Source organism: Micrasema longulum, unplaced genomic scaffold (assembly GCF_059751315.1).
Source record: "Micrasema longulum isolate JH-2025_06_02 unplaced genomic scaffold, ASM5975131v1 h1tg002586l, whole genome shotgun sequence".
NCBI classification, from domain to species: domain Eukaryota; kingdom Metazoa; phylum Arthropoda; class Insecta; order Trichoptera; family Brachycentridae; genus Micrasema; species Micrasema longulum.
The window spans coordinates 3,461-64,408 of NW_028279722.1; the positions used below are offsets into that span (position 1 = coordinate 3,461).

The 60,948-nt window shown below is 33.3% G+C and overlaps 1 protein-coding gene across 1 annotated transcript; it reads right to left on the reverse strand.

The window, feature by feature from the left end:
* Positions 1-30,497: 30,497 nt before the first annotated feature.
* Positions 30,498-49,145, reverse strand: LOC148271913 (very long chain fatty acid elongase 6-like; the record flags this gene model as incomplete). The annotated part of the gene is made up of 2 exons (XM_088240759.1): positions 48,545-49,145; positions 30,498-30,635 (listed from the first exon to the last, which is right to left on the reverse strand). Coding segments are annotated over exons 1-2 (320 nt in total), but the record flags the coding sequence as incomplete, so codon positions are not given.
* Positions 49,146-60,948: the final 11,803 nt, after the last annotated feature.

The window sequence follows — 60,948 nt, forward strand, 5'->3', positions numbered from 1 at the left end:
CAGCTATCGCTGAACTGACTATTACATGCTAGTTAATTCAGCTAATCGGGCCTAATATAATCAGCCCCGAAGGGGCCTTAATGATTTTTTCCAAAGCCTCGACTGATTGGAATCTCGGATGCGCTGTATAAGTTATCCATATTACAAAAAAAACATTTTTATGGATCACTTTGTAAAGCACCCTCGAGAGATTATATTACGAAAATGGCGCTGTATATGTTATCCAGAATAATTATATTGATAAAAGACATGTAGGGCCTTATTCATAGACCAATTATGAAATGTTGCCTAGGCATAGTGGTAGAATAAGGATGGGATAGTAAATATTCTTAAACCTCGTATAAATTTATACCAATATAAAGCTGTGATAGCAACTATGGTTACTTATTCCACTCTTATGCCTGGGTCCATCGTGGTAAGGCGCGATCTGTCATCTGTCAAATTTAAACACTTTATATAACATGCAATTTTTCCAGAGATTTTATAGTAAAATATCGTTTTCATTTCATTCGGATAAATTTTATTTAGCAGATATTTTAACAATGATCCTTGTTATGTTATGCGGCCGTATTTGTGCATAAAATATTTGTTGCAATAGATACTCGTTTTTAAATTTACATTCATCCAATTGTCTAAACATTTTTATCATCATATTTAGGTATGTAATTGATTGTTTTTATGACAAAATAATATATTATGTAGACGATGCTAAAATTTTCCCATATAAATCAGTTTCATTACCAAACAAGTAAACGAATTCAGTATTCAACATTTATTTACTTGCTTCAATTATTTGCCCTGTCTATTTATAGTTTGTTGGAAGATATTGTTTGTAATTTACATTATTAAACTGTGTTAATTACGAGAAATTCTGTAATTGGGTTCATTTAATTATGTAATATTTCATTCATTATAATACTTTTAATTCCGGTAAAGGGGCGTAATAGTGTATAGCTAATTACACCAAATAAACAAAAAAAAACAAAAAACAATACAGAAATAACTGATGTACAAAAAATAATATAAATAATAGTTTTCTTATGGCGGTCTCAGCATTTAATAACTTCGGTTAGCCTTCATGAATAAAATTCATTAAAGTTATAACTATGTATAAGTTAAAAAATAAATATCCTTAAACTTCTAAGATCGGTCTAGACCTGTTTTATGTAACGAAATATTTCAACTTATTATTTAACGATAAACGAATGTTTCCAATAGTATAATGGATTTAATTCTGCTTATGTATTTAAGGGTGGATTTTATTGAAACATTTCTGTTAATTCGTCATCATAATGACCTTATCCGCATTTAATAGTGAATAGGGCACTTCATTGATACAACAACAGCAGCGAATACCGATTATTTTTTGTTACATGAAAGCAAGATGATTTAGGGACCCGGTTACAATAGGAAGTTAACAAATTCATATTTAACTGTACATAAAGTTGAATTTTCTATAAGAAAATGTGTATATTTTGATAAAAAATATTAAAATTATTAAAAAGGTATTTTCGTCAGTATATCAAATGATTTTGTTTTTAGGCAGGAAATTCGCTCTTACTTTATACAGTTGAAGAAAACTCTATTAATTTCTTATTGTAATCGGGGACCAGGTGCCAGTTCATGGACTATGAATTTAATTATACGCTCGTTTACTTCACAAAAATCAACAGATAGAAAAAATAAATAAATATGGATGTTTAAACACAGACAGACCAGTGAATATTACACAGGGTGCAAAGTGATCACTCAAACCGGGCAATGGCTCTCCAGGTAAAATCTCGGTTGAAATAACTGCCAATTACATAGTACTTTGTCAACCAGTTCGTTTTGGTCGGTTAGTTCGTCGACCCCGAGTGAGAAAATGGATACAAATAATTTCGAACAATGAGAGTGGTCTCATTTTTTCGCGAGGCTTTGAAAATAGACATGACTTAAGGCAGAGATGTTATGAACACCGTGTATACTACATACATTAAAGATAATACTAATAGGTACAGGGCTGGTATTCCGAACGATCTCGCGGCCGTAGAAAAACCATTTATCTCGCGTACTTACATACAAAATACACGAGACAAAGGCCGCGAGAGCGGTTCGGAATACCACCCAGGATGAGACGCCCCTGAGTGACGTGGTGACATCCTTCAATATCCAATATTGGCGAAAATTATCATCTCGACCATTCGGGGAATTGTGAACTTTGTAACATTTCAATGGCGTCATTTTGCATATCGTTCGCTTCGAGTGTCTTTTTTGTAACACTTAAATGTGAAATGACGAATAAATAGCATCTCTACTACGTCAAGAACTGGAATCTCTAACAGGTAATTACTGTAGTCAACTCATACTTTATTAGCAATGACGAAATCTGAATGCAAAATGATAATGTAATGACTTTGTATGTATTTAAAAAGGAGTTAAAAAAAACATTATAAATGAGCCGTTTATTTTGAAAGTGGAATAAGTCGAAAGGGGAAATGATATATTTCGGCAAAATATATTCATTCAATTTCAAAACGAAAATGGTCTGATATTATTATATTGTTCATGTACAATGTAGTGTAGACGACAATCGTTTCTGTTCAGTTTTGGTAGGTATGTTGAACACTGAAACGCAAAGGTCCAAATTAACTTTGAATTGCTTCTCTGTAGATATTTATTCTTGGAAGAATAACATTGAAATCAGGAGAGCGAAAGGATGGCTAAAAACATTTACGGTGCGAATGTTAATGGATGCAGATTGAAAAGAAGACCGAAAAAGACATGGCATGACCAAATCCAACAAATATTTGAAGATCGACATGTCAAAAGTCGGAATAATCGGCGCGCGTGGATGAGAAGATGTATTAATGTAGAGGAAGCGAGATCAATAAATTAATTAGAATAGACTAACATACCATAACTTGGCCATCTTTCCACTGATTTGTTTATTTAAAAACTCAAAGCAAGACCTACACATGATTATTAAAATAAAAATATTTTATGGGATATTAACTTAAACATAATTATGGTTTATTACATTGGGTAGGTACATATTTGTTTGTTGGAATTGTCAATGATGCTTAGAATTGTGTTTTTGTAATCCCACGCCATTTTATATAATCAGGAAACGTAGCGTCGCAGGTAAAAAAAAATGCGTAGAAATAATATAATAAGTGGTATTTAATTTTCAATGCTAAGCAGTGAACCATTATGTATTAAGTGTGGCTAGTGGTCCATACATACATACGAGTACATACACTAAGCTTGTACTTGATCTTCAGACAATATTCACAGTCAAGAAAACAAGGAAACTAGTTGATTATTCAACACACTGTCAACATAACCATTGAAACTGAAAAAAAAACGTGTAATAGGTTATAGGTTTCCCATATGGTCGCAGATTTCAAAATGTCATAAAGTTAGCACTGTGCAACCGATTAATACTGTAACTGTACCATAATACCGCGAAATGGCGTTCATTAGTTAATTTACACAATACGGATATAGATAATCCAATCAATCAATCATGTTGATATGAACAATCGTAAAGATACACTTTTAACACTTTTCTGTATACTTACACAAGTATGTATAATTGTATAAACTAAATATATATTGGAATAAAAATGACATAAGAAAAACATTGGGTCGGAGACAGGGGGAGATTAGAGTAAAAATAGCGTGTAACAATGTACAACTTCCACGGTGAAGGTGTATAGTGGATTTTGTATGTAGTGTAATTAGTGTCCTGACGAAAATACGGGTACGTCTCGAAACCGGTAGACGTAAAAAAGTCGGTAGGTGGCAATGAACAAATAAATATTTTCTATCATTTTTATTTGAATTTTGATATCTCCAATTGTATTTGGTTTATTTACTGTAAAACATTGAATGTAATTTGTTAGATTCACATCACGGCCCCAATTCCAATGGAAATTTAACATTTATCTTCAATTTTATCTACAAAATAAAATTGAGTTTTCTGTATGAAAAGCAGAATATGCATACTATTTTTTTTTCTAAACATATTCAATTATAGGTTACCGACGAAGATACTTTATGTGTTCATGCAAATATAATCATTTTCGTACACACATTTAATATCGGTTTTTTTTTATAGACAGTCGAAGATAACTCTGTTAACTTTCCATTGTAATCGGGGCCCACGTGTACCAATGTATGTAGGTACCTATATGTTATATACATATTTATATATTATGTACATATTTATTTTATTATATACATACTTGTTTTATTATTTACATACTTAATATTACATTTATACTCTTTATATCAGTGTATACTTTTGCAAATACAACCCTGTACATTTTTTTTTTTGCTGCAACATATCGGTTCCTTAGAACAGGCATTGCATATAGAGGAACCCATAAATCCTCTCAAATATTCTGCTATACCGCACTCCTTCCCTTGCTTGATTTATCCTCAGTGTTTAAGTGGAATATTTGTTTCTAATTTGGCTTATGTGATTTTTCTAATATATAAATAAATAAATATTTCATTTTGTATTACTGTGTACAATAAAAGGCGTTAAGCCGTGTAAAACATTGAAAAATATATTTAAAAATTCATGAATAATGAAGGTTACAATGGTTGAGCTATGTGCACATAATGAATGATAATCGTACCCCCAATAAAATTATTTTTACCACTCCGGAAGGCAGACCAAAATTAAAACAATTGGCCTAACCAACTGGAGAAGAGCCGCAGGGTGCAGGGAGGAATGTAGACATATTCTGGAGGACGCCAGGGCCCACAACGGGATTTAGCGCGACTGATGACGATAAACATTTGTTACAGTAATATTATTCTAGTTCTTTTTTTACACTACCTATCTATACTTTTCAAAATAAACCGTCGCTTCTATGAAATTTTTTTTGCGGCCCACGTAAACTTGACCATTTGCCTTTTGGTTTGACAAGCTCGGTGTACATCTATTGATTGCACGCTTTTCCCTCCCATAAATTTTAGTAAAATATTTTTACGAGAATCGCCAGAAAGAATATTACATATAAATGATTTATTTATTACACAGTTACCCATATTTCATAAAATAGTTATATTTTCTTAACTCTATGAGACCGAAAGCCCTGTGTTGAGTTGGGAGTTGGGATACAACATTATAGAAAGTGGAAACATACTTATTTTTTAAAAACAGAAAAATAAAATCATAACATAAACATCGATTTTATATCACCATCTGGACAACACGCAACACCATGTGTGTCCAATATGATAAATAATATTAAGCAATGCCTCGCAACAGTCTTCAGCAATGGTCTTACAAAGACAAAATTATCAGTCTCACACTTCCAGTCCAGGGTCTATGAAATATTACGGTGAAAATCACCTTTAAAAATGAATATTCCATATCGGGAATCGAGACTCCAGGCATGGCATGATAGGCGAAGGATCTAAACCCGAACACCACGAGGCGCACTAATCTGCACTGGATTATTATTATTATTATTATCATCAGGATGATTAGTACTCGCAAGTAGCCGTCGATTAAAAAAACACTCGCCCAGGATTCTGGTTCTATTTCACACAGAGACTTTAATCTTTATTTTGCCCGGACGCGGATAAGCAGGTACCTAATTAACATTTTACATACCATAAGCCGAAAAAAATTGGCGTACAAAATCCTGAACTCCGTATGTAGAATTATGGCGTTCTATCTCCCGGCCTATCCCCAACGTAAATGTATGGTTTAGATTCGGGATGTTTGATGAGAAATTGGATTCCCCGTTTACGATTCCAATTCCAAAGAGCAACAAAAACAAAGTTTCCACGAACTCGTAAATTGTTCAAGTTGGTGTGTTGGTGACGAAGTCATTTGGTGATAAATGCAGCTAGAGAATGCATTGCGGTATTTTATATGCGAATTTCTTTTTGTATGCTACTATTATAACATTTCAAATACTCGCAATCATCTAAATTCCACCGGGGCTCTGATGTTACATAAAGTAGGTTTGTGGGTTAGGGTCATTATAACGATTATGACATACACATAATTTATTTTAGGTGGACCTGACATTCTTACTTTCAGAATAAATTCATTACAGTTCATAGTACTTGTCCCGGTGTCAGCTAAACAAAATAATAGGTACGTATGTACATAATATAATACGTACTTGTAACGTAACTTGCGTTTTAAAAACTAAGTGCGGAGTTTTCACATCGACCTATTTAATGGAAACAACAATTAACATGTTAAGAGGTAATAATTGCCTTTGATCAAATAAATAATAGGGTATTATCACTCGGGAAGAATATCGGATTTAACCTACTCTACAAATAAAATATTTTTTAAAGATTCTCCTAGAGTTTATATAAACCCTTTTAATGAATATTTTCATTCATTATTTTCGTTTCGAAAATAAGGTCTTTCGAAAACGATCGTTTCGTAAGTTGGTAATAAATTTTGACACAGAAGTTTAGTCACAGTAATGCATTCATTTTAATGTTGGTAATGCCACAGGCCACAAATAGAAATATGAGGAGAGTTGTCTATGCATATTATCTTAAGCCCCTCCCTTCTCACTCCAGTTCCAGGCACTGTGAAAACGGATTACATCTTACATCTCGAATTTCTTTTATTATTTTATGGTTTTCAACCTCTTCTTAATATTAATTTATTATGATAATGAAAAATTAAATTATCAATTTATCATGAAAATTATAAATCACAACTCCTAGCATTTGATAAGTGACAGGACGCCGTAAATGTAAACAAACGGCACATAGAAAAAGTAAGCTATCTACAATACTCCATAGACATTGATGAAAAAAAATCCGATGACGTCACAAAACATTCGAAGACGTTATACTTGATGACGTCACGATTTGTTTGTTTTTGGCACCATTCAAATTACTAGAATTTAGTCCTTTATATCTCCCCTATTTCTTAACAGATTTTAATAAGAATAGTACCGATCGACTTGTGATTTTTTAGATTAATTTATAAGCTAATAAAAAAATCCACAATTGCCTATTCATACAGATTTTTATCACTATCAATAAACACGGTATATTAAAATTCCGAGACATCGGGAATAATAATTGCGTATTAAAAAAAACATATTATCTATTTATGCAACCAGGAGACAGGGGTAACATTATTTTATATCATTTGGAAGTTTTGATTTGAGTTCTATACAATTTGGAAGCTTTGATAGGTTTAAATAGGTTTTCCACAATTCTAAATGTAAAAGAATACGAAATCGATTTTATACTAAGAAGGTACTTCAAATGAAATTATGCATTTCAACACAGTTTTAAGGTGAGGTGCGACTACCAAAAGTGCGTTTTGCTTATAGTCAAGTAAAGAAGGTTTTAAGACAACCCTCAAATCAAACAACATTTATGATTCACCATCTATATACATTGAAATCCTAGTCACCGAATGAATTATTATCACACTATTATATTACAAGTGTGGCACATTTCTTAGCAAATTAATTCAAAGATTACGGTTACATGGATATTTTTACTGATTACATTTATGTTAGTTTAACATATTTCCATGAATTTAAGATACAAAAGAAGATGGTTATTTTCTAACATCTAGCAAACTGGCGAAAGATGCAACTCGTACTCGTAATGCTTTAAAACCACATGCGGGCAGCCCTCGGCCCGCGGGACGTTTCCATCTGGCCCACGAAAACATGGAGTTTTGATCATACCAAAGTCAGTATTCAGTACATGTAAGATTTTACTGGACTAGGACTGCAGTTATTTTATCAAGAAAATGATTTCAATCGAGAGTGCATCACGTATTTTAAAATTTGATTTATTTTTATGTGGAGTTCATTAATTACTAGAACCACGTGCGTGGATGGTTATTTTGATATTTCGGTCCGCAAATCGCGGGTAAATTAGTAATCTGGCACAGAATACAAAAAGTTGCCCATGCCTGCTTAAAAGTCATAAATCATTTATTATTATCCCATACGAAGGAACGTATCTTAGAATCGTTTAAAAAAGAGATTTGTCAAAGATGATATTTATTTAGCAGCTTGCTGACTTTTTCTATTAAATACATATCCAGGTTCAAGTGAGTACAGTGGACTATGTGTGTTGGTTGTGTACGAGTAACTAGTTATTATTATTCGTATTATTGTTGTGTACGCGTGCTAGTTGTTACTTTACGTATGTGGGTACATGTTAGGGGCAGTTATACGAAAAGGTCATTAGAGTCGGAAAAGGAAAAAAGTCCCGAGCAAATAATGACTTACTAGCTTCTTCTCACAACTCTCGAGAGCTCACCAGAACCAATATTGACCAGGTTTGAAAATAGCCGTGACAGGTTATTTCTTTGAACAAAATATAATAATATTTACGAGTACCTACATGTTCACTTTTTGCGTACAAGTTAATGTCAATAATGCCCATTACAAAGATTGCAAATTGTATAGAAACTCGAGATAAACTTGTCCATGTTTTGTTAGATGATCTGCGTCACTAATCCGCCATATCCGCGAACAGGAAAATACGACTTCGTATTGAAAGAGTGCGACGTTATATTGCGTAGTTTTGTTCTGTTCCAGGAAAATTGTGCGGAGATCTAATGGAAAAACGTGAGAGCGAAGATTTTTCTCGGAACGGTAATGAGCTTTCCGTTTCAGCTGCACGAAGGTGATATTTGCTAATCAATTATTAGATAGGTGTGCGAGTTCGTAAGTACTCGTGTACCTGTTAAAGGTCGCCACCCTGGGTAAAGGAAAAGGTCGACTGAGAAACTCGATCGCAGTTAATCGAATGACGAGAAAACGGACAGCGTTCGGTTCGTAGTTCGAAGCGAGAATACGAAATGAGTTATAATTTCAAACAGTCCCCCGCCGCCCCGCCTCGGCCCCGTGGTAATAGGAAGGAAAGACCGTCGATCCTAATCGGATCCATTATCCAGTCAGTTATTTAATGCCATTACAAAGGAAATGAGTCCGCATTTAAAAATAAATAAATATTAGGATTCTTATTATTTACACAAATATATCAATTTTTTGACGATTTTCTAAAAGTCGTTTATAATTTGCGCTAGAAACAATGGGAATCGAGTTAAAGTAAAGTAGGATTTGAACCTCGAACTTTAGATCAGTGAAACCACAATCCGGTTCAATGATTAGTGAATGGGACTAGGAAGAAATACCCTAGACTTTAGTGTTCTGGGTCAGCCAGTGGCTACTATATTAATGAACCAACGACTACGCCGTTTCTCAAGGATACACGTATTTTCTATCAAGTTAAACACATTAGAACCGTAAGTCGTTCTTTTTAACTAGTGATAAAACGGATAGTGGTTTGGCCGATTACCGGATACTGTATATCCGGCAAACCCCTAAGCCGAATAGCCGGACATGAAGCCTATTGTCAAAAAAATAATAAAAACACATAGAATGTTTCTTATATTTAAAAACAAAACTTTGAATGTTCATAAAGTAAAGAGGGGTTTAAATATTTTCATTATATTTTTAATTATTACTTATCGATCAATAAGTAGCATATCAATATTGTTTATAAGTTTATTAATGAAATAATTATAATGGTTTTGGATATATCACCCATTGCGCTTAATTTTTTTACGCAAATATATTTTTCGAAAAACACCTTTTGTGCGCGTTAAATACTTTTTCAAGAGTGTATACTGACCACTGGCGAACGTTTTAACTAAAAAAAGTACTTTTTTCAAATAATGAGGGTTACTTCCCTTTTCCCAAACACGGTCGATATCCATAAATCAATTTAGTGGCGTTGATTTCATGGAAGTTTCGAAGTCAGATATTGGGTATCCGCCGGATATTTACTTTATCTATTTACACTTGGCATATCTGTCATTTACACATCAAGTTAATGAAAAAGTTTTAGGTTATATATATATATTAATATCACATATTGTAAAAATAATAATACAATGAGATATCAAAACATACACATACGAGTAAGTATAATATGAACAAAAACCTACATACTTAGCGAATTTAGACTAAGTGATCATCAATAAAATAACCTATTATTTATTGAGCTCCTATCCGGTATCCGACCGGATATTAAAATTAGGCCGGATACCGGATCGTTACCGGATATCTGTTTCATCTTTGCTTTAAACTTCCAGTAGTTCCACGCTTCCAAAACATTAGCTACATTTGCTTCTTCTGTACATAATATATATTTTCAGGAAAATTAAAACAAAAATAATGAATCAGGTTTTGGTCTCGTGGATAGTGTTGCGGACTCACGGATCAGAGGTCCGAGGTTCGAACCCCACTCTACCCCAAATTGATTCCCATTTTCTAATAGTGAGTTATTACAACTAGTTGAAAATGGCCCTCAAAATTAAATATTTGGGTAAATCATAAGAACGCAAATATATATTTTCTTAGAAAAATAATATCGAGAGAAGACTTAGTAAGAAACGAAAATTATTATTATTTTCTAATTAAATTACATGAATAGTAACAAGGATGACCTATCATGATATCACAATGATATCATAATAATAATATACATAACTTACGATATTTAGTTTTAAAAAATGTGGAAATAAAAAAACAAATCAATTTAATACAAATTTAATACAAATAAAAAATAAAAAACAGGAATAATATTAGTGATGCGACGGAAGTGTCATGGAGGAAGCAGAAACGGAAACAGATGTAGAAAGTAAATTTTAACGGAAACGGAAGTGTAAATACTATGAAAAAAAAAGTATTTTTTTTTACAAATAAATTTTTTAATGATAATGATATTAATATTCAAAATTAAGTAGTGGTAACTTATTTTTTATGAAAAGTAGTTAGGACGCTTTTACACCTAAGAATCTGTTCTGGTGTTCTTCATATATAAGCCCAGAGCCCAGCTCCGCTAAATAATTGCTCATTGGCGACACTGCTGGGAGCAGCTGATAAATATAGGCGCACTAATGGCAAAAGATTAGTATATTTGTACTTATTAAATTTCCACCACATAAGGGGCTCCTCGTGTACAGCCAATCGTTTTTCTTTTTTGTACTCCTGAAGTTGTGAACTGTGTCTCCAAAAATAGATTGTCATTCTCGTAATTTGTAATCGAGTCTTGCTGGTCTTCATTCATACTTAACATGAATTCTAACATTTGTGATGATGAATTCATCATTGATGATGACATAGGTTGGTTTACATCTGGCTGTTAGATCGTCAATTTCAACAAAATAGTTCCAAACAGGACATGTTTTTGGTTTCATAACTGCACTTAAGTTACACATGCGGCACAAATAAATTACTAAAACAAACAAGAACAGAAAATCTTACAAGCTTACGCTCGCGTCACGGCGTATGAAGTACAAAAAGTATGTAAACAAACGCGTTGCGACAAGTGCCGAAAGCACGCGCCTGGCTCGCTTGTGGATGGCTGGAACGCCTGGAACACCCCTCCCGCGCGTAAAGTTCCGTTATAAAAGTTGCGGAAACAAGCAGAAACGGATGTCAAAAAACGTGCAGAACTTCCGCAGTTGCGGAAGCAGAAGTAGAGGTCTATTGCATCACTAAAAAATATATACTTTTTTCGTGGAGTAGGTTAGGTTAGTTTAGGTAGTTGTTAAAATAGTATAAAAAACGTGAATAAAAAATACGGTATATTACGTAGTTGTCATTTATCTGAGGCGACCTTCGTCTGTAATGATTTAAATGATCCACTGTATCTACATCGCATTCAGTAATGGAGTTACTAGGCATACATATTACGTAGGTAAGTACAGAAGTAATATTCTCGTTAAATAAAAAAAGGGCACATTTTGTGCATAAAATAATCGAATCAAGTTGTCAAATTTAATACACGACTGTATCAAAACAGAGATCTTAAATGTTAACCAATGAACAGTTACGAAAACAGGTAAAACAGGCAAATGTACCTACATCAACTTAGCAAATTAAATTGTCATAAATTCTGGCCCTGAAATATTTTTTTCAACGCAAGATAAAAACTTTCTTGCCACTAGAAATTTGCCTCTATAAAGTATGATATTTTTTATCGTAGTGCGATTTAAATTATTATTTTTACTGTACAATATTTTTAGAAAAGATGATCAACACATGTTTCATGGAAAACTCAACCACATGAACTTTATAATGCTTAAATTGCACTAATGAATCTACAAGAACCATTATATAAGTAAAAATATTCAATAAAAATAACATAAGCACCAACTTTGTTATTTCCCATGTCAAATCACATGGAGGAGAACGCATGTATGTTCAAACGAACACTAACTTTGCAATTTTATTTTTCACATGATAAATCAAATAATTTCGGGTTTTTGTTTTCTAATTGCTGGTGATATTCTCCAATGGCGTCTATTTTTGTTCGCTGGGTTGCATCCGTAATTCCGCCTAAAATGGCATTCACATTTCGGCAGGTCGAATCGACTTAGAGCACCCAGTTCCTTAGGTGATGCTATCTTCATTCTAAGACAACTAAAGGAGAAATAAATTAAATATAACACGGAAGCATATCTACGTTTTGTCGACCTCGCTGAACCCTTTGATAGGGTGTTGTTAAATTGCTAAAAGATGTTGTAAGAATACTGCTGAAAAGAGAGATATTCGATACATTTGCTAGACTATCCGAGATCTGCAAACCAACTGTAAGGGAAAAGTCAAAGCTAATAATGAATTGTCTAAGGAAACAACAGTGAGCAGTGGAATTGGGCAAGGAGATAGCTTGAGTCCTTTTCTTTTCTACCTCATAATGGACGAAATCATAGAAGAAGTAGCCGGCTCAGGGCTGGGTTACAAAATAGGCAACAAGGTCATCAATCTAATATGTTATGCAGATGATGCGGCAATAGTGGCTGAATCTGAAGACGACTTACAACGCATGTTTTACGAATTCCATATTGTATCACAAACGTTCAATATGTCTATTTCAGCTTATAAAACGTTAGAAGTCTAAAAGTTTAGTTGTGGTGAGACAACCTAAAAAGTGTAAACTGATTATTAACAATGAATTAATAGAACAAGTCGCAAGCTTTAGATATTTAAGAATTGATATATCCAGCCAGAATTATTTGTACAACGAAGTCCGAGATCAAGTCAACAAGCCTCTCAAGTTTTAGGATGTCTAAAAGGGATAATACGGAAAAATAAAAACAGGCGAATTGACAGCAAAGTTAGAATACATAAGACATGAGTGAGACCCATCTTCACATATTCCGTAGAAACAGAAGCGGACACCACGAGAACGAGGAACCTGCTAAGAACATCAGAGATGAGGGTCCTCGGATCGATTACCGGAAACGCTATGCGCGACCGGGCCAGAAATTACTTTATACGGGAAACGTGCGAAATCGAAGATATAATGCACATCCCATAGAAGATTCTGGAGAGATTTCATAACAGAATGAGCAGCGATAGACTGGTGTCCTTAGCAGCCAAAGAATTGCCCTCTGGAAGGCGCCCACCCGGAAGACCCCCTAAGCGATGAAAGGATAGTTAGGCCTCATCACGGGAGACTGAGTAGTCTAGAACAGATGGTCAGATCGACAAAAGAGAAGATTTTAAAATGTATTTGCAACTGGTATTTGAAAACCTAATGTGTAGTGTGTTCAAACTAATCTCAATCATAAATAAAACAATTTTGTTTTTAATCACTGATTCTTTTTTTTTTCACAGGCCGGTTTCAAAGCAACAATTTTCTTCGTCAAAAGTATTCATCTCAAAATACCACCCTTCTAGTGAAAAAAAGACTTGATTTATTAGCTCCACGTGTAGTATTTAGTAAACACGGATAAAATAAAATAAGAAATAATTCATTAGTTACGTAAACTTTGACGAAGAAGCTTGTTTGCTTTCAAACCGGTCGGTGGAAAAAAAAAATAGTGGTGAAAAACAAAGACGTTTGATTTATTTTATTACAATGAATAACCACAAAGTTAGTGCTTCAAATACTACTACTTCAAAATTTATAACCTCAATCAGTTCTTAAGTACTATATAAGGAAAAAACAAACATTTTCAAATAATTATCTTATAGCAAGTGCCTAGCCAGATTTAATTCAAATTTAAATTAAGAAAAAACGTTAAATAAAAAAAATATTAAGTTAAACAAATGCATTCTAAAAAGCATAAACTGGGTACATGAATTGTATTTTTTTTAAATGAAATAAAATAATAAATAAAAACGTACAAGACTACTTATCCATACATAATAAGGTAGAAATCTACTATGTACGATAATCATTATAAATAATATAACTTTATAGTTATTTTTAGTAAAATCATTAAAACGAAATGAATGAATTACCGGAGATTATTGCCATTATTATGAAATTTTCGGAGAATTTACCAGTAGATAATGTATAAAAATAATATTGTCATACTATGGAATATTTTTCATTATCATTCCCTTTCCGCACCTAATGGTGCATAGGGCACTGCATTAGTACACCTATCGCAGCGTAACTTGATCATTTTTGTTACATAAAGGTAAGATGATCAGTATTACGCTTTAGGTACCAGTCCAGGGACTATATGCTAGTGTAAAAATACCATTTTAAATAAATATTTCATATCAACCATGTCGGGAATCGAACCCGAGATCTCTTGCATGGTAGGCAAACGCGCTGCCCATTACGCCACGAGACCGACTATATATTTTACCCACATATATTATATTATCTAATTAAAATAACTCGTATAAGCACATGGTTATCTAAGTTACGATGTAATTACATGTTATGTGTAGTACCCGAGTGGAGCTTGCATATTACACTTGAATAAACTAGTTATATGACATTGGTATTTATTACCTTGCAATATATTTAAAGGGAAGATATCCTTGTACGAGCTATTAAGTACTGACTACTGGCCACTAAACACTGACTGCTAACCAGTACTCTACCGATAGTGAATTCCGCACTAAACGCGCCAATTCAACTGATATTGTAGTAATTAAAATAAGGTAAGTGAAAGAGCTACGTTCAGGTAGATAGTTTTTTTTAGAATTTATCCGAACTTAAAATACTTTAGAGGCATTCTAAGTAAAGTGGGAAAATGACGTAAATTTAGAATTTCGATTTGTCCCCTCTAATTTAATAATAACAAATCTAAACGTCTTTTTTGTCTATGGAAATTATTACTTCACACATATTTAGTATTTAGAAACTCCACCAGTCACAAAGCTCTGACCCACCAGTCAAAATTTAGGTTTGTTTTTTTGTTTTTTTACAACTGTGATCAGACTTTCATTTTATTAAAACAAAAGTGTTTGTATTACATGTAAAGTGGGAAAATGACGTGAATTTAGAATTTCGATTATCACCTCTAATTTTATAATAACAAAGCTAAACGTCTTTTATGTCTATGGAAACTATTACTCCACACATATTTAGTATTTAAAAACTCCACCAGTCACAAAGCTCTGTCCCACAAGTCACGATTTAGGTTTGTTTTTTCCAACTGTTATTGGACTTTAATTTTAATTAAACAAAAGTGTTCAATATTACACGTTTTACAACACAAAAACCTCTCATTAATATTGGATTTTCCACCATACCAGTCACATTCATTCAAATATTAATTACACAGAACATATTGGCTGTTTGGATTTTTCTTGAAAACAGTAAAATAAAATGGTTATTTATCTTATTTAAAAAAAAATATTTACTATTGCATGAATTTTGATGACATAGTTACATCCCAAAGTTAGTCAAATTTTGGAATCAAATGTCCCACCAGTCACAATGGAATTCCCCTACAGCGGATTAAAAAAAATACAAATATATTATTTGATGTAATGCATAAATGTATTAATTTTAGATGGATACAAGATAATAAGAAGATATGAGAGTAGACATAATTTTAAGCAATTTTGTGAGAAATGACTACCATTTTTGTTTTATGACCAACAAATATACATATTTTTTAATGTAGATATACGAGTATCTAGAATAATATAAATAAACTTACAAATCATTTTGTATAGAATCCTAAAACAATAATTTGAATCAAGTTGTGTTCCCGTGACTTGTGCCGCGGACTCGCAGATCAGAGGTCCGGGGTTCGAACTTCGAACCCCACTTTACTTCAACTTGATTCCCATTTTTAATAGTAAGTTATTTACAACACGTTGAAAATGGCTCGCAGAGTTAAAATATTTGAATAAATCACCAGGGAATCATTTATTTAAAAAATATAATAACGTGCATATACAAAAGGATATAAGACACGAAGAAATAATATTATATCCAAATTTGCGTTCGAACTTTGATTAAAATGTACGTTCTACAAAAGGCAGAAATTTAAAAACAACGGTAATGTAATGTTCTAAGTTAAATGTATAATTTAATAATTATTTTTAACTAAAATATTTTTTAATACGATACCAGCGATACGATGTATTCAACTTAGTACATATAAATTCGTAATACGACGTGTTATGATAGGAATTAATTAAAATTCATGGGTAATGAAATGTAAATATTACGCATTTTATTTTACGTAGATAATAATACTTAGAACTGAAAGTTGCCGCACTGTAAAAGGTTTATACTAAGCGGCATTGGCAAAGGAAATTAAAGACATTTTTTGAGGTAACGTCGATTCGACAGTCCCTAGCTTAAAATTAAGGTAATTAAACTCAATGTAATCCACTTTGGTTCAAGATCTTACAAGCATTAACTTGTTTGGATTATTATTCAAACCAACCCATCGCAACCACACAATACACGAGTAATAAACTATTTCGGACACAAGTTTAAAACCCGGTTAATATTATTTTTGAACCGTTGCATTACGTTACGAAAACAGAGTAGAGGAAATATTTTAAATAAAGTATGGTTCAGTGGTCCTTACTTATAAACCTGGTATAAAGTTATGTCTAGGCGTAAATTTATACTAAGTTTATGAGGAAGACCCAATGTAATCCATTTTGTTTCGAGATCTCATAAGCATTGGCCTGTTTGGATTATTATTCAAACCAACCCATAGCAACGATACAAGATAGAGTAATAAACTATTTTGGACACAAGTTTAAAACCCGGTTAATTTTATTTTTGAACCGTTGCATTACTAAATAGTATTAATAAAATATGGTTTAGTGGCCCTTGCTTATAAACCTGGTAAAAAGTTATGCCTAGGCGTAGTGGTAAAAATATCCTTGGAAAATAGATATAATAAACCGTGTTATTTATAATGTATACTGCTATTAAAGGTATTTCTACCAATTTCAAGATTTCATACGAGTAGTTCTAAGGGCTTGCATCTATGAGGGCCAATGTCGTAAATTGCAATTTATTTATTTAAACTCTTTATATAAATATACAGTTTACATACATATGCATAAGGGCGGGCATATTGCCTTAAGGCAATTTCTTCCTACCTACCCAAACCGTTCAATTTAAGGAAATCAGAGTATATTATAATATTTTCATAATAAAACAAAATATTAATAAGCATACACCGCAAGACAAATAAATTTACGAGTTCTCAAAAAAAACTAAAATTGACATATAATGAATTATTCTTGATATTTAATTAGTTTTTTTTATATTGTTTGACATATGTGATGACTACTCGTTATTTCAAGGTTAAAATAAAAAATCTTACTCATGAATTGTACTTAGAAATTGCCATTATATATCAGGTATCAGATTACCCGAACCTTAGAGACCCATAACGGTTCATTTATGGTCGAGTGTTTGTGATGGAATAATAAAAGACATGTTATTTTTTAATTCATATTTAAGAAGTAGGTTCTTATCGCTTTATTTTAAATTAAAGTATTTTACATTTAAACATATTTATAACATTTAAAAATATTTAGTACTTAGTGAATTCACCTTTATTTTTTATAACATGTAAAATTCTATTATTTAGAGAAGCGTAAAGCGAATCTAAAATTTCTGATGTTATTTCTTCTACCCAAACTTGAATTAAGTTTTTTTTTAATTCCTCAATGTTTTTTGATTTTTTTTCCCGACTTTTTTTTTCATAATCGCCCATAAATTTTCTATCGGGTTCAAATCAGGGCTATTCCCGGGCCACGTCAACGATTTTAAGCCAATTTTCTCCTTGAATTCATTGATCTATAAAAAAACAATAAATTATTTATCATGTGGTCACAAAATGCATTTAAAATATATATATATTTGTACTCACAGTGCGGGCTCTATGGCACGGCGCAGAATCGTCCTGAAAAATTGGGTCCGCGGTATACTGCGTAATGTCCTCGATTGTTGGAATAATATGTTTTTTTAACACTTTTTTGTACTGAATGGCATTCATCGTACCCTGTACAAGATTTAGAGGTCCTAAACCGTATGCTGTCATGCACCCCCAAATCATCACGTAGGGTGAATGTTTAACGGTTCGAGTGACGCACGACGGATGATACCTTTCCCCACGTTTTCGTCTAACTATCTTTCTGCCGTCTGGACCAAAAAGGTTGAATTTTGATTCATCAGAGAAAACAACATTTTGCCAATCCTCCAAGGTCCAATTCTGGTGCTCTTTCGCCCAATCCAGTCTAGCCTTCTTCATTTTGTCCGTGAGTAATGGTTTCTTTGCGGGACTCCGTGCTTGGAAACCATGCTCCAACAGCCGCCTGGACACTGTTTTTACTGAAAATGTTGATGTGCTGGTAGACTGCACCTCTGCGTGTATTTCAGGTGCCGTTAAAAATCGATCGCGCATAACAATTTTTTTTATTAAGCGATCATCTCGGGCAGATGTCACGCGCCCCCGTCCGCTTCCTTTTTTCCGTTCTATGGATCCAGTTTCTTGGATTTTTTTAAATAAAAACCTCACTGCACCTTCTGAATACCCAACTCGACGAGATATTTCACAATTAGATATGTTTTCTTGCGACAATGTGATTATTTTGGATTTTATCGCAATCGACATTTGCTTTGCACTTTCCATGATTGTTGTGTTATGTTCACTCAAACGCGGGTAAAACAAGACTGTTGAGACATTTTAAAATGTAAATATTGTAGAAAGGTGACACATAGTGTCCTTAATTTATTAAACAAAAGAAAGAGGTATCGATAAAGGATTTCTTAGAAAAAGGGTTCAGTCAAGTCAAGGGGCGCGGTAGCAGGTAAACTCGTATTTTTTTTTGTCTTGCGGTGTACATATGTGCAAAAACACAGGAGTAATTTTTCAGCCATTTTGTGGCGTTATAATAATCTGACGAGTTTGATAACGAATAACAATAAAAAAACATGTGTACATAAAATAGTAAAATACATAGGGTGTTCTTTAAACCCTGTCACATCCGAAGCCACGATGATCAGTATGGACAATAAGACATATTAGCATATTAAAAAAAAATATTTAGAACAAAGATTTCAAAAAATATATATTAAAAAAACAAATGGTTGCTTACTTCTGCAGGAGAAGTGAGAGGAGCGCGGTCTTTTATCAGACTCCCCCTCATTTCTCCCCTGCAGAAGTAAGCATCCATTCGTTTTTTTAAATATTTTATTCGTTCTAAAAAAATATTTTAATGTCTCAATATGTCTTCTTGCTCATACTGATCATCGTGGTTTCGGATGTGACAGGGTTTAATGAACACCTGTATATGCTTTTTAATGACATCGACCCCCTGACACCTCTACAAAAAGTCGGTAAGAAAAAAAAACCGACCTTGGCCTTTATAGATTCAAGCCACAGAATGAGGAAGTTCAGTGCTACGGGAAATTGGATTAAAAGTTTTCTTACGCGTAGTAAAAATTAGAGCATTTAATCGTATCGCGAAGTTTCACGTTAAAATGGGAAAAAAAAAAATAAACATGTTTTTTATTCAACTTCATCACATGTTCACTTGTATAGTAAAAAAAAGCCAATAATTTTGATTTCGCCGTGCGCGATTTTCATATAAACTTGTTAGGAGCCAAATGAATAATTTTACTTACTGTATTACAGTTTATTTTGTTACTTAGGGTATTAAGTTTTTTATACAGAATTTGTAATTTATTCAAATCTTCAAGTGTTGCGAATTTTCGAACTTTACATACCGAATAACTCGCATTCTGGGTGAAGTTCATGTAAAGGCGAAGTTACGTAAAACATGACCTAATAAATGCATATAAAAATTTGAATGAATATAAAAAAACTTACATTTTTAATTAGTATGTCACCCGGTCAATGTTTGTGAACAAATTCTCCATAAAAAAACTTAACCAATTAACGTTGATGATCAGTATATTTATTATGTTCCCAACACTCATTTACAGGATAATTATATATCTTTCCGTTTTTACTAACTGAAAATAAGTCATTTTTTAAATGTAAGCAAAATAAACCCAAGTAAGAGGTTATTTTGCCTACTTTTTGTAATAACGTCAAATAATTTAATTCGCTCAGATCCTTTGCATACCTCTAAGTCCGATTATCTCAGAAAATGTTCTTCGGAGATATCTCACTATCGATTTTAAAAACAACTTCACCAAAAAAACACCCGCTACTTTTTTGTAACAACAGAAAAACGTGTAAGTGCGTCATAATTTATATGGTAATAATTTCTATGATAGATGAACAATATCAAATGAGAATAGTTCAGAAACCGCATACGCGCATCAAACAGAAGGCGACTAAACTACTCTTAAAAGAGTAGTTTTACGTTTTGACCCATTAGTTTCTTTGTAGACGTCGCTCAGTACGCAAATCCCGATTTGAATTCAACTATGCCGTGTTGTGTCGTTTTAAAGTGTAGAAATACTGCTGGGATCTTAAAGATGTTCATGTGTAATTAGCAAATGTATGTGTAAGTAGCAAACGCATTACTTAAAAAAATAATTATTTTTCAATCTGTCAGATTGTCGAAGAAACAAATGGACATTTCGTTAGTGTTGCCAGGGTAGTAAAATTTTTTACCCTACTTTGCTCATCTAATGAGAGAAGTAATGAACATTGGATCTCGGATTTTACAACGCCGTGGTGGAAATTTGACCGACATTATCTTCAAAACATCAAATATTATTTAACATGATATAAAAATATCAGTTTTATCTAAAATAAAACTTGTTATATATTGTAAGTTCAAAGTTCATAATTAAAATACTCTTATTAAATGACCCTTTACTAATCTACACTGCTGTGTCAATCAATGTTTCCGCGTGCATAATACAATTTTAGATAAATTAACAGATCGCATTGTTTTTACTTTACATTTGCGTTAAGATTATATTTTTTCCCATCGTGCAACATTACGCGGCGACCTCACAAATGCGCGCGGCGAAAGCGGGGTAAAGTGGGGGGATTTCGGACACAGTCCGATGTATTCAAATATGATTCTACGCTCCTTCTGGACTATTCTTAATTCTATGATCAAACCATAACAAATTGTGATTACTATACCAATGTCGTATGTATTGCTTACTGTTTGTGAACCATAATAAATAAATAAATAATCTTTCAGCGGGTACGCAAATAACGAAGTAACGAATGGTTACAAGTTCGGTTAGTAAACACGCAACAAAATAATGCAATTAAACGGAACGTGCATTTTGGTCTCGGTCAATTAATGTTGCTGAAGCTGTTAATCAGTAGAACTAAACAGTCGCATTACGAGCCCTGCGTGAATCTCTGTAATCTGAACTTCGCGGGAGAGTATTTTACACTTTTATATTTATGATATCGTTAAGTGCTTGCATTATAATGAGTAGAATACGAGTAACAATACAACTATGAAGATTTATTATTATATTCCGAGAAGTAACAAGCAAAAAAAATAAATTAAATGCACTTTATGAAACAGTTAAATGTACATAATTAAATTCACAATCTGCCTGGTTCATAATTGCAGTTTTAACGCGTAGCGTTTGCAGTGTGACGATAAGCATCACTCGTTTTACATTTACATAAAATACGGGTACTGTATTGATTGTTTAATCAAATAAAACACTACAATAATAAATAAAAATTCCGACGAACTTCTCACAAACATCCATTGATCTAAATGCAGTCCTTAGTCACACTACGCCTGGAGGAAGAAGGAAATTGAAATACGGTAAAAACCCGCAATACTTCTGTAAAATATTCCCTATAGCGAGACTGGATACTCCGGATTGCATAAAATTAGATTATTTTAATAATAAATCAAGGAGGCAAAACATTCGAAGCTTGCCAAGCTAGTAAATTTGAATTATAAGCAATTAAAACGCTAAAATTCAATTAGTTGCAAAGTTTTTCAAGTGGTTGAAAAACCGCAACACCACTGTCACTAGTTACTTGGATGTTTACCTACTGTTTTTCTTTCAAAGTTAATTATTTTATTTCCACCATAATAAATATTTATTAGATTTGATAAATCTCCTACGAAGTACAAGGTAATAATGGGGCATTATGTAAGATTGCGATAATTCCCTTCTGTATGAATACAAATGAATTAATAATTATGAAATACTGCAGAAGAATGAAGAAGAAATATCGTTCGAGAATCGAGATATTATAACCTAATATTAAACTAGCTATCGCCGACTGTTACAAGCTAGATAATTCGGCCATACGGGCCTCACGTAATCGGGCCCCTGCGCCTCTGTTGATCGGCCATTCGAGCCTCGGTTGATTAGGATCTCAGATATCTAGAAATATCGCCCTTTTAGGCCTCACAGTTTATTTTTTGTTGTTCGGGGCAATCCAAATGCAATAAAGAAGAAGCTGAGCCAAAATCACACAAAATTTACGGATATAATGCATTAAATATTTACGCAAAAAGTAACCGATTAACATCAGATAGTGACAAATTTGTAATAAAAAAAATAACAGTCAGCTGTTGTTGATTGTTACAAGCTAGTAAAAACGGGGTTAAATTATGAAGATAGCAATACGGCCCCTAATCGAAAAATGAATATAAAAATGGAAGAAATAATACAAAAAAAAACCTTTTGCTTTATTTGTGTGATGCGACAATACCCGACGGAACTTCTTTATCTGAACTCCAGTCATCCGGATTGCCGAATTTCCGGATTGTTATCAGGAAATAAAAGAGATGTTATGATGACAAAAAAGGGCGCTGACAGCCGGCGCGTTTATTCGTCAAAACAAATAACTTTGCTGGACATGTTTTTATGTGATAGCGTCTGGCACTCATTAATCCGGATAATTGGAGTTTTCCTATATAATAGATAAAACTAGTTAAAGGAAGAAAATCTTATTTACCAGTTTTGCAATAACTTATAATAGAAAATATTCGTAAGCGTGGTTTGAATAAAATCATAACAATCACGTTAATTAGCAGGGGAAGATACCCATTGCAAAAGCATGCGTGTATTTCAAATTTTCCTTGTTCCACCATTATTCCAATGGAAGGAACATTCATACTTCATCTAAAAGAAAATCATTCTGGTCCAGCGGGAAATCGAACCCGGAAAAAAGGCTACTGCATTACGAAGGCGGAAAATGCTAATGACAAATATATGTGAGAAAGAGGAAAATAGTTAAACGACGATATTATTTTATATAAACTGTGTTTTTACCGAGTTGAAGTAACAGCCACCGTAATCGTTTGATTTTACATAAAAGGAGGAAAACTGTAGCGTTTTATTTTGTGTTATATTTTAAAGTGCTACTGGTATTTGGGTAATTTAAAAATTCTGGTTTGATTTTTATTACAGTACAGAGTTCACCGACAACTTTTTAGAACATATTTATTTACTATGGGTTATTAGAGGTTCGAACTATCAGTAGGGTCGCAGTGAGTCACATCTTGCTGGAAAGTGTGATTTTATAAAATGCTGCGAACCCCCGGTTGCATTCCACGCTGACTAGTCCGACTCGTCAGCGTTCACGTCGCGAACCCTGGCTAATGCGATCACACTCATAACGGTGTGATCTCAGCAGATAACGAGAGGATGAAATGAGAGTTTCTGGCGCCTCCAAACCAGAACCAACCGGCTAAGGGAAGGTAGCCTTGACAGAAAAATCCACCGGAGAATTCAACGGAAAATCAATCTGGTCATATTTTCCCAGGAATCACTACAACGAGTACATTATTAAGCGGTCGTCCTGGCTGCGGAATATAAAAGTAAAGCGGGACAGAAATGCTTTCGCCGAAGTGATCGCCAACGTCGGTGGGACCCGACAAGGCACCGAAAGACGATATGAAGAAACATATATGTACAAGAAACTGTACAAAAATAACATAAAACTGTGTAGAAAAGCAATCATCTCACGCTGTGTTAATGGCGAAGAGATCTACTAAAAGGCGAAAAAAAAGAGATATAAAATAATGCTATAAATTGGAAACATTACGGTGATTAGCCAAGCCATGCGATGAATACAAAAGAGGGATTTTACTCAATTAGCATACCCATATTTTACCCTAGCCCCCTGTGGGGATTTTCATATCATACGTGACTTGCGGATGAAATGTCTACCTTTTATAATCCGCGTTTTCGCGGTTGAGAAGGGGATGGGACGGTCGGATGGCGCGCGAAAAATCCGCCACGATTTCGGCTACGCCGGCGTCTCTTCACCGAGGTCTGCGGATGAGGCGGAGGCGGCCTCGAGATGGCCGTTCTACCGCCCGGAGAAAGCCTTCCTAGCTGACGGTTGCCCAAGTACGAATGTTACGCAAAAACCCGAAATGTTGGAACCGAGAAAGTTATCGGTAAACACGGAAATTCCGCCGGATCAGTGACCAGCCTCACCAGTCCGAGTTGACACCGCCGATCCAACCTTCGCGTTTCGCGCCGCGAGCTCGTGCACATTGCCAGCATCCACTCCGTCCTACACCACCGCCGCGCCGCTAGTCTCCGGTACCTACTCGTATTATCGCGGCGATTTCATTGCCACATATCGTAAGATGATGTGTAGTTTACCTTCTTACGCAATTTCAATATCCGAGTCATTCATAAAATAACCGGTAATCGTATGCGCGTGCCTAGTAGGCCAGCGTGTGTACACTCGTGTATAGATACCGTGAACATAATGCCTTATTATACTGTCCATAAGCGGCGAGATCACGATTGAGTTAAATCATTTAACACGGTTATCCTTGCTGATTTTCACGGGCGCAATGGCGAGTAGGCGCGCAATGGCGGTGGGAACTGCTATTGCTATTTATGCCAACAAAAAGTGTAAATAACACGTAATCATTACTCTCGCTAAATAAATACAAACGTAAACCTACCTACCTTTTATACGTCAATCGATTATTAGTGGATTGCGACTGCCCCAGTTTAGTAAATAATAAATACCCGGATAAGACAAATTGCGTGGATTTTTTTTATTTTCATTACTCAAATAATTAAGTTTTATTTAGTTTTCCACTGACCTAGCATTTTACAGACAGCCAATTTCACAACCGATAACCCACTAAATTTAAGACAGAGTCTAAACATACGAGTAGTACTAACCGACGGAAAGCCGACATTTATAAAGTGACGATATATATTTCAGTCACTCGAAATAGATTGGCACAAAAAACGTGATGAAAAAATACTGAATGAAAAATCAACTATACATTATAATATTATTTTACTGATGCCGAGAAAGCTGAGTTTTCGGGGACATATTTAGTATTGATAAATAATGCGTTCGATGTATAAAAATCAGTTACCTGACTACTCGTAATTATTTCGCCCCCACCAATAAGAAGAAGAAGAAGCAATAATTATATTGGAATGAATAATATTCACGGTGATTCGCTACCTCATTCCGCTGAATAGTGGTCGAAGTTTGCTTCTAAATTGGAATACCTACTCACACGATGAAAGCGGATTGTGAAATAATAAACAAAAAAGTTGTACCTACCTGATTAAATTATTTTATTTTACTTTATTCGAATTTATTTATAAATATACTTAGGTAAAAAATATTTCCCAATTAAATGACGTTTTATAAAAATGAATAATACATGTTCACCAAACATTCAGTTTCAGTAAAACAATGAAATATCTCATTTTTCATAACGACGACGCGCGACGTGTATTTTGCTAGCTCCCGAAAATCTAATTATTCGAAAATATGAATAAAATATTCCGCGAAAATTGAGTTACATCAATTTCGCTTAAAAAGTCGAGAAACATCTGAAAATGTACAGAAAAAATAAATTCTGCGGAGTGGAAAATAATTTTGAGCACAATTTTACAAACGATTTTAGTTTCCTCAAAATGGACGCACGATAATATTTTTGTACGATTCTTTAAACTGTAACGATTAATGAAAACTTATCTACTTCCAAACATTCAGTGTTATTTAATAATACAGGTGGGGTCGCCGGTCACCATTCATTTCTACGAATGTTGCTAATCTGCAAAAAGTCAGGTTTACAAAAGAACATTTTATTTATAATCATTGATAAACAACAACTAACATAGTTTTTTTTATTTACTGATTACTTTTATTTTTCATATGTTGGTTTCGTAATAACTGGAATTTCGCTATTTTTACTAGCCAGTATCACAGTGCGAATATTGAATTTAGGAGAGATCAAGCCGTCCGCTAATTAGTACGGTAGGCTAGCGATACATTTATTTCAAGGTTTATATTTTTCCCTTGAGATTTGTGGCAGATCATTAGATCCAATGAACACGCTACTGCGTTGACCATAAACCATACATGGTTTAAATAACTTGTTTGTGAAAAAAAAACAAAAAAAATATATTTTTTTTAAAACTACAAGTACATTTCTTAAATTTACTAAGGGTTAGATTCGCTTAAACAACGGATTGAAACAATAAATAGATAATAGATAGATGTCAAACCTTTGTAACTACTGAATTATGAATTTGGCATTGTAAGTAAAGGAACATTTCGATATTTATGTTCTTCGCGAACAAAAATGGCAGATTCGCGAGTTTCGCAAGGAGCTGACGATCATAGTGACGTAGTTAGTGTCCAATATCTACCTGACCCGGACAAAGATATCCAACGGTTTACGGCGGGTTTAACCTTGGACTTTGCAAACGATTTAAAAAAATCTTTACTTGTATTCATTTTCTATCTGTCAGCGAGATTAAAATTAGTTAGGGATAATTATTGTACTCTACTCAAAATCGAAAATATATCTATTCAACATTTTATCTTATTTTATTTTATTTTATTTAGAAAACATACAGTCATACAAAATCAGTATTAAAAACAACAATTTTTTAACATAAAAGACCAATTAAGTTTTCATAAATTAAAAAGATATAAACATTAAATGTGACAAAAAATAAATAAGAATTTTAAGTGAAAAAAGGATAATTGTTGACATTTGCGTTTTCCATGGAGGTAATAAATTAAAATAAATAAAAATACCGAATGTACACTCCGAGCCATCCACGCACACACATGAACGCACATATAAAACATACACAAACATATACATTACATGCGGCACATATACATAGCATAAACCACTCAAGATGTACATTCAGCAACTTATCTTCCACTTACTTATTTTGTACCTTTGTAATAAGTTGGGGAAAAGGTAATTTCGTATTTTTCGCTTTATTTCGATGCTTTATAAAAAGTGTTACCATCATAATATAATTTCGCACAGTTCTGTTCAATAACTTGTTGCCAACGAGAATCCAACTTCATAATGGCCCTATCGTAGAAGCCCTTGTCCCTTTTGGCAAAAAACTCGGACAACCAATTTTCATAGGCCCCTTTTGAGGTCAAATTTGTACCCCAAAGCGCGTTTGCCATAGACAGATGCAGGTGGTAGTCACTCAGTGCCAGGTGCGGACTATAGGGTGGATGCATAAGAACTTCCGAGAACCTATCCGAGCTCCCGAAACTTCTGGCGCGTCATCAAAGATGTGTGCGCCCTGGCGTTGTCCTGATGAAACACGATTCTTCTCCTATTCACCGATGCTGGCCGCTTCTGTTCGATCGTCGGCTTCACGTCAAGAGTAGAATTGAGCGTTTGACCATAGGGGAGTAGTTCATAGTAGTGTAATGAATCGCAAATTTGAAATAAATTATATCTATCACTTTACAAGAAAATACTATCATTAAACTTATATATAGTACAAAATGGTACGATTATTACTCATCATAGTATTATACAATAGATAATGAAAAACGTGAAAATAAAAGTTCAGGGATCAGCTTTGATTGTATCGTAATAAATCGGCAACATTTAATAAATGAAATAAAAATAAAGCTGACGGTAACAAAGTTTAATTCACAATTTTTATAATTACAGTTAGTATCTACCTATTCAATTACATAATAATATTATTATATAGTCATTGGCGAGAATATCTTTTATTGCTTTTTTTATGTACCTTTATATTTATGATTATTATTTTTATATATATTTTTTAAACAAGTATAACTGATTTATTTTATTTTAGTTTATTGAAACCAAATAAATATAACTTAAATTATTAATCAAATCTCAAAATTTGGTGAGGTATCCATAATAAAACACTTTTTTGGATTTAATTCGACTTCCATTTTTTTTTAATATACCGTTTTTATGTGACGCGTTTCGTCATGTTGGGACATTATCAAACTGACTTAAATAAGTTTGTAAATATGTGTTTGCATGTAAAAATAAAAACATTAGGATATATTGAATGATTATTAATTATGTTACTTTTCTTGGTCTATTTTTAAATCCTCAATATTTGTTGAATACCCCCATAAACTATTAACACTATTATACACCTATGTCATTAAACAGCAATTATTGTTAGTATATAAGGGAACTTTGTAAATATTTAGGTTAGTTTGATAATGTACTAATAAGACGATTAAACATATAATTAATTAAGTAGTTCATTTTTTTATAAAACTTTTGTGAATATTTCTGGAAAATATCAAATAAAATAATAAAAAATCCACGAGTTTTATATAAACACTAGCTGACCCGACAGACGTTGTCCTGTCCGAACGTTGGCTTTCCTTGGAAAAATACTTTTTTATTGATAAGTAAGTACCTAGGTACTTGCTTGTGATTAAATTCCAAAACTAAAATTAGTTAATATTCAAATATTATATTTAAGTTGGTACTTGTTTATGGTTGAATTCCAAAACATAAAATAAATATTTTTTCAAATATAGCATTCTTTTTGCAAACGTCAAACTCCGGTCGTCTTACCAACAAAGGGGTGTACTTATGTAGGAATACGATTTTTAAAAATGTATTGAAATTAATTTTATTTTAGTGTTACCAAAAATCCAATAAAAAGAAATAAATGGGTAGAAATTATAAGGAATTTAAGGAAATAATCTGATTGAGATCCACAAAAAACAAATGATGTTTGTAAACATTCAAAAACAAACTTTTTATAAACACAAAAAAACAACATCTTTACATTTTTTTGCAAATGCATTCTCCTCAAATGCAACCCTGGTAGATCGATGAATAAAACATGTATGCTCCTAACTTCTTTTTTACATATTCGATTAAAGATTTACGAACACGCACAGCGCAAAGATCTATATTTCCCTGAAAACCGCACGTAAATCGGTTAAGCCGTTTAGGAGGAGTACGGTGACATCACACGTACAGAGGAATTATATATATATAAAGATAAATCTCAAATTACCACCTTTTTAGGGGAAAAAAGACTTGATTTATTGGCTCCACGTGTAGTATTTAGTTTAGATGATAAAAATAAAATAGGAAAGAATTCATTAGTAACGTAAACCTTGACGAAGATTGTTGGCTTTGAAACCGGTCGGTGGAAAAAAAATTAGTCTTTAAAAACAAAGTTGTTTTATTTATTTTATTCTTTTATAATAAAAAAATGTTTAGTATTCGAAAATTAAAATTACCTTATAATAAATGTCAGTAAATACTTATTTGTATCAATCGGTAACTGTCTTCTCCTCAGGACACTAATCGAACTAACATGCGAATCCCATGGTTGCACAAAAATATTAAACCAACGTGCTGATAAGACACCAATGCTATTAGAAGCTAATACCAACAGTTAAGTAACAACAGCGAATACAATACGTTAGTGTAATAGTGTCCTGCTGAAGAGACGGGTACGTCTCGAAACCGGTAGACATAGACAAGTTGGTAAGTGGTTATATACAAATATATAATAACATCTTTTGAGTTTACTCGCAGGTTGATGTTTCAGAGGTGATAGTTACCTATTTTGATAAGAAATATAAAAATATAGGCAAATACAGGGCAGAGGATCTGTCGTCGCATAGATTTCGAAGATAGTTACACCCTTATCCGCACCCGATGGTGCATAAGGCACGGCATTGCAACACCAAATGCAACGTATCTTGATCATCTGTTACAAAAAGGTTAGGTGACCAGTCTTACGCGTTAGGTACCAGTCCAGGGACAGTAGAACATTTCAGTGCTGTTAAACCAGTTTGAAACAAATATTTTAAGTCGACTGCCAGGAGTCGAACCCGGGACCTCAACGTGGCAGGCGAATGCGCCAACCGCTACATTACGAAGCGGACTTATTTCTACTATGAATCTTTTCTCAGGATTTTTCTCCGATAATAGCCATCCAGGAAAACACTTATGTTTCATCCACAGAATTTTATTCTTAATCCGATTGGGCGCAGACAATAATACGGCTAAATGTAAAAAAAAAATGATGATAAATACCTGGGCACGCAGACAGAGTGGTAGAATCCATAGTTTCGCAACACGTGGATGAACTCTGGAAGAGTTCTGCACGCCCCCATGATGCTGAAGGCAGCCAAACAGGTATTCCATACTACCAGAGTACCTCTTAATTCGAATCTGAAAAAAACAAAATGCTTTAGTTAAATATACTACAAATACCACCTTGGTCATTTTAAAATTAAAGTTAAAAGAAACAGACTAAATTTATTGCAACAGAGAGGAAAAACTCTTTTGAGAGGGTAATATGGAAGTCTAGGCATTAACAGGGCTTATAACCTGTCATTGGCTGGTATAAGTAGCCACATTACACAATGTGTAGCATTCAATATTCTGCCTATGTTTAAACATATAAGGGTTCACATTTCCTCAACTCTTCCATCTGTTCCATTTGTAGCCAGTTACAGAAGGTCGGTGGAGGGGAGGTGACGGCTTTGATTCTCCCGGTCGGACTCGTTTCTTCCAGTCAACTAACGACTAATAAACTAACACACCCTATCGCCGTCAAAATTAGGAAAATTAGATCGAGGGTGACAGAAAAGTTTTCGACTTAATGGATTGATAAGGTGAAAATCCAGAAAAAATCAATCAAATGGAGACTAGTCCGCCACGTGTCGATTCCCGGCGAGTTCACAAAGTAATTTTAGACTGTCTCTGGACTGGATCTGAAGAGTGAGACTGATCACATCGCAGCTGGAGTATCAATTCAGCGCTCTATGCGCCACTGGGTGCGGATAAGAAAATTATCATGATGACAAAAGTCAAGTTTATAATATAGAAATGGACGGTCTTTTGTATTAAAAAAATATATAATTAGTAATACCATACATAATCTGTATGTACGTTACTGCTTTTTTCCTTTAACTTATTTTATATCCAAAAATCTTTATAATTTAAGATACGAGTAATCATAAAGGTATGTATGATACACAGGAATTATTAAAAATCGCCATCAAAAAGCCTCAACAAGTGGCTCGGAAGGTAATGGCTTTGTAAACTCCCAAAATTCACATGTTCTGAGCCCGTATTACGATGGGAAGTCGAGAGGAAATCCGATGCGAATTTGGATGAAAATGTATTTGAACATTGTTTTTATGTAACTCTCTCGCAAATGCCTCCACGATACTGTGCGAAAAAGATAACTGCACGTCGGACTAATTTTGCTGAAATAAAATCGACAAAATCGACGTTTCGCTGTCCCGTTTTCCGCACCCCAAAACTAAAACGATTTGCTTGTATTTTTAAGGAAAAAGTCTTTTCTGTGTCGGTACCTTTTCAGTTTTTAAAAATTATTTAGCTTTTCTTGGTGGATACAACATCACGCGACTAATGTCTTCTCTTTCTCACAAGTGATATAATACTGCATCGGGCTCTCTCGGTATCGTTTTCTCTCTCACTCAAACTCTGTCTAACGAGTAGTGTCTCGTTCGTACCTCTGACTCTTCATTTGTGCTCATTCTTACATAATTTAATAGAGCACTTGTAGTTTCGGTATCTCTTATGTTCATTAAAATGAATTTTATTTTTTAAAAAGGAAACATTTTTTTTTGAAAAAGCCTGTACACTTATTAAAAAACCGTTTCCTCATTTTGGTGTGAAAAGGTCCATATAAGGATAACAACAAATTGGAGTCGGAGTCGAAGAGTTATTTAATATTTTTTACGCGATGTAGACTTATGTTACATCACTGCCACACATGAGGTATAATAATGGGAAATTTTTAAACAAAATTTGCAAAAAATATATAAAAAATCGTGTTTTCGGTCTTTGTTTTGAATATAGATAGATAAAAAGTGTAAAAACATCAAGTAAAGTATTTCTCCAATAAGAAAAATATTTCGAGAGAAAATAATATTATATAATCAAAACGGTGAGAGACAACAATTTTTAATTACTGTCTGATCATTGGTGTTGCCGCTTTCTGGGAAACAAAGATGGGGACAAAATAACACATTTATCTATAAACTATTTACTAGTTAGGCAGAAGTAGATTTTATTCAAATTGACTGAACGAAAATTTCAGATTGTAGGTATTTTAACGTCCTCGAGTGTTATGATAAATATGCTATTACGCGTATATGACGTTGCTTAATGACAACATGCAACGACAATGTTGGACCGTGATTGCGCAGAAACAGTAAGAAATTACCGAAGTCGAAATACTGAAGTCGAATTATCTACTCAAAAATGGGTATATTTAAATAAGCTTTTAGTTACATTCGTCGATTGCATAGCGCACCAATCACGTAACGATAAAATTTCATAGAAATAAATTCGGCTTCATTTCGTCGATGAATATTGGTAAATCTCTTATCGCATGGGCTATAATATGGGCCGTGGAGTAAATATCAAATGCTATATCTCTATTCTGTATAAATAAGATTGCTCATTCGATTCAATTGTTATAACTTCGAACTAACAATACAAGTAAACAAACACGTCTCGTTTTCAATTATTTTTTGTAATAAATCTCATGTAATTCATCGTATAGATCAGTGATTCCCAAAGTGGTCTATATCGACCCCCAGGGGTCTATGACAACCTGCAAGGGGTCTACGTCAACGAAAAAAAAATTTGGGGGACCATGAAATGAAAATGGGGGTCCATTTGTTCGTCAATTTGTCACAGACAAACTGCCAGGAAGACGACGTTTCAACCTACGTTCATCATTTAAATGCCCTCTATTCAGATTTTGAAACTAGGTTTGAGGATGTTTTGACTATGGTAATACCACCGTCGATAATGAACCCATATGGTGACAGAAGAAACGAATGTCATAATACAAGAGGAACTGACTGAAATAAGTACAAACGAAGAACTTAAGGTTCAGTTTAAGCACGGATATCAGCACTTCTGGCTGCAAAAAAACATACCCGTTACTTATCCTGTATTATGGAATAAAGCGAGAAAATTTTTAATTTCCTTTCCATCGTCATACCAAGTGGAAAAGGGGTTCAGCGCTGTTTCCAATCTCCTAACGAAAAAAAGAAACAGACTGGACATCATTGGCCGAGGAGATTTAAGATTAAACCTGACAAAATTGACGCCTAATGTTGATAATGTAATATTAAAGCTCCAGGTTCATCCTTCCCACTAAAAACATTTACTTATTGCTTAGTTTATTTTATGTTACGTTTATTTTATATAACAGATACAAAATTTTATTTTGAGTAGTTTTAATTTAAATTCAATTAATAAATGTATAAAACTTAACATTTGTTTTAACTTTAAGTTTTTAACACTAAACTTTACTACAGTTAGAAATTTATGAAAAATCAATATCAGGTAAACGGGGTCTACCAAAAACCGAAAAACATGGCAAGGGGTCTACGACACAAAAAAGTTTGGGAACCTCTGGTATAGATTATAGAGCGTTCAAATATACATTGTTTTTTTTAAAGGGAATATTTGCGTTCTTATGATTTACCGAAACATTTTGTTTTAAGGGGCAATTTCAACGAGTTGTAAATAACTCACTATTAGAAAATGCGAATCAGGTTGGGGTAGAGAGGGATTCGAACCACGCACATATCTCGCGAGTGATCCTATTAATTCAGCCAGCACCCTAATTATTTATATTGATGGACTTGCTCAATAACGTGCACTCCAATTTTTGAAGACATTAAGGAAGTTTTTGGCTTTTTTAGAATAACTACGTTTAGTCTAGAAATATTTATTTCCAGCCCTTTATTCGAACTGGCCGTGTGTAATTTGTCCAATTATAGCTGCAGGCATTCCATACTATCTGCTAGAAGGACAGTACCTATCATCCGCGTATCGAATATTGTTTATAATGTGTCCATTATGCTAATGCTGACGGTTAGTTCACTTAGTGCATGTCTAAAAGTGGCCTTTGAGTACGTATTAAAAAGGAGAGGAGACAGAATGCATCTATGCCGGACTCGTTTTTAATAAACTATTTTACACGGTACTCAGTGAAACGTATCAGCCGTGTTAAAGGTGGTGTCGGTAAATACAATATTAAATGATATAGGGCTTATGTAATGTAATGTTTTTATTATAATAATAAAAATACGTATATACAGTTTTATTCCACTTTTAAATGCAAATTTTTACCAGCGACCGGGTTTCGTCGTGACCGACATCGTCAGACTGGTGGGAGACTAAACAAATTTCTATTTTATATACAAGTGCAAGCAGGTGTTGTAAACCAAGATTTTATATAATTCTGGAAATAAAAGAATATAAAATAAAATCATCTAAGTATAAGGTAATAACAATTATAAGAATATAAGTTTTGTTTAAATGTATTTAATAAAAACTGATGTAAATCAAATAATTTTATGAAGTTTCATAATGAAAATGTATTTGAATTATGTTTATTTAAATTTTAGTTGATTTCAATTTAAATTCTTTTATTTCCATAATTATATAAAATCATGATTTACAACCCCTGCTCGCACTTGTATATAACATAGACATTTGTTTAGTCTCCCACCAGTCTGACGATGTCGGTCACGACGAAACCCGGTCACTGGTAAAAATTTATAAATAAAAGTGGAATAAAACTATATTCGTATTTTTATTATTACAATTAAAATGCAGTTCCACCAAGAAATGTCGGTAGAAAAACTCAATATATTAATGTTTTTATATTAAAAAAAAAAACGTTTACACTGAAACAACTGCTAGCAAAATAATAAATTCATGATGAATTATATGATAAACTAAAAGCACAATGCACGAGTACACGATAAATTATTTCAAATCTTTTTTATGCCAACATTCTACTTCCACTTGCGGATATAAGCCAGTCATTTTCCATTTTAATTGGTAACCGGTACACGTATAAACCAAGAAACATTTACTATTTTATTTTGCCTGTTTTGCCTTCCAAATCCCAATAATTTTTGGAAATTCTAAGTAGGTAAATTCGTAAATAACGTCGTAGCAGTATTTAAAACCCTACTCATTTTATAAGAAAGAGCTTCATAGCTCACGGGATTACAAACTTACATCAAAATAAATAAATACAATGATTGTTTTAATCCAGAAGTTACATGTGTACAATAAAAATATTAATAAATTATTCATGTTCTCTCATATTTCTGATCTCCTATATCTCCTACTTTGCTTTATTTTAATTAAAATTTACATTCCAAGTGACAACAGATAATAATTAGCCAAGAGGATCAAAATCGAAAACCTTACACTTCATCGGTCAGAGTCGTTCCAACATAAATAATTCGTAATAATCATTGTTCCAAATAGACTTCAGCGAAATGTTAGGTACCAATCACGGGGAATAGATACTCAGTGATTTGTATAATGCAATTATACAACAAGATTTTAATTGAATTCATGTAAAATAACACTTGCGTCAGTTGCCAAATAAATGACAAAAGCCATAGTTGGTACTTAAAGCGTATAAGAAAATTGTTTTCATTATTTATTAAATATGTATAAATGAATGCTTTAAATGCCGGTTTGTGAAAATACGTTCTGTTTTTAATGGGCTTATTTGAAATCCAATTATAAATTGAAAATTTAAGAGATAAAAAATTTCAAGCGTTTGAAAGTCAAAACAATTTTTTTAAAAGCGTTAGCCGTCGAGCTTTGGCTCGATAATAATAATAATAATATTTGGCTGATTTATATAGCGCCATTTTTGTAAAAAATATATTTTTCAAGGATAAATAGCCGCCTAACATGGATATTTAAACTGAGATTAAGCCACTTTTTAAAAGTATGTGAGGTCTAGGCATTTACGGAGTTTACGACCAGTCATTGGCTGGTTTAAGTCACTTAGAACAATGCGTAACAGTGATCACACTGTCCATATTTCATAATTTTTCTCCAATTTTTATCCCTGCCGATTTTCAGGGTGCAACAGGCCAACCACGTACAGCACACTGTGTACATCTAATTATTCAAGTTTGATAAATGATGGTTCGGGATGAGAAATGAACATGTTTAATAAGAATAGAACTGAATAGACAATTGAAGACAACTCTGTCAGCTTTCCATCGTAATCGGGACCGCGATGTCTTGTAAAGTGGGCAAGCTGATCACGGCTCTTGGGAAGCATCCGCAACATGTGGCCCAGCCAATCGAATCACCTCCACTTTAGCTTTAATTTACTTTACTTTTTGTGTAGCTTTGGTATTAGTTTTAAACTTATTTTTTTACGGATGTGATAATGAGGAAGTTCAGCGGTTTAAAAAAAAACATATTTAAGCCAAAAACTTTTTTTCAAAATGTTTATGTATCGTATTAGCGCTGTGAGTTTTTAAAGTTTTTTTATTTCTAAAATTACTCCGCGTCTGACGTCTTAAGTTCTCTTCCTCTTCTTTTCGGTCAGTTCTGCCGATAGTTCCGTTGGATTACCGTAAACCGGAAATCTTTTATAACCCACTTATCAATTATGGTTGGAGCTCCTACCCCAGTTAGAGATTAACAGAAGACACGAGGTTGCTGTTTAATGCGTTTTTATTACAAGACGAATAAATAGTTAAATAAATAATGACGCGCGAATGTTACGGCGGCGAGGTGTTGAACTGGCGGCACTGGGACTCACTGATTTACTGACCGACTGGCTGACTGATGCTGATTGGGCGTTACCACGCCCTGTGGTCCCTTTATAGACCGCGTTCCTTTGCTGTCCATTTCTCCATGGAAGGAACGGTGTTAATGTACTGCAGGACGTAAAACGCTGAGTTTCTTCTCGGAGTCATGGCACGTAGAACGTGTATGTATCATCGACCGTGGACGATGAACAAAGATTCATATGAACTAGTGACGTCGTTCAAAATAAATAGTTTTAATAAAAATATTTATGATTATTTTTTTCATACATTTTCAATAAAGTTTGCCGTACAATTTAATGCTCTAATTTGTACCACACGTAAAAAAAAAACATTTTTAGTATCTTATATCCGTAGGGCTAAAGTTCCTCATTCTATTCCTATGTAAAACAATATTTTCAAAAAAAGGAAAAAAAACTATAGGCGCACATTTTTATTTGCGTTTAACTGTACGATTAAGTGCAAAAGATACCTACGAGTATATGGTGTAAACAAAAAAATCAAATGAACCAGGCCTGGTTTAATTTTAAAAATAAAGTCAAATGATCTCAGAGTATAGGTATATTCTAAGCAATTGATGCATGTTGGTACATAGGCACTTATAATGAATATGACACATTTTTCATATTCATATGATTGGTAAAATAACATGTATTTTGATTGTTTATTTCATTATGTAAATGAATGTATGTAGGAGGGGTCAGAAGTTAATCAATGTAAGCCAGCGATTGTATTACTTAACAGAGATTACTCGACTTTCGCTAAATGCATAGTCACGCTCATATTAAATATTACGTAAGTATATTGATATAAAACATATTTTGCGTCTATTTTAGAAAACTTAATCGATTTGTATGCATTTATTATTTTTTATTGTTTTTGCGTATTTTTTTTTTCAAAGATATACTTTTGGTTCTTATTATTCAAACAATTTTTTTAATTTTCAGACCATTTCCTAAAAGTCGTAAATAACTTGCGCTGGAAAAATGTAAATCGAGTTGTGGTAGAGTGGGATTTGAACCCGGGACCTTTGGTCCGCGAGTCCACAATACCACCACGCGACCACAACCCGGTTCGATATTATATTTTAATGTGCCAAAAGGGCATAAATACGCAAAACATGAAGATAAATATATGTATACAAGCGGACCCGACAAACGTTGTCCTGCCCAAACGTTGGCTTGCCTGCGATAAGCTTGGAAAAATACTTTTCATTAATAAGTAGGTACCTAGGTAATTGTTTATGAGAATTATATATGTCAATATATCCTAGGTAGAACAATGAAAAATTGGAGCGCAGAATTAATATTCCACGTCCACCTTGCCAGGAATCGAACAGGGACCTTAAGCATGGTAGGTAAACACGCCAACTCTACGAGGCGGATAAATTTTTACTCGATTTTCTTTTCAGATCTTTTTTATACGAAAATGTTCTTACAGGGTTCTCTGGTTCAATTTCACACATAGAACTTCATTCTTCCCTCATCTAGGCATATCATATAACATAGAAAAAGCGTAGTATATTATGTGTGTGTATATACATCTACTTAAAATTTTGAAGAGAACTTCTGTTTTCATTAAAATTTTTGATAGCTTTAGGTAAATACGGATGATCAGTTTTTTTGTACATTAATCTATACATTTATAATTAATTGAAAAAAGAATGAAGATTTACGTTTTTGACATTATACGATCATATCACATCTAATAATGTGAATTCTATTTACTGAATAGTTCGAGGGAAAATAAAAAATGCAACTGTGGAAATTTTCTATATTTTTCCCTCGTGTTTATTCCGATCTCGCATGCAACGTAACCGCAATGATAACGCTAACGTTTACGTAGAAAATCATGCATAATAATACTTATTATAATAACATGTAATACGAGGGTTGCTACTTAAGTTTTGAGATAGACAAGTAAAAACAATTTTTTATAATCGAAAATGGCTTTATTTTTTACCAAATATTCTCCTTGAAGATCAATACTTTTTTGCATGCGTTTGAACCAATTTTCGAAGCACTTTTTCCAGTCCGATTGAGGTACCTCCAAAACATGCGATTTGAACGTATCAACAGCTTCTTCAGGCGTTGAAAAACGTTGACCTCGCAATTTATTTTGATATGCGGGAATAGGAAAAAAATCATTGGGTGCCAAATCAGGACTGTACGGCGGATGACCCATCAATTCTACTACTACTACTACTACCATCACGCCATTTCCCCGTAGGGGTAGGCAGAGAGAATGGACCGCCACACACGTCTATCCTGGCATACACTCCTAGCCTCTTCCACATTCATACATCTTGTCATACATGTCCTTCGGTTCTGTCTGCTTTTGACATGACCAGACTTAAGATTTTGGTTTATCTGATCATGCCACGTCTTCCTTGGTCGTCCTCGTCTAACGTTGCCGTTCATTTTTGCCATATATACTTGTTTTACCATTTTCTCGTCGTCCATTCGTTCTACGTGACCAAACCATCTCAGAGACCCTTTCTTAATCTTATCAATTATACTTGTCTCAGATTTACACTCTCGCCTGATTTCATCATTCGTAACCCTGTCATACATTGATTTCCCACACATTCGTCTAAGAGATCGCATTTCAACCCGATGTTTAGAATGCTCAAAAATTCACGTGTTTTCCCTTATTTTTCCGAACACTTCTGGCAAATAAATGGTGGTGTGCTATTCAGAATTTACCGTTCTACGTTGCTCTAATTGAACGGTGGCGACATGTTCAGTTATTCCGAAAAAACAGGCGACCATTTGCTCCGAAGTGCTTCGTGCGCGAACAACTTTTGTTGGATTTGGCTAGTCTTGAAAGACCCATACAGTCGATTGTTGTTTAGTTTCGGGTTCATATGCATTAATCTATGATTCGTCACCTGTCACGGTCTTATGGACGTCTTTTGAAGCACCGCGATTGATTTTTTTTAAACATTTGTTTGCACATATTGACATGAGCCTTTTTTTTAGCGATTGTCATGTATTGTATGCGTTATCTAACGCGAACAAACCTTTTTGACGACCAAATGTTCATGCAATATTGAATGTATGCGAGTGTAGCCCAGGCATACTTCAATCTTATGGTATGTCACATGACGATCTTGCAATATCAGTTCACGCAAAGCATCGATTTTTTCTGGCAAAACAGCCGATTTTGGACGACCTTCACGAAATTCGTCCTGTAACGAAGTGCGACCACGATTTAATTCAGAAAACCAGCGAAACACGGCGGCTCGAGATGGTGCTTCATCACCAAAAGTCGCAGCGAGTTAATCGAGACACTGTTGGTTTAATCCACGTCGAAAGTCATAGAAAATCATCGCACAAAAATGTTCATGATTTAGTTCATTTTATTAACAAAATTAATTTTTCAAGTATCTGTAAAGAACACAAATATCACTCGTATGACAAAACGTACCGAGTACGTTTACCATTAAAAATGGCAAACTTTACGATGAAAATGTCAGATTTGACATATTCACACTGATGTTGCCATACCTCAAAACTTAAGTAGCAACCCTCGTATCAAAAACTTACGGGAAAATATGTGGAGTGAGGAGTGAATAGAGTTATATGAAGGGAGATTAACATTACTGTCGCCATTTATGTAATTGGTAATTGTTTCACCGTACAAGAAATAGAGTGTAATTTGTTGATTTTATTTTTAATAATTTCAATACAAGTTTACCACATTAAATTTATAGTGCGTCAGAATTTTTGTACACAAGTATTAGATTTGATCGTCAACGGATATTGTTTATATCATAAACAAATTGAATGTTAAAAATAATATATTTGTTCAAATTTTTGCAGACGAAGACTGGATTCAACCCCTTAGGGTATTGTTAAGATATTACATCAGAGATGGAGAAGGTAATATGGAAGTCTAGGCGTTTACAAGGATTATGACCTGTCATTGGCTGGTTTAATTTGCCACTTTACACACTGTGTTACATTTACCATTCTGCCTGTTTAAATATCAGATGAATCTCACCCGCATCAATAAAGGTTTCAGTTTTTTCATATCACAAAAATTAACAGGTAGAATTATTACTATTTTGTATTTATTTAAAATTTATTCAGCGGCTACCCTCCGGTAAAAATCCCGCAAAGGGAAATCGAGTAGAGATTAGTCGGCCTCATGGTGTATTGGTTATTGCGTTTATTTGACACAACAAAAAATAATTACAGAGGATAATCGTACCACCATAATTAAATTTAGGCGAAAAATGACAATCTATAACAAATGATTGAAGATCATTGTATCTTAGCTGTAATTACATATGGACAAATAAGCTATAACAAATTATTGAGGATCATTGAACCATCATTATACCGATGCTGTAACTAAACTTGGGCAAAAAAAAAATTCTTCTTCACGAGGCATGTCGAGTCCCCCCGACGTTGACGACCACTCGGGAGAAAGCTTCCCTATCTTGAGCAGTGCTCCACAGTTCTAATCCTGGTCCATGCTCGGAAAGCTGTTTTCTTCCGACCCCTCTCATCCGTCGATCTTCCCTTTCGTGACAAGCTGAAGTATGGCATATTCATTACCTCTCAACACATGGACAAAAATCTTATATCTTAACAGTTCTCTATTCGTATTGGCTCTACGTCATACTTCACTGTTGGTTATCATATCGGTCCGAGATATTATTAACATTCTACGGTGAATCCACATTTCAAATGCTTCACAGCGATTTATAATATTAACTTTAAGAGTCCACGTTTCTACACCGTACAGTAAGACATACCATATATAACATTTGACCATTCGTTGTCTCAGCTTAAGTCTTACATTATCGTTACAAAGAAGATTTTTCATTTTGTTAAATGCTGATCGGGCCGCTTCTATTCTGCATTTTATCTCAGTGCCAGCCGGCGTCTAGATTCTCCAGTGATGATACTACCGAGTAGCTGAAGTGATTAACTCTCTCAATATTGACACCCTTCAGTTGGAGATTTTCATTTGGATGACTCCCTCGGCTAAAAACTATAAGTTTAGTTTTGTTTGCATTAATATTTAAACCAAAACATTCGCCGACGGAGTCAATCTTTTCGAGCAGTTCTTGAAGGTCTTTTATATTGTCTGCAATTAGAACGGTGTCATCTGCAACGCTTCTTTGAAGACCAAGTTAGAGCACAGGTTAAACAAAGTAGGCGAGAGAACACCACCCTGTCGGACCCCTCGCTGAATGAGAATACCTCGCTAAGTATTTCCATTGTTCAGTTAAATGATAGGGCTTTGATTATTCTCACATCGTAGTTAGTAGCATTTTAATCGAATCTGAGTTATAACAAATAACTGAGGATCATTGTACCTAAGCTGCAATTAAATTTGGCAAAAAGTTAAGCTATAACAAATTATTGAGGCGGCCTCCGTGGTGTAGTGGTCACTTGGCTCACGCACGGTAGGTTCTGGTTTCGATTCCTGGTGAGAACACAAAAAAAATTAATGTGATTTTTCTCAAGCCTGGGTGTTCTGTGACGTAATTCACCACTGTAATTGGGCCTTCTGGCCTGTTGTGGTGCAAAAAAAAACAGTAACAGTAAACGCTAATTGAGGATCATTATACAAACATGTATTTCCTATACTTAGAGAGAAAAGACAGTGCCTAGTATGTTTGCTTATATTTTGATTTTGATTATTTTTTTATTTTTACCTTTTTTACTGTTTTGCAATCATATAATAAAACTATCGTTTACTTATAATAAAAGCGGATTTTTCCGACACTAAACATAATTTAATTATACCTACGCTGAAATTAAATTTGAGCAAAAAGTTACGCTATAACAAATTACTGAGGATAATTGTACAAATGCTGAAATTAAGTTTGAGCAAAAAGTAGAAAAAACTAGGAATTATTGTGCCTTGTAATAAATTTTACGCGAAACAAATGAAGCAATATGCTATGCTTAATTTAAAAAAAAATATTTTAGCGTATATTACATACTGGTTACGCATTTTATTTGTTATTCTTTTATTAGGAAAACCAAAAGAAATTATATAAATAAATAAGTAAAATAAATAACACAAATATACATCCTGTTAATGTTTTACAAATAGGTTTTTTTAAAGTCATAAAATTTCGTATTCAAAAATATCTTAATGGGAACAGAGTAAGTTCAATTTGGAGCAGCTACGAAGGGTAAACGAGTATAGAACAAAACCTGTATTGATTGAATGGGACAATGAATTGAAATGTGCTCTAAGAGATAAGTAAGGACTATTTATCAAATTAATAAATACGAGTAAAAATTCATGTGAGATTCAATGTATTTGATGTAATACTTCATAACCCATGTCCGTTCCCTGGTTAAAGCACTACAAACAGCTTCCGGCCTCTATCGGGTGCTAGCTGCTGTGCATTCTTCCAAGTCAGGTCCGCATCCCGTAGTTCTGGCACGAAATGGCGACGAACCGTCCGCAGTGGACACCCGGAACTAGAAAACCTGATGCCTTGTAAAGTAGGAAAGCGCACCCGATATTTTCAGACAGCTAAAATGCAATAATTTGCTGTTTTGGGCTCGGATTAAGTGCCCACATCCGCAAAGACGTAAAGGTGTTATACTAGCGTTATATAGGCGGCATTTGGATTTTACCAGGCAGTAAATTTACATCTTCACCCCCTTTCAGTACCCAGTTGTGCATAGGGCAATGCACTAGTAAATTAACTGCGGCGTATTTCGACCATTTGTCACATGAAGGTAAGGTGATCAGTCCTACACTTCGGGTGCCAGCCCAGAAACAATGAAACATTGCCGTTTAAACCTTTAAAATCAATATTGCACGTCCGTCGTGCCAGGAACTGAACCCGGGACCTTAAAAATGATAGTCAAACCCGCCAACCACTACACAACGAGGCGGACTTATCTCGCCACTATTTCCTTATTCCGGATCTTTACCCGAAAGCACCCATCGAGTCAAAAGCACTAGTTCAGGATTCAGGTTATATTTCACACGCAGCATTGTTTTCTTCATCCGCCTGGACACAAAGAAAAAATAATTGTAAATGCCCACATTAAGAGCGATTTTAGAAACTTGTCGATACCATTTTCAGGTCGCATGGCAACATTCGACCTCAACGTTCAGCAATTACGATGGGTTTTTGATATGGAAATTATTTTTCAAATCCTGCGAAACCTGACAACTGACAATACAATGCGTTCTTACTTCGAATAGTAAAATGTACGTGTCCATCGCGCAAACTCACGTGCAAATGAATGCAGCTATTTTTGACAGAATCGGACGTTGCTATATTTTACTTTTTACCCCCTAGTCCAGCAACTTTCACAGTTAAATTACCGAGGAAGTACCACAACTGCGCAGAACCGCGTACCTTTACAAGGAAAAGCGAAGTAATAAGATAAGTCATATTTATTGCTTCTCATTAGAGCAAGATAATTATTAAATTAAAAAAATATTTGTTACAAATATGCACAATCATTAAGTCACTGAGTAGGCTGTACTTTGTACATACTTAATGATTATGATAAAATTATAAATAAACTTATCAATGAAACTTCTTGGATTAGTTTTACTTTTTATTATTTTGACCAATGAGCGCTTTCGCCTAAGTAGGCTTCTTCAAGACTGATCTAACAAATTTTAGTTCAATACTTAGTCTTTATTGAGATCCCAGATACCTAAGTTTAATCTAAATTTGAAATGGCGTAATCTGCCGGTCTAAAACTAATTATATTTTAGTTACATAAAACTTTTAAGTATATTTTTTAACAGAAATATCTTTAAAAAATATTGTTTTTATGTAATTTATGTTTTTTTTATTTTTTTTATTGCGCGAATAAAAAAAAACATTCGTTTTGAAATGGCAAAATTGTATGATATCCTAATTTTGCGTTCGGTTTACCTGACTACAGCCTTAATTTTGCATAAATACTTAGAACTAATTTAGAAATTGGACGCATATTTTTTAATAACAATGCGGATTTTATACGTATATCATTATAAGTTATTTTTATTGATTATATTGAAAAATATCATTGTGCATACAAAATAATAACAAACAGCCGATTTCTAAGATATTATTTTTCCTGCGATAAAAGTTAACGAATGTTACGACTAAAAACCTATGCAATATGACTTAAGTATTTAAAATTTGAGATTTGGATTTAATATCAAATATTATTTATTAAAAGTACCTAGAATCTGAACAATTTAAGCGCAAGAGCCATGACAACAGCTCTCGGTCCAGAGTGTAATTTAAATATTATATAGATAAACGACGTAGGTGTGATAATATAAATTAATTTTATAAAATTATACAGAATAATATTAAAAACTAAACATGTAAAATAATATTTCGAAACTTTATCATCAATCGATATCGATCAGACGTAATAATTCGGCAATTTAAGTCTTCGCCAGATAAGATTGCCTATGCTCACATAGTGACCGCAGTGTAAAAGATATGTAAGCGTAGGCATTCTTATCTGGCGACGGCTGTACTTACCAACGACAGTATGAAAATATTAATGACAAGTTGTTAATTTATTAATAACAATGTCTTTCACCTCACGTATGTTTACAGTGATAAGTTGCATCGCAGGTAAAATGCCTGTTGTTTTTATATAAATAATAACAATTATAACACAGTAACAAAAAAATTACATAAGTTAAACTTACTAAATAAAACTTTTGTTTATCATTTTTTAGCTAGAAAAAAAATGTATATACTTTATTGAATCCAGCAGCATTTTTTAATTTTTAAGCAAATTCAACAATACATCAACAAATAATACTAATTTAAAATATGATCTTTCGGGGGGTAAAAAAACATTAGGAAGGCAAATTATAACAAAAAAAAACTAATATTATAGTTTTCGTACCTTTACAAATTATAAACGCCTGTTTCATGGCAGAAAATTCCACATTATATTTCGAAGATCAACTTAGAGGAAAAGGTGAACTAAAACAAGAAAATTAATACCTACGTCTTTGTTGCAATATGCCTGGTTCTTAAATAATTTTATTTTGGCTAAAACTTCTGGGAATATAATATAAAATTTTGTATCATATTATGTACCTTAGAAATAATTTTAAAAGTACATTTTGAAAATATAAAACTGATAAATACCGATTACGAAGATTGTTTAGTACAGATATTTAACCTTAAAGTCCGTTTACACATGGACAATATAATATTGTTATGTCCCAGTTATCGTCCAGCCATCGTCCAGGCTGGTATTCTGAACGAAATTGCGCGCGAAGAGATCGCTCTGTTGGCGTGTATTTAGTACGTAAACACGCGTTAAAAATGCGTTTTCTGCGCGCGCTTTTGTGTTCAGAATACCACCCCCGTGGTAGTATTCTGAATCTTCTCTACCCCCTAGACAGTGATTAATTTGAAGATTTACATTTATTCAATGCGACGACACTTTGCTTCCTTGCATATAATGGCCACACCGATGATTAAACGTCAAATGGTGTCTAAAATTTCTTCAAAAAAAAAACTAATACTGTTTGGTCAATTCAACTTAATTAAGTGTTTTGGGTAATGCTTAAGGTCGCAATAATGTTCTAAATGAAAATATAAAGTTTATATTTGAAGCACTAACTTTGTGGTTATTCATTATAATAAAATAAATAGAACAACTTTGTTTTTAACCACTAATTTTATTTCATGTTTGATTTCACGTGTTCATATTTTTTGACGTTTAATCATCAGTGTGGCCATATATGAAGCAAAAATTAGTCGCATGGAAAAAATAAACATCCCCAAATTAACCTACGTAACGTATAACCATTTCTGTATTTATTTATACCTATATCCAGATTTTCTTTTATTTTACTTTCATGTATGATCTTTAATTAACATCTACAGCTATTCATATTCAAATATAAATGTACGATTGTGATAACGTTGAAGTTATTTATCATAATACTAACAACGACGAATTGAATCGCGATGATTTTAGTGTCGATACATCCCCAGAATTCACTGCAAATACTTATACCAAATTGGAAAAAACTAAATCTAAGTTTTTTCGAACCCCAGCATGTTTATCTGTGAATAAAAAAGTCTACTTATCTCACGTAACAGAATATCACGGTCTCACCCGTATTGCATACAGTCATTTATGTAATAACAAATTATTATTAGTGGATTAAATGCTTATAAAAACTCGTGTTTTTATTCACAAAATAATATGAGGCCACGGAAGCTCGGGGAATGATGTTCCGCATACTCATACCGGTTATAATATTTCTTTTTTATAGGACCGCATTTTTACTAAACAAAAACATCCTGTACTTTTGGTTTTATTTTAATTATTAGTCGCACGTATGTATTATATGCTGTATGCGTGGGACATAAACGATCAAATCACAATCAGTCCAAAACATTCATCGAATACTCTCCATAGTAAACGTTAAACGTGTATACTGCATTGGTGATAAACATAAACATTACCTCTGGTTTGCATGCTTAGCTTATCATATCGGCACTCGATTAGGCTTTCACTTTTCCAATACGACCCCAAAATGGGAATACTAAGTTGGTGGACATTATCGCGATGTTTATTCAAGAAATAAAATGTAGTTTTATGTGTAGCCACAATGAGGTAGGTGTAGGTGGTACACCACCACCGAATAGTTTAGTTCGCCGCAGACCGGACGAAGGTGTAACGGTTAAAAAGCACTTCATTTTGACTGGAAAGTATCGTTGATTTGGGTTTTGCGTTTGTTAAAGTTTTGCAATTAACGCCACTCGACGGACCAAAGTTTCCACTAATTGATAAAGTAATTTTGTCCAAATATTTGACTCACGACATAACCATAACAAAGCCACTGTTACATATTATTGGCATCAAAATATCGCACGGGAATATTAATACGAGTAATAATCGTCACGTTTAGGTCTATGAACATAGGAAACATTCGGACGCGGATTTGTCCTTCGTCGCTCACTATGATAACAATTGCAAAGCGGAGTAAAACTGATGAAAATCGCTTGTAATTGGGTAACGAAAGTTCTATTTACTATTCAAGTAAGGCGCGAATGTTTCGACTTTTGCACATCGATTCAGTTCGCGCAACAGATAGCAACTTCAAACAATTAACCGAAAGAACGCGAAGTGGGAATTGTGGGCCGTATGAGGCGAGGAAGCCTGGAAGGCCGGAAGGAGGCGTCATCAACAACAGCTAGTCCGGATCCAAGTTCGAGCTGTCACTGCATCATCAGTCAGTCTCGGAGCGTACCGAGGACCGAGGACACTTCACCCACACTATCATCTCACCGGTGCTTTCTAATTCTTGACAATTTCATTAAATGACCTAGATTTGGTATGCCAAATACAAATAGTAGCGGTCGACAGACGGAGAAATGGCGAATCGCCACCGCCCGCATCCGTCGCCTTCGCGGGCCTCGGGAGGCGGACGGTGGACACCGGCCCGCGCTGGACACCCGACTGGACACACCCTCCTGTCACTCGCTGCAGTTTCGGTACTCACCTGGGTCTGCTCTGCATGTAGTGCTGCCCCCCGAATATGAACAGCATATAAACACCGACATAATAAAAGGCCACTGTCCAGTTCTCTGTCATCCATTTCCTTGTTTCTTGGTGTATAAACTCATTTTCAAAATCGAAAATGTACGAATAGTTCGGAGAGGTAACTGTTTCGATGTAATTCATTTTGGAGCCCGAAAGCAGACAGATGATCACATAAACATAATATGGGGAATGTTATTTATCACGAGACAATGCGCGAATTGTATTCACCGAATGCACTCATTTACTACTTCGAATTGAATTCGCGCCGGTTAGATAATTTTAACCTAAAAATTAAAAGCTAAGATGGTACGTTCCACCTAACCTAATTTCCGATCGAGTTTTGAGATAAACATGCCACAAATTTCAAACTTAAGTAATAATTCAAACTAAGAAGGCCCTACTAAATAACAATTTGCGGCAAAAGTGCGTTAGTTAATTCATTTAAAATGTTTTAAATAGCCGTCCGCGATCCGAACCTTCCGACTCGCCAAGGCTTTAAAAACGAATGAACGCAAGTCGTGAATGAGAAACTCGGCACGCTGTGCGCATGCATCTGTCAACGATTGATGACGTCACCGAAGCCCCCTCTACTTGTACAGCTGCTATATTATAGCTATTAGCAACTTTGTGCAGAATTATGAAGCGATTCGGGGCTAGTTGAATAACTAATTAGAATATGTGCACTTTTATTTTTATGATATAGTTTATGCACAACATACATTGTGTTATAAAAAAAAAATTCAATGCATAATAAATGTAAATAGGTAAGTCAATTAAAGTATTATAAGTAATAACATTTATATGTACATTATATTTTTTGTTAAAATAATTCAACAAGTTTACTACTAATAATCGAAAAACAGCTATTTTTCTGTATTGCAGGCATAAAATTCAGTGTAAAACGGTACTAGAAATTTGCGATTAGATAGATGCGAGTCAAAGAATATACAAATAAAATATTGTATTAAATAATCATAAACTAGAATGTGGATGCCTAGACTTCTATATTACTTTCTTTAAAATGTTCTTCATCTCTGTTATAATATGTTGAAATAAACTAAAATCGCTAAATAATCGCTAACATCAATAATTGAGTTGATAAATAATCAAACGCCAGTATGTCCATAATAATCCACCAGAATGTCCATGTGGACTTACTAGCTTTTTAATTGAAACAGAGTTTTTTGACAATGTTTTCATTGTAATTATGAGGACATGTTTTAATTTAAATAGTAGTGAAATAATAATTTTTTTCACTACACTTAGTAGAACAAATGTTTAAAAAAAACATTAGGTGGACATACTAGCGTTTAATATTTATCAACTAAATTTTTCAATGCATGCACTCCTCCTTTTAAAAAAATGCAATGTGAATCTGAATAGAAAACGAATCGTTGAATGAGTAAGTAATAATATATTTTGCAAAGAAAAATATGGTGTCTTTATTCATCAAGCCAATTAAATGGAATACTTATTTTAGTGTACATATTGTCGGCCTAACTTGTAAAACTCGTAAATCCCGAAATGATCAAAAGGGATATTTGGGTGATTTCTATTGGGAATTAAAATGTAAAAATATAATGTGTTTGTTACAATTTTTAGGTTTTTTTTATTTTTAAAACTAGTACATTTTTATTTTTGCTATTATTTAATAATGTACATGCTTCCACTTTTCATGTTGTATACCAACTCAAAACAGGGCTTTTGGCCTCATAAAGTTTGGGATTAATTATTTATTTATTTGAGAAAAAATAAAAGTTTTCGCATATAATTCATATAGAAGATAAGGGTACATTGGAACTGAAAGTGTAAAAACCGTCAATAATGATTTTCCACGGCTATGTGAGTTTTTAATTAAATGTACACATTACTAGTAATATAATAAAATAAATAAAAAGTTAAGAAATGTTAGTAATTCAGAAACTGCAAATAAAATATGTAAGTAAATGTAAAAAATAATAATACAAAAGTAAAAAATAAATATAATAACAATGATAAATAAAAATAAAATACCAATATGATAAATAAGCACATTTATAAAAAATATTTTTTCAAATAAGAAAATAAACAAAACAACTTCTGTAATAATATTGAAGAAGGTACAAAACATAAACATGAATAAACAATTTTAATGAAATACTCATTAAATTATACAGGTGTATTATCAACGCCTATAAGTAAATTTTTATATTAAGTATAGAAAAGATGAAAAATGTCTGCGTGACTGGAGAGAACGGTATTGTAATAATGACGTGCTCTATAGAAAAAATCACTATTTCTTGAATTTGTCCTGGGTATCGGCAAATTGAATGTAGTTTGGAGTCTTGTCCCGTTGGGCACAAGATATTCTAAAGAATTCTAAAGTATAGGGCAATCTACGGCATTGTTCACAAGTTTAAATAGGAGAACTATTTTTGGATGGATTATATTAGTTATTATTACTATCATTTTGTAATAAATAATATGTATAAACAATAAAAAAACAAAAACATAAAATAATTCATTTTCAAATATATAATTCTTTTTCCAAATTTCAAACTCTGGTATATTCACCAACAGGGGTGCTTTTTATTCATGAATGCGGTTTTCAAAAATGTATTGAATGTCAGTTAATATTATTTTAGTATTACCAAAAATCCAGTAAAAAGAAATAAACGAGAAGAAATTATGAGGAATTTAAGGAAAACATCTGTTTGGGATCCATAAAAACGAATATTGTTTGTAAATATTTAAAAACAAACTTATTTTAAACACAAAAAAACAACGTACTTCCATTTATTTTGTATATATGCATTCTCGTCGAATGCAACCCTGGTAGGTCGATGAAAAAAATATTTATGCTCCTAACTTTTTTTTACAGATAAGATTGAAAATTTTAACATCTACGAACACACGCAGCGCAAAGATCTGCATTTAGCTGAAAACCGCACGTAAATAGGTTAAGCCGTTTAGGAGGAGTTCAGTGACATCACACGTACAGAAGAATTATATATTTAAAGATCCAGTGATACATTAATAAAGACCATGGAATTAATGATAAAGATATGATATATATGTCAATGATATGTCATAATATTATGTAGCGCGCAAAGAAGGTAAATAAATGGTTAACAACGTATTTTTTATGCTATTTTCTTACTTTTATTAAAATAGGTGGGTTTGTGCCGACTTGAGAGCCTGTTTTTACTGATATTAACGTAATATTATTTAATAACAATTAAATTCATACAAGGACGTTAACACATTAAAATTAATGTAAGAAAAAAGTTATTAAAATGATGAAAGTACTTAAAACCGTTTTAAAGACGATGAGTCTTCCTATCGGTTTCACTCATACAAAAAAGCACTGTGTTTTTGTCAATAAACGAGTTACTTTTTGAAAATTTTCAGTTATATATTTATCAAAATTTTAATTGAATTGAATTCAATTTAATTAATTTCTTTCACTGCTTTCACTGTGAATTTTGCAAATTATATGGAGGGCTTTCGTCGGATATTATCACTCATCCTCATAACCATATAATAATATAGAGGAAGTGAGGTTTGTATGAAATGACAGAGCAAATTTAACCAAACGCAAATGTTAATGTATGCTCTAAAACGAGTAACCCTAGTGCGTATGAATGTAAGGGAAGCGAGTTTTGCAGGCCTGGAGGCTGGGGGTTTATACAAACATACATTTTAAAAATAAATAAAAAGCCGACATACACGCAAACACAAATATACCAAATGTTAAATAACATATTTTTGTGTTGTTCGCCAAGTCTTTTGTTGAGGGGATTTTTATATGAATGCATAAACATGACCAAAAATAGTATAACACAATAATGTAATAAATCTAACAGGAACTTTTACCATTTTATAATACGAGTACATTATTTTACAATAAAACCTTTTGTAAATAACAAAACGCAACATAAGTAGCCGACTAATTGAATACGTAAGTATTTGATTTTTTTTTTGTGGAGGGGAAAATCCATCATGGACAACCAGTCATTCTGACTAGATAGTGCCGGACTCGTATCGGCCAAAACCCTCCGTCTTCTTTTGCGGGCCGATTTCTACCTTAAGGTCTACCCGAGTCCACAAATTTGTCAGAAAAACATATTTCTATCTTGTTGCCTGTACAGGAAGAGGTGTCAATATCATTTCGTCCATTTCTTTTCTTGACATAATGGACTCCATGAAGCTTCTAAGTAAGTTCCAGGCTTTCTTTGACTGCAACATATAGTCCACAATGCAGTCTGCGTCAATATTTCGGCCCATTTGAGAGCCTAAAACTTCCCGCTCTCCGCTCCATTTCTCACAGACAAACAGGGTATGTTCCGCATCATCGGTTTCTGTCTCGCAGTACGTGCATGCCTCCGTCGGGGATTTTTCAATTTTGTGGAGGTATTTGCCAAAAACCCAGTGCCCAGACATGCACTGTGTCGTTTTAAAGGTGATTTCACTGTGCCTCCGGTTTACCCAACCCTTTAAGTCTTTTATTTGCCTGTGCGTCCATTTTACTTTTAGAGAGGTGTCCCATTTACCTTGCCATCTTTGAAGAGTCGTCTCTCTCTCCAGCCGTTTGATCTCTTCGGTGATCGGCGGATATGTCCTGAATAATCGTCCTCACTCTTCAGCAAGTAGATCAGCCGGTAATTGAACCTAGGCTTGAGTCATGTGTTATCACTTCTAGGAACAATTAATAGCTACTTACGAACCTGGAAAGCTCTAAATTTCTTCAGTTATACACCTGATTTGGCAGTGATTAGTCGTTTTCTTGGAGAGTCCATGTTTTATTAAAGAAAAATGTCTACGAGACTTAAACTTTCGTTACAAAAAAAATCAGTTATTGTTGCGCTATCTAAAAAATACTTTTCTAACTAGAAACAACTGTGATACAGCAAGGCAAATACAGTGCAATGCTGTGAGGAGATTTCTGAAAAAATTCAAAGAAAGGGGGACACTAAATCGAAAAGTGGGCACAGGATTAAAACGCTGAACTTCAAAACGTGATGATCGTGTTAAAAACATATATCATTAAGAAATCGGTTCGCATCAGTTCCGACTACGAGTACGACTACAAGAAACCACCGGTGTCAGTGGTAGTGTACGCACAGTCACAAATAGACTACTATAGAATACTAGAATACTAGAATTTGGATTACTGGCCAGAGGACCTGCAAAAAACCTCTATTGAACCAGAAAATGAAAAAAAAATGCACAGAGACTGATTGGGAAAGGGTTGTATTTTCTGATGAATCAAAATTGAATTTGATTGGTCCAGATGGTTTGCAGACAGTTCGCTGCCGAGCTGGAGAACGATACAATGACGAATGTCTTACACTCACAGTTAAACATTCGCCTTATCTCATGGTGTGGGGGTGCATCACAAAATTTGGTGTTGGTAATTTAATAATGATAGAAAAAGTAAATACTGAAAAATATAATGAAATCATTTTAGAGGGTGTTGAACCAACAATTGAGAATATAATGAAAGAAATTGACGACCCCGTATTTCAGGATGATTCTGCGGCTTGCCATCGGCATCGGGCTCGTTCTGTGAGTGTGCAATTTTTTTTAATGCGTATTGATGGTTTACCTTATTGCATTTAACATTTTTAAAACTAATTTTGGTGTTTTTCTTCATCAGGTATCGCAGCTCAAAGAACCATTGGGAATTAATTCTCTTTCATGGCCAGGAAATAGCCCAGATTCGAACATAATAAAAAATCTATGGGCCGTAATGGGAAAAAAAATTAGGAAGAAATCTCCGAAAACGATGCAAGAGTTAAAAAGATATAATAATATGGTATAACAAAATTTCCGCATAATTTTTGAGTAAACTATACAAATCCATGCCAAGACGAATAAATATTGTGATAAAGGCCAAAGGCGGTTATACAAAGTATTCATGTTGTTCTAATAATTAAATGATAAATATTTTTTAAAGATGCTTCAGGGTTGAGGGTGTTTTATTGACTAAATAAATGTTTTTAAAATTCAAAATTTCAGTTAAAAGAGTTTAAAGCATAACAATTAGTTTTTTTATTATTTTTTGTCTCAAATAAAAAAACTCTCAAAACTTTTTTTAAATGTCAAAATGGAACGGAAAAAAGAAATAAATATCTATGTCCTATTTTTTACGGGTTCATGTTACCGGGGGTGTATGTGTGCACACATACTAAGAACGTTGCACATGTACAAGTATCTTTGTTCTGTGTCAGTCAGGGGTCCGGGCAGATAAAAAATATACCTAGTTCTGAATGTGAAATAGAATCAAAACCCTGGTCGGCTACCTGGCTTCTATTCGTGTTTCCAATATGGTCATGAGATTTTTTATTTATTTATATATTTATTTATTTAAACGCCTTGTAGGCTTTTACATGTTTTACATATATTTATATGTGTATGAAGAACAGACATATATTTTACACAAAAGTAGCAAAAAACAAAAATGAAGTAATAAGAAAAAGAAAATAAAAATATTTAAAAACTAATCTTACATACATAATGAATGACAATTTCCGACTAAAGCCCTTCTAATACATATCTACTCTTCCGGACGCGCTGGCTTTATTAAATTACGTGAAAGAATAATGAATAGTTATTACCAGCTTCGTATTTATTATATGTGGATTGAATAGAGTCCCAGTATATGTCAAAGCCAAATTAGTGCTGACTTCACTTTGTGGATCATTGTAATATATGATTTTTATTTGAGAATTAAATACACTGTTTTGTGAACCAGTTTATTTGTTTACACAACCGAATATATATATATATATATGTATAATATATATGAATATATATATATATATATATTTTATAAACTCATTTAATATTTATATATATATATACAGGATGTTCTTTAAACTCTGTCACATCCGAAACCACGATGGTCAGTATGAGCAAGAAGACATATTGGCACATTAAAATATTTTTCTAGAACGACCAAAATCTTAAAAATAAAACTTAGAAAAAAAAACAAACGGTTGCTTACTTCTGCAGGGGAGAAACGAGGAGGGGGGAGTCTGAACCGCACGGCCGCGCCCCCCTTGCTTCTTCCCTGCAGAAGTAAGCAACCATTTGTTTTTTTTATATTTCATTTTAAAAAAAATTCTTCGTTCTAAATATTTTTTAAATATGCCAATATGTCTTCTTGCCTATACTGATCATCGTGGTTTCGGATGCGACAGGGTTTAAAGAACGCCCTGTATATATATTAATTATCTTTAATTGTTAAATAAATAACCCTGAAGAGGGCAACGTGTTGTTCCCAAAACCAGTCGGTTGTGTAAACAAATAATGTGGTAATGTGGTGGGGTGCTATTCTGAACCACTTTCGCTGCACGAGAAAATAGTTTTTCTCGCGTATTTTGTATGTGTAAATACACGAGACAATACGGCCGCGAGAGCGTTTGGAATACCAGCCTAGGGCAGCGATTATGAGCGGCTATCTTTATCGGTATATACTGAGACGGTATAAACTAATATCGATATTTATGTACGAAAGTGTGTATATTTGTATGAAAATTCTAAGTATCTTCGTCCGTAACTGGTAATTAAACATGTTAAGAAAAAAAATGGATAAACATATTCTATTTTTCATACAGAAAACTTCATTTTACTTTGTAGATAAATTTTATCTTCCCATCATAATCGAGGTCCAGGTGACCTCAATCTTATCAATTTTAGTTATGATTTTAGTTAGTTTAGTTAATCCGACGTGCAGTTGTGTTTTTCGCACAGTATTTATATAGTTCTATATTTACCACGGACGTGGCTCGCAAATTATATTTTTGCTTTATTAATAAATTGTTTTTTATAGGAGATAGGACCATCCAAAAACCCAAAAAAGTGCTTAGTTTTATCTTCCGTCTTCGGACATACGGTATGCGAATATGATCAATAATTTTAAAAAACGATACCGATGCAGAAAATTTCATTCCCCATACTCTTTTAAGAATCCTAAAAAAGGAAATCATCGTTGGTGCCTTCGTTTACCATGCTTGAGGTTCTGGGTTCAATTCCCGATAGAGCAGATATAAAACATTATTTGTTAATAAGGTGGTTTAAAAAAACAACCAAATAGGTTCAGTTTTAGGGTGCGTAAAACGGAAGAGCGAAACGTCGATTTTAGTCAGGCATAAAAGTCCGACGTGCGGTTGTCTTTTGCACGCACAGCATTGGGAGGAATTTGCGAGGAGTGACAGATAAACAAAGTTCAAATTCCTATTCACGTTCGTCTGTACAAGTACCTATTACTATTACCATAGGTACTTGTACACACTTAATGATTTTATTTTATCATTAAAACGGATTAATTATGAAACATAAGCAAGCTATTATTGTTGTCACTTCTCAAGTTCTTGTATCAATGTCCACATACGAATTCTAAGTATCGACTTACATACCTTTACACCTTGTTTTGGCTGTAGGTACCACTTTAAAAGTAACATGAAATTTGCTAAATGTTAAAAATAACAACACAAGTTCCTTTTATATCTTGCCATACATATCCGTAATACTCGTATATTAAAAACAATCAGATCGAAAAATGTTTCTTCTTCATAAAAAATGTATTTTTCATAATAGGTTCCTACCGTAACAACTTGCCGAAAAATCTGAATACGGCATGACGATGTTTTTATTTTTATTTTTTATACTAGAACTTTGGAGTATAGGTAGGTACTCTTACGAGGCCATTCGAGTGTTGAACATTTACAATCTTATAATTGAAATTTTATTTAATACGTATGCAAAATATTTTTTTCGTCACACGCATGTCTGGTAAAAGAGAGACAGAGACAAATTGATTTAAATAACTGGGAAAAGCATAGTAAGCAACTAGCGCAGATTACATATTTAATATATGTACTTTTGTACTAACTCTAAAAAATCCTATGAGAGGAAATTGTTTGGGGATAAGTAATTATTTCGCCTACCATTTTGGGTTTGATTCCTGAGAAGAGTGGGAAGGTCGACATGAAATATACAGAACTGAACACCTTACCTTCATGTAAAAGATGATCAATATACGCAGCATTTCGTGTACAAATCAGTTCCACATCGTTGACCTAAAATATTTGTACATCAAGTATTTGTACAATCAGGTTATGGTCCCGTGGCTAGTGTCTCGGACTCACGGACCAAAGGTCCGTCGTTCGAATCCCACTCTACCCTAACTTGATTCCATTTTCTAACAGTGAGTTATTTACAAATCGTTGAGAATGGCCCTCAAAATTAAATATTTGGGTAAATCATAAGAACGCATATATTTTTTTTTCTTAAAAAAAAATAAAAATGGCTTAACATTTAATTAACTATGAATATACGATTTATATATGGGAGAACGGGAGAATCAGCACCGCGTAAGTAAAAGTTAAATACCTTTTTTTAGCAACAACTATTTCATATGATTATTTATGTTACATACAAAGTCACTAATGTGCTTCAAGAAAAAATAATGGAAAAAATTTAAAACCAATAAAAAAATTTGAATTTTTCTCATTTTGAAGTAGCATTGGTTCACATTACCCAAGGTACGGGGTAATAAGAGCCATGGGATGGGAGCTATGGGCCATGGGTAACAGGATCCACACCGGAACAATAAGAGCCAACCAACACACCTCTTTGACAAAATAAACAATAAAATATTATTCTTACAAACTGTAATGAAATATTTTAAGGAACATGCTAAATAATCTAATTATATTTTAAAAATAACAATTTCGTGTACACTTGCAAAAATCAGTAACATAATCTTGGGGTGAATCATATTCTTAACTATGTTCAGTAATGTTTATATGCTCTATGGAGCATGTCCCCAATGTGTCCATTATCATGCTCTCTGCATACGTACGGCATTTTTATTATTTTCTTTATTAATAAATTTCATAAATGGTAAATGTTTTTGTTTGTATTCCATACAAATCTACTTTTATACATCTAGTAAATTTTATAACTGTAACTCTTCAAAAAAAGAGACTAACTCTTGTGCTTGGAGAGTGACTTACTCCATTACAGTTATTTATTCATTAGAGTTTTTATAATTTTGAATATACAAGTACATGAGAAAAAAAATAGGATATTTAAAGAAAAACAGAAAATAAGAAGAACTTAAACTTAACTCACATTGTAACAAGAGCAAAATAAGAGAGTGGCTACTCGATCAAGAGTTTATATATGAATAGTAGCTTAGGTGTAAATATTTTAATTTTTCATATATTTTCTTGTACTTAAAAAATAAATTTATATATTATTATTTGTATAAACATGTTTATTCTGATCTTTCCGGCTGTTAATTTTTATCTGTTTTCCATTGTTTTTATAAATGTAAATAATGTTATTAAGTCAATATAAATATAATCTTCACCAACAAGCTACAAAAAGTGGCTTGGTGGGGTTTTAGTTTTAGTAAAAATATAACAAGTGCAATTTTTTTTAAATTGTAATAATGTAAAATTATACTATTTAATAAAAAAATAAAAAAAATATTCATACTAGTTAAAATTTTCTTTAGATTTACCTAGAATTTATTTATGGATATATTAGTTTTAAACGTTTTTAGTTCATTGAAGAGATTATTGTGATTTTAGACACCTTTGAAGACAAAGTTATTTTAACCATGACTTGTGTGGAATTTAGGGATTTTAATATTATTTTGGTAAATGAGTGAGTTACTCTTCTCAAACTCTTTTTTTTTCTTTATAAATTTTTATAATGGAATTTATTTTGACTTGTGAACTGTGTGTCTACAGTGTGAACTTAAATTATAATATAGAATTTCCGTATTGAATGTTGAGGTAAAATTACTTTAATAATTAATCTTTGTACAATTTAAGAGGGTTTAATATATTGGTATATGCACCACCCCATATACACACCCCATCCAACAATACCATATTGTAACAAAGATTGTACAATTGAGTAATAAGCTATTCTTAAATTATAGATTTTTTAAATATTCCTTAATCTAATAAATATGTACATTTATTTTCTAATTCGTTTAACTAGTTCACTAATATGGTCTTTCGATTTTGAGTTTTGGTCTATGTATACACCGATATATTTAATGTTATCTATCGTATCAAGTACTAAACATGTAAGATTGCAGTTAGTTTTGTTGCAATTGCTTCGGTGAATAATTAATTTTACTACTGAATCTAAATTTGTTTCGTTAATAAAAAATGGAATGATTTTTGTCTTTTCCATATTTAAAGATAATATATTTTTGTCAATCCATAATTTCAATTTATTTATAACGTCATTAGCTACTAAATTTACTGAGTTCCAGTTAACTTTCTCAACTAAAACAACCGTATTATCGGCATATGATATTATTTTTTTATTTAAATTTTGACTATTAAAATATGTCATTGACATATAGAATAAATAAAAGCGGACCTATCACCGTACCCTGAGGTATCCCAAAATTGCAAGTCTTCATTTGACTATATGTATATTTTATTTTTACCATTTGAGGTCGTTGGAATAAATAACTTGTTAGCCATTCAATAACTTTGCCACCCATTCCCACATCTTTTAATTTTGATATAAGTTAATTGTGTGATACACTATCAACTGCTTTTTTTAAGTCAATAAATATACCAATACACTTTAATGATTTGTCCAATGAATTATGAATGTATGTGGATAATTTTGCAATAGCATCCTGAGCGCTTCTATTTTCCATAAAGCCAAATTGGTTATGGTGAATAAATTTATTGCCTTTTATAAATTCAGTCAACCTTATTTAAACATTTTTTTCAAATATTTTAGCTATGCTTGAAATTACTGAAAAAGGACGGTAGTTAGTTATTTCTTCAGGATTCTCTGCTTTAAATGTTGGAGTAATTATAGTGTTTTTATTATTAGATGGGAATATACCACTTTTGAAACTTATATTTATTATATGTTTAGCGGTGTCGAAATTCGTTTGAATATGTGTTTTAGTGTGTTGGATTTGTCAGATTCACCAAAAATTATACAGCCATCAGATTTATTTTTAACATGGTTACTGCGTACTTTCATCATTGCAAATATTACGATCATCAATGGACTCATTTGATGAGCTAGTTCGATCTCTAAAAAGGAATCATTCGCCCTTTTATGAGCTTTTTGATCCTTTTCTGATTGCTATTTTTTTTATCTTTCCGATCCACGGTTTATTGTTTTTCCTCATTTCTTCTAATACTTGAATTTTTAGGGTGTCAGTTGTATTTCTGAATGCAGTTTACGCATGTCTTTTCTGCTTTTTCGAGAGGTTTATGGCTCCGGGAATATAATTACTAATACAAAAACAAGTCCAGTAGCAACGTTTTATTCAGTTTTAGTATTTGCACCCCTCATTAAAAAAGTTTTCGTTGACAATTA